The 72,089-nt window shown below is 39.9% G+C and overlaps 1 protein-coding gene and 1 non-coding gene across 2 annotated transcripts; both read right to left on the bottom strand.

The window, feature by feature from the left end:
• Nucleotides 1-18,631: 18,631 nt before the first annotated feature.
• LOC141636822 (small nucleolar RNA R71) lies at nucleotides 18,632-18,737 on the bottom strand. Its single transcript, XR_012541404.1, has one exon. It is a non-coding gene; the product is annotated as a small nucleolar RNA R71 (small nucleolar RNA).
• A 33,357-nt stretch (nucleotides 18,738-52,094) lies between these two features.
• Nucleotides 52,095-53,045, bottom strand: LOC141629917 (uncharacterized). The gene is made up of 2 exons (XM_074442833.1): nucleotides 53,003-53,045; nucleotides 52,095-52,885 (listed from the first exon to the last, which is right to left on the bottom strand). Exons 1-2 carry the CDS (start codon nucleotides 53,043-53,045, stop codon nucleotides 52,095-52,097), a joined length of 834 nt encoding a protein of 277 aa, XP_074298934.1.
• Between the last annotated feature and the right edge of the window lie 19,044 nt (nucleotides 53,046-72,089).

Consider the following 72,089-nt stretch of genomic DNA (forward strand, 5'->3'; position numbering starts at 1 on the left):
TAAAAGATTCCCATACAGCGCCCCGCTTAGAGTGATCAGGTTCACCATACACACAACACAAATACCACATACAACCTTTACATTGAGTAACCAAGAGGATAATAAGATTGCGACTGGAAAAGATACATTCTAATTTCTGACTACTTTTCCATCCAACCCAACCCCCCTTTAAACCATCAGCATCACACCCAGCAGATTCGAGAAAACCCATCGGGCGCAAAAGAACATCAACTGAACGTACATCACACTTAGTTTCAGAAAGGAAAACGAAATCTAAATTATTATGAAAAGACCTACAAATTGCTCTAATTTTAGGGATTGAAGGGGCAAGCGGATCATTAAGACCCCTACAATTCCAAGCCAACCCTTTCATGGAGACCAAAGAAGTTGAGACCACCGCAACCGGGCCACCCAACAGCATTACCAGACCCCAACTCACCCTACCAAGCACATCACATACTGGAACCCACCTTCAAAACCAACAACCTTGAACTCGAAAACGGGACAATCGCGTTCGAAACAACCAACTCAGCCGAGACTCCGAAAACAAGGCCAAAAGGACACAAAAAAACCACAACACCCAGCTTCACCAAACACCAAACAGAAAAGAACAAGAACTGACCCGACAGCCAAAAGGAGGACCCCATAACAACCTCAACAGCCTCAAACACCAAAGCAGCTAAACCAACACGCCTCGCCTTCTCAAACCGAGACTGACAAACAGAACCGTCAAAGACATTTTAACAAGCAACCGGAGCAAAGACTCATCAGCCTCACAACCCGGCATAACAACACACCAAAAAACAACCCAGATCACCAGGGGACACCTCCCAGGACCACCGCCAACAGAAAAACATTCTAAAAGACGAGACGACACATAGTCGAAAAGGGGAAAAGGCAGAGGGAACGACAGGTGGGGGAAATGGGGGGATCACCGTATCGAACCCAAAGACCGGAACCAACCATTAGGACACAACCAGACAACCGCTTAAAACATGACAAACAACCCAAGGGTGGGGGGAATGGGGGGATCACCCTTAAATTGAATGCGGACAGCGGCGGTACTAGACAACCTAATAAACATGACAAACAACCCAAGGGTGGGGGGAATGGGGGGATCACCCTTAAATTGAATGCGGACAACGGCGGTGACAGGACAAGGTACCAAAGGGACGGGAACAACAAGGAGGGAAACACCCCCAGACGGACGGAGCTTCAAATCAGCGAGGGCCAACAACGCAACAAAAGCAAAAAAACCAGCACCGCTCGTGAAGCAAGAAGCAGGGACGACGGGAACAGACAGCCGGCGAGAGAGACAAAGCCATCAGAGCCACCATAAAGAAAACGATGGACCAAAAAAAGCTCGGGTCAAAGAGCAAACGGCGGAGGTAGGAAGCATGGATACCGAACAAAGCAGATTAAGAGCAACGAACCAACCTTCGCCGGAGAAAGGTCAGGAAGGAAGCACCTCCGGCGAAAAAGGAACAGGACGAAACGGCGGTGAAGGAGAAAGCGACGCAGTCAAGATTGAAGAGAGAAGGGGTTATAGGTATAATGATGTGACGGATCGCCGGAGATAGGCAGAGGGCCGATCCCATCTCCGGCGATCGAGTAGGGCGGGTTGAAGGTGGGCAAGCTTGGATGGTGGTGACGGCGGAGCAGCGGGATGAATTAGGGTTGTTGAATTGGGGGTTTTCTTCAGTTTTTCGCTTTCTCTCTCTGGAGCACTCTGTGGTGAGGTTTAATATAATACTAATAATATTGGTAATGAAGAAGTTGATGATAACATTGGTGAAGAAGCTAGTGAAGAAGGAGAAGAGGATGATGAGCAAGGTGAAGAAGAAAGTGAAGGAGAAAGTGGTGATAAGAGCACTTCTAATGAGGATGATGATGATAGTGATGATATGATGGAATATTAGCAAGCTTTAGAGGCTCCTACGCTCTCAAGGTTTGTCTATTTCTCTCTTTGTTCTATTTATTTTTTTTTTCTTGATCATTGTTGGAGTAGTCCTAGCACCATAGAGGACTCACACCTCGGTACCATTGAGGTGTTCTCATTTTATTGTTCCCACCTTTCAAAATCCAAATTGACAAAATTAGTTTCATGCATTGCATAGTGTGTGCATGAACTACACCCATCCTTGGACATTAGCAATAATGTCTAGTTCGGTTTGGGGAAGTTAATGCATACACAACGGGAGGTAATCTAAATTATCCTCTCCGTCATAAACAAAAACCATGCATCATGTAGTATAGATTAGTGTAGCTTGCATTTAGTGTAGAAATCATGCATCATGTTTGCATAATTTCCCATCATTTTGGCCATTAAGGACAATGCCCATATTAGTGTGGGGATGGGGAATTCTAACTTAAGTTTTATTCAAAAATCCAAGAAAATTGAAAAATTTCGAAAAAACCATAAAAATTTGAAAATTGAAAAACCCAAAAACATGTTTATTCCTTTTGTAGTGTAGTTATATATATATATATATATATATATATATATATATATATATATATATATATATATATTGTTGTATATATTGTGTTTGTTCTATCCTTGTTCACATTGATTGACTACGCCACATCCGAGACATGAGGATCATGAAGACCGCATGGTATGATCTTTCCAATCTCCTTTTTCCTCTTTATGTTAATGACTATGTGGCTTTATTTTGATTGATGCGGTATAACAATGTGAATTTAGGACTTGCATTTAGTTTATATGTCATATTAATTGATAGAATCACTTGCATTAGGATGTATATACTAGTTGCATCATGGCATGTAGTTGCATTTAGATAAAGCATTTTGAAAAGTGCCTAATGGAGAACTTTGACAAGAGCAACTAAGCCATTACAAATACTTTTTCAACTTAAGACTTTGCCTACTAGAATGGTTCTAAAACACCCTAGATAGTGTCATACTAGTGTCTTTTGACCCATGACCCAAAGCCTAGTCAAGGGTTTGCATGTGAGTCACCTATCCAACCCCGTGATGCGATGTGGACTTGGTTAACTTGTCTAGGTGACCTTGATTGACCTTGTGGTAAGGCAACCCAAAAATACTTTCTATCAAAAAGTTTGAAGTGCTAATTTCAAAGAATTTTGTCATGTGGAAGTAATTTATTGCCAAGGAAACCTCAAATGTTATGAAATGTTGAAATGTTGAGAAATTTAGTTGTTTTGATGGAGTCGTACCACTTCGATGTGCTTTGGAGCGGGATCCATTGAATTGGGCCCCCACACGGCTGTGAATTCGGCTGCCCAAAGACAGAGTGACTATCACCCCGAAAAGCTATTGTCTAGAGGTTAACCGGTTTCCTAATAAGCGATTGGCGAAAGCAAAGGACACTAGCCCGGAAGGGACAAACCCCATCTTAAATTTTTGAAATGTGAAAGTTAAATGAGGACAATTTTGAATACTAGTCATATCCACCCTTTGTTTATAAAGATTTGAGCATTTCATTCCCAAAAAACCTTTTGTCAATCCACTTTGTCGAGCTTGGGATGATCCATGACCTTTACTTTTGTAGAGAATTCGAGACATGTCATGTCATATGCTACTAGTGCAACAAAATTTGTTGCATTGTGATTCATTTTTAAGCCAAAAGAAACAGTCCAAGTAACAGTTCACAATTGAATGCATTTCATCGCTTTTTGAAGTGTCATTACAGCAAGCCTAACTTCCAAGCTCTATATCTCAAGTTTTACTCATGCAAATACAATGATTCTTATGTCATTGGAAAGCTTGGGATCTTAGGCAAACCATGGATTTTGAATCATCTCCATATCAGGTATATAGCTTGAGTTATGGCCAATGCAAACAGACTACGCATTATTGGACAGCCCATAACCTATGTGAACTAAACGTTGAATAACTCAAGATTTGCTCCATATTTTAGGGTTATTCTTTTTTTAGGTGAAAGTTAACTTCATTAGCTTTCCAATGAGCTATCATAGGCCTTAAAATTCATCCGGAGCTATGAGATATGGCTTCTAAAAGATGCATCTGAATTCCTGAGTTGTTCTCCAACCCGGTTTTGGTCCGTCTTCTGTTTTGAGGTCCAGGAGCTTTGCAAATGCCAAAGTCATGAAACCAAAGCCTAGAATGGATAATTTAGAGAGTTTGGAGCAACTTTATCTGGGTCATTGGTCCTAAAAATGCAGGATTACAGAAGTAGCTTAAGGACACATTTTGTCTATCAGAAATTGGGCTGTTTTGAGAGAATGGGAGAAATGTCGCTTTCAACTTCCTTCTTTTGGCTAAAGGACTGGGCACGACTCGGGACTCCTCCTAACCTCTTGTGCTTGAATATTTGCAGCTGCTAAGGTCCTTCACCAAGGTCTTACACATCTAAATTGACCTTATGCAAGCAAACAAAACTGAATTTAGCTTTATTACTTTATGCTTTATGCTTTATTGTTTTCTACTCTTTATATTCAGTTTGTGTAAGATAAAATAGCTGTTATTTTGTGCTTTTGTAAGGCCCTTTCGTGGTCCTTAGATGTATGTATGATGGATGGACAAGATTGTATTGCTTGGTCTATATAAACCAAGCAAACCTAATGAGAAAATCAGATTATGTTGAGTTAAAATTATGAGTTTGAAAACTGAGTTTTCTACCTCTTTTCTTCTTGCTTAGTGCGGAAAACCCCTCATTACTTAGTGTTTGAGGAGGAATTTAGTTCATGCTTAGTGATCTTGAATGAGATTCCGAGTCTTGAGCCTGCTTAGTGATCTAGCTCAAGTCATATTCTTGGTTACTTGCATTGTTTTTGTGTCCATTTGGTCACAAACACAACTGTTTTCGAGTCCAATTCTGTCCTAAATCGAGTCCTTGACGTTTTACTCCAAATTGGTTATCAGAGCTTTGGTTGAGTGTTCATCTTTCCTAACTACATCTAAAACTACAAAAACAACCTAATGAGTGAAGAGAGGTTATCAAAGCTTTGGTTTGTTTCTTGAAAAATCAGTTTTACTTAAGTTGTTGTCATTCTGATTTTTCATGGGAAAATCAGTAGCTATTGGTGTTGTACCCTATGTTCCATGCTCAAAGATGAAGCCTTGTGATCTTGCTTCCATTTCCAAGTCATTAGAAGCAGCTATGGTGAAGTTGCAAGCTCTAACAAAAGGGTATGAAGGTGATGTGCATACAAGGATTGCAACAAGCACCCATGGGGTTCCAAGGGAACCAAAACCTCTTGATTTGTATCAAGGAGAACACCTCCTGCCCTATGAGTGTTCTAATTCCTCTCCTACCCTTAAAAGCAAAGGTAACACACCATTACTTCCTTCCTTTAATGGTGAAAGCAGTAGAGCATTTGTGTCTTGGTTGTTTGATGTTGAATGCTATTTCGAGAACAAGTGTTTTTCTGATAAAGAGAAGTGTAAACTGGTTGTGTCTTCTTTAAAGGGTGTTGCTTTGTTGTGGTATAATACTCTTACATTTTCAAGGAGGATGGAAGGTAAGGGTAGAATATGTTCTTGGTTTAAACTTGAAAGGAACATGAGATTAAAGTTTCTACCTTCTTCTACCATGGATAATTTATTGGCTGAACTTAAGACCCTTAAACAAAATTCCTTGAGTGTTCATGAGTATTATAGATTATTTGAGGAATTACACTTTGTGTGTGACAATGAAGTAAGTTCTTTTCTAAAGGGAATTAGATTTTACAATGGCTTGAAATCTGAAATTGCTAGGAGGATTAAATTAGAAATGATGCATTCATATGGTGAATTGCTTGAGTTGTCTTTGTGTGTGGAGAAGAGCTTAGCAAGGCCTGAAAACCATGAGGTTTTAGCTAAAAGGGAATGTTTAGGGGTAACCAAAACAGTTGGGATAGAGGAGAGTTTAGAACAAGGAATTGTCATGCCATGCTTAAACATTGCTTGTCCTAAGTCTAAGTCTCTTGAGCCAAAGGTCATGAGCACTTATGCTAAAATGAATAGCTCATGTAGTGCTATCTTTGAGAACCCATGTCTTGAAACAAAAACTCCCTTCAACTCATTACATGAGCCTACTAGTGAGGAGGAGAGTAGCCATACCCTTACCCATGGAGCCATCAATGACCAAGCTACTGATTTGGGGCCTAGAGAAGTGATTGTCGACAAAAGACTACTTAACCCTCAAACCATGGAGTTTGGACAGTCCATGGTCATGTTCAATGGTGGAACGTGTTGGGATTCAAGCAAGGGTAAAGCACGAAGAGAGTCTTGGGTTGTTCCATACTCAAGTGTACCAAATCTTACCTCCTACATCAGCATCTCAAGTTTAAGTGAAGTTTCCTTATCTCCTCTCTTTATTTTCAATTTTCATGAAAGAATTTAATGTTTTGTTAACTTGTAAAATACTTGACTTTGACTATTTTGGAGAGTCCTAGCAACATCAGGACTAACACCTCGGCCCCATTGAGGTGTTCTTTTTAATTGTTCCCATTTGACAAATCCAAAATGATAATATATAGTTTCATGCATTGCATTTTGTGTGCATGAACTACCCCAAAATTTAAGACATTAGAAATAATGTCTATCTCGGTTCGGGGAAGTACATGCATACGCAACGGGAGGGAATCTAAATTACGCTCTCCGTCATAAACAAAAACCCATGCATCATGTAGTGTAGATTAGTATAGCTTGCATTTAGTATAGAAATCATGCATCATTCTTGCATAATTTCCTATCACATTGCCATTGAGGACAATGCCCATATTAGTGTGGGGATGGGAAATTCTAACTTAACTTTTATTCAAAACTCCAAACAAAATCAAAAATTTCGAAAAAAAAATCAAAAAAATTGAAAAATTGAAAAATTAAAAATCCAAAAACAAGTTCATTTCTTTTGTAGTGTAGACTTGTATATATTGTTTGTATATATTATGTTTGTCTATCCTTGTTCACATTGATCGACTACGCCACATCCGAGACATGAGGATATTGAAGACCGCATGGTATGATCTTTCCAATCTCCTTTTTCCTCTTTATGTTAATGACTATGTGGCTTTATTTTGATTGAAGCGGTATAAACAATGTGAATGTAGGACTTGCATTTAGATTATTTGGCATATTAGTTGGTAGAATCATATGCATTAGGATGTATATATGTTAGTTGCATCATGGCATGTAGTTTGCATGTTAGAAAATTTTTTGAAACCGTCTACTTGGGAAGCTTGACAAGTGTATATAGGCCCTAGTAGATGCTTTTTATTCTTAAGACTTTACTTGATAGAATACTTGTAAAACACCCTAGGATGTGTCATGCTAGTATTCTTTGACCCATGGATTAAGGCCTAGTCAAGAGTACCTTGTGGTGTGATAACTCCTTGGCTACCGTTTATTCCAAGGTGACCCTTGAAACCATGCAACCATCATTCATCCATGTTCTACCATACATTTTGTCATCAAAGGGAATGGGCACAAAAATTATTTAAATTTGAGTTCAAGAAATGAAATGAAAAGTGAAAGAAAGTTTGGAAAATGCATCAAATGAAAAGAGGAGCAAAAATAGAACTTCTATGCTTCAAATATAAGCCACCCTCACTACATATGGGGTGGCTTTGAAAATGTTCAAAAGAAAAATGTAAAAAGTTGAAAGTTGTCAAGTGTTGAATTGCCAAAAATCAAAAGAAATGGCAAAAGAAAGTGTTCTCAAATGTTATATGCCACAAGAAATTGGGGGGGAAAACAAAAACAAAAGCAAACTCCCAAATGAAACTCAAATTCTATCAATCCCTTTATCCATCGTATCCATTTTTGTGCATGGTAGAGAGGGGACGGACCTTCTTCTTGTCTAGGCAAGAGGGGGAATTCCGCGATCCTGCAGTGTTTCTAACACTATAAGGAGTCTACTCTTGACGAAAGCATTTAACGATTGAGGACAAAGGTAACCTAGCTTGACACAACTTGGAGGTGATTTATTGGTATCCTTCTAGGCTTAGTAGTTTGAAGAAATTGCATCTATGAAGGAGTGTGTACCCTTGAATTGCTTCCCTTGTAGATAATTTCCGCCACTTAGATGAGGAAAGTGGCTATTGTTTTGTAGATGCATCCATTACTTGATTTTGTGTGCTTGAATGCTTGGGTGTGTCTCCATTTTGGCAAGACCCACCTTGCCTTGCAAGAAGGCATCCTACCTCATGGTTGTCTTGTTGTGAGTTGAAGAGGCGAAGTGAGACCCGCTAATTGTCTCATATCGGCTATGCTATTAGGTTAGTTTAAATAACGGTCCTAGTCTTTGTCACCTCTTTACTCGGGACGAGCAATGGTTCGGTTTGGAGATATTTGATGTGACCATTATTTGAGCATATTTAGTCCCCGAATTAGCCTTGTTCCCATGCTTTTTAGTGCATATTTAGGTCATTTATTGTCTTTAGTCCTTTGTTTTGCATATTCTTTGAGGTTTTGATCCCTTGGTAGGAAAGGAGTGCAAACCTTGCATTTTCATGGCACAATGGAGCTAAATTGATTGAATTCAATGACCAAGCATCAAAGAGAAGACAAGACTAGAAGGCCTTTGTACATATTATAGTAGATGGACAATGATGAGAAAAGATCCTTGCATCTCCAATGAAATCCCCAAGGATTGTATGAAGAAGAAGGAAGAAAAGAATAAGGGAAGAAGCTGATCAAGAATCCGAGTGGATTGCCCACAATCCGCTCGTCCAAGACAAGGAATCCGAGCGTCTTCCTCAGAGGGACGCTCGTCCAAAACCACCGCAATCTGCCCGTCCACCCAACAAATCCGCTCGTCCAAAAGACCCACAACCCGCTCGTCCCGTGCCCTGGACGCTCGGATTATGTGACAGCTATTCCGTCTTCTACTTGTTCTATGAAGGATGCGCATACCTCGGAAAAGACTAGCAAAAAGGAGACTCGCATATTTTTCTGAGAGAAGCGATTCCTCAAGGACTTAATCGTCATTTAAGCCCTTAGTAAACCCTAATTTGTGTACCTAATCCCAACTATAAATACCCCATTAGTCTAATTATATAATGATGTTCTTCTTCTCAATCTCTAGTGTAGTTTATATCAATCTAATCTCTCTTTAATCTTGTAATCAACTTTTAATCAAGTCTTAATACAAATCTCATTTCCTTAATCTCTCTTTTGTTCATCTTTTATTTTGGGTTATTGGGAGATTAACAACCTTCCAATCAATCATCAAGTACTTGAATATCAGTTTTAGAACTCGAGATATGGCTCTTAAAAAAAGGCACTAGTAATTTGAAGCTCTTATTTTGCTCGCCTAGCTTCTTTACTTCTACGCGCATCACCAAATAGTAGTTTACAAGCTCCGACTCAACTCATTCCTAAATGCATGCATAGGAACATGTTCTAAGCTTGATTCCGCTTCTCTTTGGTTCATTCCTGCAAATAGGACAAGAGAAACCAAAGTAGACAATTCTGGGGACATCTGTAGCTTAATACTACGAAATATGCATAAAAATGCGTGCAAATACGGTACAAAAAGTCTATATAAAATGCACGCATCAAACCTCCTTAAACCAAACCTTTGCTTGTCCCCAAGCAAACTATATGCAACTACCTAATGGAACAGAGTAAAGCTCAGAGCTAGCTACAAATCTTCCGCCTAAACCAATTTAATGCAAATGAATTAACACTAGTAGCTAAATTGTCAAATGCAAACGATTTATAGAGACGTTTATAGAAGTAGCTGGACCGTCGACCTTGCAAGACCTTCAAAATTGGACTCTCACGGGTCACTCTCTCTCAATGAGGCGAAGGGTAAACATATAAATGTAAGAGAGAAAGAAATATAGTCGCTCACCTAAACTACGATAAACATAAGCATGCATGCAATTTAATATGATAAACAATTCTAGCTATCGTACACATACACTCTATCCAACGAGGTCCTATCACATGCCGAGTGCTTACAAAATATGGAAAGTGAGGTAATGGGTAAGAAGGGGCAAAACATTTTGGGATATGTGGAGGTAAAAGCCAAGATAGCACCTAAACAAACCAATATTACAGCATCCACTTCTAAACCAACTTCAAGAATAAATACAATGCCTTCATTGGCAATAAGCTCACTAAACCATCTAAATACTCCTCATAAAATCAAAATAAAACATAGGAGTAACTTAATTCTCATTTTTCCATTTCTTTTCTTCCTTCTTTTTATTCTTTTGGTTTTTCTTTTCCTTTTTTTCTTTTTCTGTTTTCTATTTTTTTTTTCATTTTTTCCGAATTTCTATTTTTTTTTTCAACTCTTCTTCTCCTATTCATGCATACCAACCAACTTCATTTTCAAAGCAAACCAAAATGACAATAAACAACATACCCGCAATAACTACTAAACTAGCTTGACTAGGGCAGACTAAGATTTGGACTATAGTTAAGAGGGCCAAAACAAGTCAATTTGGCTATGTGAAGCTCATGGGTAGTAATGTAAGAAAGGGGAATGTAAGCACCTCTCCTACATGTGACACCACCACTAACCCGAGTGTATGCAGGCAATAAGAAAATGAATTTCATATTTATACATTTGATATTACATGTTATGCAAAGAGTAACTGCTCACAATCCTATATGAAACTGGTCATAGATGTCACCAGTTTATACGGCTCTAAATCCTAAGAAATTATAAGTAGGTTGCCAAAATCTCAGGTCAAGTCTATTCGTTCAGCTAAATTTAAACATAAACTCGTAGATTATGCAGATGACTATGTTAAGAGATGTCAAAATTGCAAGGCTTAGGAAAATTGAGTAAATGTAGTGCAATTTGGTCATTGAAAAACTACCGTTCCGACTCAACCTATATGCTAAAAGAAACATGATTTTTTGAATTTTCGAGTTTATTTTTTTAATTTTTATGAGATTTTTGAATTTTTGAAATTAAAATAAACAATGCATGCAAAAATTAAACGTGCTAACTGAAATGCAATAAAAATAATAATCAGACACAGATATGAATGCATATACCCTCCTCAAACCAAACCGTACAATGCCCTCATTGTACTTAACAGCTAACGACAGCAGCAAAAGGGGAAAGGGAAAATGCAAACTAAAAGAAATGAAGGAGATAAAGAGCTAAGAAACTCACAGGATAGCACGAAATAGGGAGAGACCTCTCGAAACCAGCAAGCAACATGGGAGGTCGTAGCTAGCAGTACCGGATCGACTCATTTCGCGAAAAGAATGCAGGTGTATCTGCAATTACCCAAATAACGCCCCAAAAATACTACCAAAACCAAATCTAAAATGTTCCGCAATCTATATTCGAGAAAACTAATTATCGAGCACACAAAACTAAATAAAAGAATGTCTAAGAAATCCAAACAAAACATGAAAATCCGGGTTGCCTCCCGGTCAGCACTAGTTTCCGATAGGTCCCAGCTCAACCTTCTTTTCTCATCCACTCATGCAAATAAATGGCCCACAACAAGGCTTCTGACTAAATGTGGTCCCTTCAGCATCCATGATTTTCACTTTTGGTCGCCACAGCACAGCATTGGAAGAACAGCGACTCTTTACAGAATCAATCACGCCACCACCTTTCTTGGCCTTATCACGGGCCCTCTTCTTATGTGGGATAGAATCTTCAAATCCTCCTCTAGGGGATTATAACCTGTCAAGACCTGTATAATAAGAAACAAGACGATATTCCTCCAATTTGCTCCCAAACTGGGGCGGAGGCGTCAAATCAACAGCAATATATGATTTAACGGAAGGATTATAAGGAACCCCATCAGGACCAATAAAAAGAATAGCATTACCTCCAATTGGATAGTATTTTACCTTCTTATCGTCACCCGGAATGGGCGTAAGTGACGAATCAATGATGTCCAAAGCTAATAAATTCGATCGAGAAGGAATTGTACTCGATCGAGATGTTTCCTCGCCAAAACAACTCGATCGAACGCTTACAACTGTTCGATCGAAGTTTTCTTCCTCAGCAATGCTCGATCGAACGATGTAGGGTGTTCGGTCGGGGTCTTTTTCAAACAAACAGTTAGATCGAATAGAAGAATATGTTCGATCGATGTCCTCCTGCTGATCGGTGTTCGATCGACTAACAATGGGCTCGAACTCTTCCTCATATAAAGCATTCGATCGAACATTGTAAGCTGTTCGATCGAATTTCTCATGCTGAACAGTATTAAAGTCTTCGAGAGATGCTTCAATTTCAACAGCATCTTCTATTTTCGAGTCGTACATATGTAAATCTTGCTCGGCAGCTACTTGAGCCAATTGAGACTCAAGTCTCTTGATAGAAGCATCTCTAGCTTGCATAGTTATTTGCACTTGTAGAGCAAGTGCCTTCACTAAAGACTTCAACTCAACCATCTCTTCATTGTTTATGGTTGAAGGAGGAACTTGTTGTTGCGGCGGAAAGGAATGTGAAGGCATTTGAAAACCTTGCTGTTGAAACGGATGTGGCGGCGTATAATGACTCTGCGGCGGAGGTTAGATAAAATTTGGGTAACCCCCACTTTGATAACCATAACCATAGTGACCTTGTCTATATTGCTGATAGGCATAGACTTGGTCATACTCCGCTAAACAAGTAACAGCATCGTGCCCCGCAGCACCACATCTCTCACAAAATACCACCTGTTGAACTATAGAATGGAACATAGGTGTACTCCCCCAAGACTGTCTACTCTCCAGCTTGTCAAATCTGGCATTAAGAGCTTCCAACTGTGCTAGCATGGGGATGTCAGACATCTTGGCAGAAAAATCAAAGGTACTCAAGCCTTCCCTTTGATGATCTTTCTCCTAGAATCTTGTCTAGGTAGGACCTGTAGGACCTATCAAAACAACACTAAAGGAAAAAGATAAGAACTGCCTCAAGGAATAAATTCCTTGAGGCTAAAGACAAACTAAAATAAATCAAATAAAAAGCGTCGCCGCCACGGCAACGGTGCTAAAATTTGATAAGGGCTGTCGCAACTCTATCAAAGATAACCCGAGGGGTCTCTAACTAATGCAGCTAGGGAAGTCGGGGTCGAATCCACAGGGAGGCTATGTTGCTGTCTACTTGCTAATCTAAGTCTGTCGGTGTCACAAATGGGGGTTTAGAGATGATAACTAAACTAAACAGCGAAAACTAAAAGAGTCTAACAGATAAGAGAAAGGGTCTAGAATGTCAGTTCATCAATGAATGCCAGATAATTACAGCTAAGGTCACAGATCAATCACATGTAACAGTCTAAGGGGCAGTTAAAAGGTCCTTCCGGACCGCTATTCACCCTAAAATACTAATAACTTAGCTTCCGCCCTCGTTAGAGTATCCTAAAGAATTGTAGCAGGTCTCACTCCTTCCAATCTTCCAATCTAGGTCAGAGTTTGCCAAAAACAACTAGAACAATTATGCGCATTAATTGTCTAATCGTCATTAAATGCTACTTATAACAACAAAGACATGATACTAACAATAGATCTGCAAACCAAATTAGCAACTATCAACAATTCATTGATTCCCCTAAATCCTAGCAAGGGGATTAGCTACTCATACTAATTATCATGCTAATAACAATAATTGAGACGATAACAAAACTAAACATAATGATTAAATTGAAATAACAATTAAACTAATTAAGATAAGAGAGTAAGAAGGGATAATCAACAAGAGAAATAAAGAGGAAAACAATTAAGGGAATTCCAAAGTTTAAATTAACTAAATAGAAAGGAGAGAAAGGAGAAAAGAATTACAAGTATAGATCCGGAATAAGAAGAACAAAGCATTGTAATAGAGGTTCATGCAGTGAAAAGTTCGGAACCCTTAACCTAATCAATGTTTTTCTCTTATATAGTAAGAGAATTTTATTATCTCATAATATAATATAGCTAAATATAATAAGTCTCCACATAAATCCTGCGCGTCAGACTTGGTTTTGCTCGATCGAGCAAAATAAAATTGGTCGATCGAGTATTTTTTTTTTCCTCAAGAGCTCTCAATCGAACACTAAAGCACTCGATCGAAAATACTAAGAATCAAGGTAGTCGATCGAGAGGTTTAAAGTACTCGATCGAACACATAAATTACTCGATCGAACACCAAAGTACTCGATCGAATGGTTTCAGCGCCTAATTCCTGCTTCGCGCACTAAACTGCAAACAGCCGCCGTTTCTTTGTTACTTGTCCGAATCAAGCGATTTTTGCGGCGTTGGAATGCTAAGAAGATAAGCTTTCACCTCCAGTTAGAATCACTTGAATATCAGTTGTAGAACTCGATATATGGCTCTTCAAAGCAGGCACTAGTAATTTAAAGCTCTTATTTTGCTCGCCTAGCTTTTTTACTTCTACGCGCATCACCAAATAGTAGTTTCCAAGCTCCGACTCAACTTATCTCCTAAATGCATGCATAGGGACATGTTCTAAGCTTGATTCCGCTTCTCTTTGGTTCATTCCTGCAAATAGGACAAGAGAAACCAAAGTAGACAATTCGGGGGACATTTGTAGCTTAATACTACGAAATATGCATAGAAATGCTTGAAAATACGGTACAAAAAGTTTATATAAAATGCACGCATCAATGTTCTCATTCTCAAAGGTTATGAAATTTTTAATTGCAAATGTTTTTAGAATAAGTTGTGAGTTGTACAACACTGCATGAAATATTTTATGTGAGAACTACGGACTCAGTTTTATTCTGTTGCAAAGCAGATACGTAGGCAACTCTTAGTAAAGAGTACAACTGAAACATGTAAAATGAAAATGAAAATTTTGATGTAAAAACTGGGGATTTCTAATAAATAATAAGTTTTTATTTATTCTAAATTCCGGGCGAAGCCCGTTACAATATATTATTCCGGACGAAGCCCATCACACACAACTAAAAAGGAAAGCGTACAAATAGTAATAGAAGTAGTAGATAGTAACGTGGAAGACTACTCTTTTCTACCCTCAGCTAGGTCGCACGCCCCATCACGACGAGACGAAGTCTCACCCATCATCACTCGGGCTCTTTTCTTCGGAGGAATCATCAATTCTTCACGAGGGCCCAATCTGTCTTTCACAGTAGGTCAAGGACCAAGTCTTTCTGCAAGTGTCAACCCACTTTCATTCCATGGACCTAACCTCTTCCACACATCTGAAACCAAAGAGTCAATCTTAGGAGTCGAGTCAGTCTCTGTTTCGGGCCTAGATGAAATCGGGGTCGTCCTAGTAAAGAATTCTCGGTTCTTCTCCCCTTCCTTGTGGTATTTAAAGTCAACAGCTTCATCCTTGTAAAGTTCCCTTCAGACCTTGAAAGAAGGCTCAATAGTCCACTGCAAATAAGAAGGTGACACCCAACTAAAGGCAAACGGCTTAGAAATATGCCAAATAGTCCTCCGAGTCCAAGACTCCAACCATGTGTTGCACCTCGCAAGAGTCACTTCCTTGACTTGGCCGCGAATAGGCTCAACGGCGGGAATCCGTTGATGATGACCGACTTGTCGAAGAACACGGTCCGGATAGATATGGGTGGACCACTCTAACCCCAAAAGAGTGAGATGTCTGGTTCTATCAGTTTTGGACAAACCAGAAACTGCAGTAAAGTGGAGCCAAGGTAAGGCCCATCTAACATGTAACCCAGCATTGGCACAAAGCCGCTGACGCCAGAAAGGCTCCTTCTTCCCAGTAGCAAACTGACGGTGACGAGAAGTCAAGCTTCTCACCTCGTATGTACCCCGAACCTTCGGTGGATCAACCAACTCGAGTCTCTCAAATAGCCAGATCTGTGAAAAAGGGCCGAGAAAACAAATTAGACTACAAGAAATGATGTCAAACCCACTGAAAAGAAAAGAGGTGGGCAAAAGAAAAAAAAAAAGAGAAAAAAAAAAGAAGAAAAAAAGACGGAAAAAAAAAGAAGAAAAAAAAAAGAAAAAACGAAAAAAAAAAAAAAGAAAAAAGAGAGAGAGAGAGAGAGAGAGAGAGAGAGAGATAGAACAGCGGAAAAGACATACATGTAGAAGACGGGTTGATTCAGTATAAGCAAGATTTGGGTTAGCCTTCCGAGCATCTAACCCAGCAATGATTTAAGCAAGAATGAGCCAAGTCGGGCTCCTACGTTGCTCCATCTTTTCAACAATTCGGATAAACTTCGCTTTACCGTAACAAATTGGTACCTCAATATGCCCTTCAAAAGCATAAAGATAAAGCATAATCAATCCAAAAGCCCTGGGATGGAATGCCGTAGGAATGAATAGGTCATCAGTATGCCCAAATTTCTGAGCAATGGCGAGTAAGTTTACTCGTTCCCCATCAACAAAGGCACGCGCCTCATCACGTGACAAACCAAGGAAGTCACGATACTTATTAGCCCATCCCCTCTGAAAGTCGGGAATAACAGGAGTTAGCTCAATCTTCCAATCTCCTAGAATGGTAATTTCTTCCGGAAAGGGACAAATCTCTCCTTCTGAAAAGGCAAAAACATGATGGGTAGGGTCCCAGAATTTTAAGCACTCATCAAGAAAAACAATTTCTGGCAAGACCTGCCTCAGCGGGACTAGTTGTTTCAATCACATATCAACAAGTATTTGAGATTCCAATCCTTTGAAGACACAAGATACGTGCAATTTATATAGACTTTTTAGCCTCTTATTGCACGCATTTTCATGTCATTTACAATGCTTTGTATTGCAAAATGCCCCGAATTGGCTACTTTGGTTTATTTTGTCTTAATTGCAGAAATGGACCTTAAAGTAGTGGAATCATGCCTTATTCGTTCCTCTTAGCATGCATTTTGAGGAGATGGAGATTTTAGAGCAGAATGTCGTACCTCGGGAAGTGTGAAGGTGGTCTTTAGAAGACTAACCAAACGTGTCAAGGCTGTTTTTTAGTGGAAGACACTCGATCGAGAGGTTTGTTGTTCGATCGAGTGGAATTGGCAGTTGGAAGTGTTCGATCGAGTCCATGTTGTACTCGATCAAAGTTAGCTGTTTTAGAGATGTTCGATCGAGAGTTACTTTTGCTCAATCGAGATGATTTGCAGGAGAACCACTCGATCGAGAGGAATGTAAGGCCTCGATCGAGTGGCTAGCTATTATACACGGGATTATTATTTCGTGTTAGGTTTATTTATGTTAATAAAACGCTCCCCTATACAAGGGAAGTCGTAATTAGGTCATAAACACACTTTCATACTCTTAAACACTATACTTTGCTCTTAATCTCTGCTGCTACTTTGTTCTTATTGTCGGATTCGCTCTTTTGTAATCTTTCTTTACTCTTAACTTCAATCTAATCTTTATTTCTTTACTTTAATTCCTTGTTCTTTAATTCTTGCTTTATTGTTATCATTATTAGTATATGCTTCATCCTTTCATTCTTTTTATCATGTCTTTCCTCATTTTTATTGTTGTTAATTCCGATATCATGAGTAGCTAAACCTCCTTATGTTAGGATGAGGGGAGCCATGGTAGTAAAGTGACGATGTTGTGAATAGACTAGAGGATTAATTGTGAGAACCTGTGCCATTAGCAATATAACTGTAATATATTTAGTTGAGTACACGCTTCTAAACCACTTAATCTGGTTAAATTTGCTCCTAGATCGGAAGATTGGAATGAACGGACCTGCTATGAATAGTAGACTACCCTAATGAGGACGGAAGTTAAGTTAGTTGTAATCTAGGGTGGATAGCGGACCAGAAGGACCTTTCCGTTGCCCTTCTCACAGTAGATCGTCTGGACTATTTATGACTGAGTTAGTGAACTGCCATGGTGAACCGAAATCCTGACATATCTCTCTTTATCTGATCACTTGTCTTACTTTTTCTCGCTTTATTGCTCTTGTCTTTATTTCTCTTGCCTTAGACCTTCAATAGTTTAGAAACCAATCTAAAAACCCCCCATTGTTACTAGACAGACGAGATTAACAGATAGATACTTTAGCCTCCCTGTGGAGATCGACCCTACTTACCGCTGACTTCTGTTAGTAGTACTTAGGTATTTATTTTTGATACTAAAACGACGGTATCAAATTTTGGCGCCATTGTCGGGGAGGCAATTAACCTATTTTTCTGTTTTTCTTTCGTTTGTCTCTCTCAGTCTCAGGGAATTTTTAATTCCTTGAGACAGTTCTTATTTATTTTCTCCAGTGATGTTTATGCCCAGGTCTAATAAGTCAGAGTTAGTTCCAGCTGATCCTGAATAGAGCGGACCTTTCGTTATAGACAAAGACTGCATAGAAAGATTCAAAAGGAAGCTCTGAGTACTTTTGAACCCGAGCTAAAACACTTTTTAATTGCAGAAGACCAGTCTTTTTAAGAAGACAATTCTATTTCTGCCAGTTCTGTGAAGATGCCTAATATCGTGAGTCATTTAGAGCCAACAGCTGCCTCAATCCCTAAAGGTTTCAAACTTACGACTAAGGATGGCATTACATTTGACATTCGGACTTCTTACATCAATCTGGTCGAAAGGAATTTATACCGTGGAGTAGCCGGTGAGGATCCGCGGAAACATATAGAAATTTTCACAGACTATTGCTCAACCATTCCCGCTACCAAGGGAGTGACCCATGACAAGATTAAGCAGGTCATATTCCCTTTTTCTTTGACCGATGGAGCCCGTGAATGGCTCACAGATCTCGACAGAACTGCAGCCGGTATTACTAACTGGGAGACCCTGGCCCTTGCTTTTTATAAAAGGTATTTTCCTCCATAACGGACTAATCAGCTTAGAGGGAAAATTACAAGTTTCAAGCAGACACCAGATGAAAACTTGTATGAAGCATGGTGTCGGCTCAAAAAGTTGGTGCGGTCTCTTCCTCATCATGGGTTCGATCAGTGGTTCTTGTGCAACTAGTTTTATAATGGGTTGTATGATGACCACCGAGCTATTTTGGACGCCTCATCAAATAGGCGATTTCAGGAAGAATAATGATGATGACAAGGAATGGGGAATTATAGAGGATATGGCTACCCATTGTGCTGAGTATGGGAACCCAAGAGGAGGTATTCGTACAGTTTCTTCTATTGATAGCGCAGTTGTGGCTTAGTTGGAAGCCATGAATGCCCGTTTTGATAAGCTAGAGTTGTAGTATGCTGGTGATCAACAGACGTTTCACTTGTTGACTAGACAAGAAGTCGTTACATGTGAGAGGTGCGGTAGTAATGATGGTCACACTGCTGTTGACTGTCTAACTGAGAAGGAGCAGGTTCTTGCCTTTCAGCAATATAGGCAAGGAGGCTCTTATTATAACAATCAGAGTGGAGTCCATCCTAATTTGAGATGGACTAGTCAGAATGTGTTAAATCCTTCACCTCCACCGCAGCAGCAGCAACCATACATTCCTCCTCATAAAGCTCAATAAGGCTTTCAAAAGCCTCCATCCTTTCCACCGCCGCAACAAGGTGCTTCCTCAAGTGGTATTAGTGAGATGACTGAGTTGAAATCAATGATACAAGCATTGACTGTTCAGTTGCAGAAGAGTGACCAACAAAAAGATGCGCCGATCAAGTCACTCGAATCCCAGATAGCTCCACTCGCCTCTAACCAATCTTCAAGGAAGCCAGGTCATTTACCATCTCAACCGGATAAGAACCAACATGAGACGATAAATCTGATAAATTTGCGAAGTGGTCTTTCATATGACGGACCCAAAATGTCCACTGATGAGGACATATCAGACCCGGAAAATACTGTTGCAAGGCGTGAACAGTCGTCATTGGCCGAAACTATGCTGAACCCGAGGAAAATACTCGATCGACTCATTTCTGGACGTCGATCGAAAGAAAATGCTGGAAATATTACTTGATCGAGTGAAGTCGTTGGTCGATCGAGTAATGCTGATATTGAAGAACTCGATCGAGTGGAGTAAAGTCCTCGATCGAAGGATATTGTTGAGGAAATTGTTCGATCGAGTAAAACCATTACGAGTGATGCTGAAAATGAGGACTTCGATCGAGTTGGTGAAAGTGCTCGATCGAAGGAAATTGCTGCTGAAATTACTCGATCGAAGGGCAGAAGTGGTCGATCGAGTAAAAAAGATGAAGATCGTGTTGAGACATTGGCAGAAAGAAATAAAGGGTTGGAAATTCCTATCACAGTTCCTTTTCCGTGGCGATTGCAGAACAAGAAGGCCGAACAACAGTTTCGAAAATTTGATGATATCCTGAAGAGCCTTCACGTTACCGTTCCTTTCGCCGAACTGCTTACCCAGGTACCCTCTTACATGAAATTTATGAAAGAAATATTAACGCGTAAGAGGCATATTAGTGATCATGAAACGGTAGCTTTGACTGAGATAGGGTCCGCCTTAGTTCAGAACAAGACACCACTCAAATAATCTGACCTAGGTAGCTTTTCAATTCCATGTCAAATAGGGACCCACTTAATTGATAATGCGATATGTGACTTAGAAGCTAGCGTAAGTGTCTTACCGTTGTCTTTCGCTAAGAGATTGGGTTTGACCAAATTTCATTGCACTAACATGACTGTTCAGATGGCCGACCGTACTATATCACGGCCACTAGGTGTCTTAGAGGACATACCTGTGAAGATCAGGAAATTCTTTATTCCCGTTGATTTTGTGGTCTTAGACATACCCAAAGATTCTTACACTCCTATTATTTTTGGACGACCATTCCTATTTACTGCTCGCGCGGTAATTGATGTCAGGGGGAAGACCCTTACTTTCCAGGTAGGTGATGAGGAGCTGACATTTTATCAGTCCAAAGCTCGTAGGGCCCCTATGCAAGCTCAACCTTGCAATGCCTTACCCTCTATAGACCTAGACACAGATTCTCCAGCTGATGACATTGAGTATTGTGCTGTTATAGTGACACCTCCACCTCAGACTGAGAGCAATATGGAAGACCATTCTGTTGTTTTCCTTGCTGCAGGTACAAACATAGTGGATACTGGAGATTACGTCGGTCAAAGTACAGTGAAGATTAAGTTAAGTGATGGGAATGCTGCAAATGTTAATGCCACTGCCAGTAAGGATGCCAGAGGAAAGAAGAAAGTGAAGGCGTATGTGGACGTGAACTGTTCTTCTTCTATCAGTTCAAGTTCAAGCTCAAGGCGATCAAAGAGGACGGTCCGCGATGCTGAAGGGACCTTCTCCAGTCAGAAGCCCACTTTTGGGCTATTACAGTGTTTTAGAAGATGAGCGGGGAATGCCCCGTTGTAAAACTTTGTAATTTGAATTTCCGTTAGACTTTTTATATTGCGTTTAGACTGTTAGACAATAGCGTAGTTAGTTTTAGCATAAGACCGAATATAGATTGCGTATTTTTGAATTTGGTATATGTGGGAAGCAATTATATGTGTTTTTATGCAGGTTTGGGGAAGATTTATTGCATTGGGATGTGTGCCAAAGGAAAACAACTCGATCGAGTACTTTTTGTACTCGATCGAGAGGAATAACCAGGAAAAGTGTTCGATCGAGCAGGTTAAAGACCTCGATCGAATTGTCCAAAAAGGGGAGTTCTCGATCGAGAGGTATTTTACTCGATCGAGCTGATTGGATGAAGGAGTTCTCGATCGAGTGGTTTCAAATCACTCGATCGAGTGACTATGCCCTATAACACGCAGGGAGTTCTTTTCTTCCTTCATTCTATTTCATTCTAACTCTTGCTTTTCTTTGTTTTTTACGATAAACCCACAAAAAATCCCCCAAAACCTCTAAGTTTTCTTCCCTTTGCCAAATTCAACACCTAGATTGTGTTTCTTGATACGTGCATTTTATATAGTCTTTTTAGCCTACTTTATGCACGTATTTCTATGCTTTTATCGTGGTTTTATGCTACGAAATGCCCCGAATATGCTACTTTGGAAGTTCTTGTCTTATTTGCAGGAATGAACCAAAAAGTAGCGAAATCAAGTCATTTACCGTCCATTTTGCATGCATTTGGAGAAAGAGTAGATTTGGAGCGGGAAATATTGCTGTCTTGGGATGCGTGAAGGCGTTTCGGGAGCTAAAAGGACGAGTCAAGGCAAACTAACGCGATTTTGAGCTGCTGAAGTTAATTATCACTCGATCGAGGACATTCTTAGTCGATCGAGTGGTTTTAGGAGAATAAATAGTCGATCGAGTTGTTTCATTAGTCGATCGACCAGTCCCTTATATGCCTTTACTCGATCGAACAGTTTCCTTAGTCGATCGAGCTGTTTTTGAGTCAAAGTCACTCGATCGAGTGATTTAGTTGGTCGATCGAGTGGATATTCTTTGACGGGCTGGGCTTTTTAGTTGTATTCCGTCATTAGGTTTAACTTTACTCCTAATTTCTTATAAATAGGAGTAAGGGTTGTCATTTGTAATCATCCAATAATCCAAGGATCACCATACGTTACTTTTCTCCTTTATACACTGTTACTTTTATGCTTGCTCAAATCCCGGATCATTAATTCAGTAACTTATTTCTTCCCTTTTATTCTTCCTTTTTCTTTTATTTGCTTTTGTTGTTTCTCTCTTAGTTGCCATGTCTTATGTTATTAGATTAGCAATTGCTAGTGTAGTACCCCGAGCCATGTGTAGCTAATTTCTCCTTAGTATGTTAGGATTAGGGAAACCGTGGTAGCGATGTTTTAATTGTATTAAATAGATTAGCCCTGCGATAAGAATTGTATTAGGCAATTTAATTGTTATCAGTCGAATGAATGCATGCAGGAGACCAATAATTTTAGTTAATCCCGACCTAGATCGAAAGATTGGAAGGGAAGGCTTGCTTAATTACAATAGGGTATTGCAGTGAGGGCGAAAGTTAAGCTGTTTACACTCTAGGGCGGTTTAAGGACCGAAAGGTGACGACCATAGCTCTTCTTATCAATAGTCTAATCGTCTTAATATTCCCGATAGTATAAGATCGATAGCGCCACGGTGGACCGACTCCTAGCATACCCCCTTTTCTTACTGTTAATTCTCTTATTCAATTCTCTTCTTTAGCCTTTTTAGTTTAGTCAACACAATCAATTCAACCCCATCAGTGACATTAGACAGATAAATCGACAAATAGATAGTACACCGCCTCCCTGTGGAGATCGACCCTACTTACCGACACGCCGACTTAGTAGTAACTTAGGTATTTATTTTTGGTACGAAACGACAGCAGTACCAAATTTTGGCGCCGTTCGGGGAGGCAATCTATTTATTTATTTGTTAATTTTATCTTTTTAGCCTCAGGGGGATTTTTCCCTTGAGGCCGTTCTAATCTTTTGTTTAGTGCTGTTTTGATAGGCCTCACAGGTACTACCTAGACAGTTCTAGGTGAAAGACAGTCAAAGGGAAGGCTTGAGTACCTTTGACCCATCACCTATGTCCCATCATATGGGCAATAGGTGATCCGCTACGGGAGATGTGGTTCTGCACGAGCACAATGCATTTGTAGTTGTGCCGCCACATCCACCCTATCAATGGCCGCCGCAACAAGATCCTCCTGATATACAAGAAGAAGAGATTGCGGAGCTGAAATCCTTATTACAGACACTTGCATCTCAATTGCAAGATCGTGACCGAGAGAGGCAAGATCATGATAGACGCACTTCTTCGCGACTTGAAAAGCTCGAAACTGACATTGCTCAGTTAGCAGCTGAGGTGCAAGAAGAAGAGGTTGCGAACCGAGGTCTTTAATGGAGATACTTGCGTCTCAAGTGCGAGAATTATGATCGAGTGAGGCAAGAGAGTGATAGACGTGCGGATGCTCAAATCCTTGAGCTCGAGTCTGTAGTTGCTCAGTTAGCAGCTGAGATACAAGAAGAAGAGGTATACCTTGTTGAGAGCGGTTTCTCCCCTGAGAAAACCGTGTTGCCCAATGATGAGGATGACTTCTATGACTCAGACGACGAGTTCCTTTCATATTTCACTGCCCCACGTGAAGATTTCAGCTCTATGCAGGAAGAATCACTCGATCGAGTGACTTATAATGGTCGATCGAGTGAATTTCAGAAAACGATCCTCGATCGAGTAATATCCCTTCTCGATCGAGTGACATACAGGAGGATAGTTCTCGATCGAGTGATGTTGTTACTCGATCGAGTGAGATGCGGGAGGAAGTTGGTCGATCGAGTGATTATTCTGCTCGATCGACTGAAATGGCCATTGGGAGCTTTGGTTCGTCATTTTGGTTCGATTTGGATGACGAGTCTGACGATGATGAAGGTTACGGTAAACCTCCCCTATTCACGGTAAGTCGGATACACTTGAAGGCTGCGATTTACGGGATGGATTTCGAGGAGGTTGATGAAGAAGCGATTGAGACGGTAATTGCTCCTAGCACGGAAGAGGTAATAAACTCTTTTACCTATGATTCCGTGGTCAAGAGCAACCAATCTGAGGTAGTAAACGATAATTTTATTATTGTTTGTCCTAATAGTATTTTGCCTCGTTTGACTGCTGTTGTTTCTTTCGAGCTATACCCCCTCATATGTGGACGCACAAATTAACGATTTTTCACCGTCCTTATCATTATAAAATTGTTAATCTGAATTGGAGCCCTATATTATCGTCAATTTCTCCCGCGCTCCTATATTTTGTGGATAAATTTAGGAGAGCCCATAGGAAATTTGTTAGACTTAAATGTTTACATATCTTTATTTCCTACTTTGCTATTCCACTATGGTGCTACTTATCTTTGTTTGTGTAGCACATGCGCAGCTATTTGACAAAGTCTTTGCGCGCTTTGAGCTGTTTTGATTGTGATTAGTTTGAGTAGCTCGAAGAAAAGAGGGTCGAGCTGGGACCTGACTGAAGCTAGCGCTACCCGGGAGGCAACCCGGCGATTTTATTTTGCTTTTTTAGTTTAATTTCAGTTGTAATAAATGGTTTTTATACCATAGACTATCTCAGTATGCTTGTTTCTGTCAGTTGCGGGCTGTTTTTCATTGCATTTTGCAGGAATACGCTGAGGATCACTCGATCGAGTACTTGTTGTACTCGATCGAGCACTTTTGCTGCCAAATCCATTCGATCGAGCATTTCCTCTACTCGATCGACCACCTGCGAAAGGAGAACCGCTCGATCGACCTAGCTACCTTTCGATCGAAACAGTTTTGAATGCCCATTTCACTCGATCGACTGATTTTCTTCTGCCATCGAGTGTTTTTGACTTGGATTAGCTTCCTGGGACGGTTTTCAGGGCCTTAGCAACCTCCCATTTCATGGTCGGTTTGGGGAGGTCCCCTTATTCGCGCATTTTGTGAGTTTTCCGCATTTACTCTCTTCCTCCTTTAGTTTGCATTTCCTTTCCATGTTTTGGTACAATGGGGGCATTGTACGGTTTGGTTTGGGGAGGTTATGCATCCATATCCGTGTCTGCATATTGTTTTTATTGCATTTCTGTTATCACGTTTAATTTTCTGTTTGCATTGTTATTTATTTCAAAAAAAAAAAATCAAATTCCATAAAAAATTAAAAAAAATGTTAAAATTCAAAAAAAAAATTCACGTTTATTTTAGCATATAGGTTGAGTCGGAACGGTAGATTTCCATGATGATATTGCACTGCAACTGTCTTTTTGCTTAAGCCTTGCATTTAACTGTTATCTTTTAGCTTTGTCTTATTGCATAATCTACGAGTTAATGTTAAAATTTAGCTGAACGAATAGACTTGACCTGAAATTTTGGCAACCTACTTATAATTTCTAAGGATTAGAGCTTATAAACTGGTGTCATTTGTGACCAGTTTCATGTAGGATTGTGAGTAGTTACTCCTTGCATAACATGTTCATCAATTTGCACGTATATGAAATTCAATTGCTTTTTGCCTACATACATTCGGGTTAGTGGTTGGTGTCACATGCAGGGAGGTGCTTACATTTTCCCCTTCTTTCATTTTTACCCATAAACTCCACATTAGCCAAATTTGCCAGTTGACCCTTAGCTACATCCAAATTCAGCCTGCCTTGTCAAGCTAGTTTAGGTTGTTTTGCGGTATATTTTCTATTGTATCAAATATTGGCGCATATTCTGTTGAATTGGAGTTGGTAATTTATGAAGAAAAGGAGGAGGATGAAAAAATAAAACGTGAAAAAGAAAAAAAAAGGAGAAGTTGAAGAAAAAATTCGAAGAAGAAAAAAAAAAAAGAAACCGAAGGAAAAGAAAAGAAAAAAAAAAAAAAAAGAAAGGAAAAATTTGAAAAAAAAAAAGATGTTGTTTGGTTGACGGTTTCTACTCCTATGTTCTATCTTATTTCATATGAGGAGTATGTTTGGTTCGGTTTGGTGAGTTTTATGCCAAGTGAAGGGCATGTGCTTATTTCATAATTGAGTTGGAAATGGATATGTCTCATATGGTTTTGTTTAGGTACTAGCTTGATCACCTATACCTCCACATTCCCATAAATATTTTGCCTTTTCTTACCCATTGCCTCACTTTACCATATTTTTGTAAGCCCCTACATTTGTGTGACAGGACCTTGTTTGGTTGGAATGTGTGTACGGTAGCTAGAATTGTCTATCATATTGGTTGCATGCATGTTTATGTGGGTCGTAGTCTAGGTGAGCGACTATTTTTCTCTCTCTCTTACATATATATGTTCACCCTTTGCTTCATGAGAGAAGAGTGACCCGTGAGAGTCCATTATTAAAGGTCTTGCAAGGTCGACGGTTCAGCTTTGTTTATAAACATCCTATAACTCGTTTGCATTTGGCTGTCTTGCTATAAGTGTTAGTTTGCTTGCATTAAATTGGCTTAAGTGGGCATTTGTAGCTAGCTCTGAGTTATCTTTTTCCGTTCCTTTAGTTGCATTTTAGTTTACTCGGGGACGAGTAAAGGTTTGGTTTGGGGAGATTTGATACGTGCATTTTATATAGTCTTTTTAGCCTACTTTATGCACGTATTTCTATGCTTTTATCGTGGTTTTATGCTACGAAATGCCCCGAATATGCTACTTTGGAAGTTCTTGTCTTATTTGCAGGAATGAACCAAAAAGTAGCGAAATCAAGTCATTTACCGTCCATTTTGCATGCATTTGGAGAAAGAGTAGATTTGGAGCGGGAAATATTGTTGTCTTGGGATGCGTGAAGGCGTTTGGGAGCTAAAAGGACGAGTCAAGGCAAACTAACGCGATTTTGAGTCTTTGAAGTTAATTATCACTCGATCGAGGACATTCTTAGTCGATCGAGTGGTTTTAGGAGAATAAATAGTCGATCGAGTTGTTTCATTAGTCGATCGACCAGTCCCTTATATGCCTTTACTCGATCGAACAGTTTCCTTAGTCGATCGAGCTGTTTTTGAGTCAAAGTCACTCGATCGAGTGATTTAGTTGGTCGATCGAGTGGATATTGCTGACGGGCTGGGCTTTTTAGTTGTATTCCGTCATTAGGTTTAACTTTACTCCTAATTTCTTATAAATAGGAGTAAGGGTTGTCATTTGTAATCATCCAATAATCCAAGGATCACCATACGTTACTTTTCTCCTTTATACACTGTTACTTTTATGCTTGCTCAAATCCCGGATCATTAATTCAGTAACTTATTTCTTCCCTTTTATTCTTCCTTTTTCTTTTATTTGCTTTTGTTGTTTCTCTCTTAGTTGCCATGTCTTATGTTATTAGATTAGCAATTGCTAGTGTAGTACCCCGAGCCATGTGTAGCTAATTTCCCCTTAGTATGTTAGGATTAGGGAAACCGTGGTAGCGATGTTTTAATTGTATTAAATAGATTAGCCCTGCGATAAGAATTGTATTAGGCAATTTAATTGTTATCAGTCGAATGAATGCATGCAGGAGACCAATAATTTTAGTTAATCCCGACCTAGATCGAAAGATTGGAAGGGAAGGCTTGCTTAATTACAATAGGGTATTGCAGTGAGGGCGAAAGTTAAGCTGTTTACACTCTAGGGCGGTTTAAGGACCGAAAGGTGACGACCATAGCTCTTCTTATCAATAGTCTAATCGTCTTAATATTCCTGATAGTATAAGATCTGATAGCTGCCACGGTGGACCGACTCCTAGCATACCCCCTTTTCTTACTGTTAATTCTCTTATTCAATTCTCTTCTTTAGCCTTTTTAGTTTAGTCAACACAATCAATTCAACCCCATCAGTGACATTAGACAGATAAATCGACAAATAGATAGTACACCGCCTCCCTGTGGAGATCGACCCTACTTACCGCTGACTTCTGTTAGTAGTAACTTAGGTATTTATTTTTGGTACGAAACGACAGTACCATTTCTAGTGCCTATATCGACAATAACCCTCTACTATGCCCTTCAAATTCGTTCTCCTTGCGGTTTAATTAGGCAATTAGGGTTTGCTCGAGTCGGGTCGAAATCCGACTATTTTGTTGTGTTCTTTGTCGATTCTTTGCATCTTTTTGTGGGTAATCAATCAAGTAAGTATTTGCCTTTGTTTCTTGTTGTTTAACTTCTTGTTTTTGACCTTAATTAGGGCTAGGGTTTCGAAATTTTTTTATTCAATTGGGGAAATCGTGTTGCTGTTGATTAGTTGATTAATATAGGGATTTATTTGCTTGACAGGATGGATAGTAACACTATGCCCTCTAGTAGTTCTACCTTTACCCCATCCCTTTTTAAGACAGTGGTCCCTTCTGCTGCCACCGTCACTAGCCCTGTCCCGGCTACTGTTACTGCCGCTGCTACCACTCCTGGTACTATCCCTTCCATGGTGGCGACCCCTGCTGATTCGTCACCTGCTGTCGCAGCTGCTTTCTCGTCTGCCTTAGTGCCCCGACCAGTCCTAGGCCGCGCTCCTGGGCTGGCTTCTTCTTCTTTGGGTACTGCTGGACGAGGACGGGGACGGGAACGAGGTCCTCCTACTGCTGGACGTGCTGTTGCCACGTTTTGTGCCGACGACTCCTTGGACCCGCTTCCTGATTTTCCTGAGGTACGTTTCGTGAACTCGCTTCATCGTAAACCTTTTAAATGTTTAATGCGTTGTGACATCACTTCTACTAAGTTTTTATGTCGGACCACACTTGAGAGACTGGGGATTTACGAGCCTGTTGCTGAGTTGTTAAACGGGACGGGGATGACCGGGTTGACCACAATGCATACACTGACCTACGAGCAGCTGACCCTTGAGTTTTTCAGCTGTTTTACCTTCTCGGCTGGTGCATATAACACTGAACCGGAGAGCTCTTGTGTCTCCTTTAGGCTGTTTAACCGGACCACTTCTTGGACCTTAGATAAGTTTGGGAGGAGGTTAGGTTTGTCTTCTCACGGCCATCAGGACCCTCCTCGGAAGGTCCTGCTCTTACTTTGGCCCACTTTGGCATAGACTCCCTTTGAGCAGCGTAGGCTGGCTCACATTCACCTTCCCCCGGACCATTACATTTTGCGTCTCCTTGGCGGGATGATTTTTGGCCGTAAAGGGCCTAACAACATTAACAATGTTGAGTTATCGATTTTGGGGGGCTATTTAAACATTGATAGCGCTGGCCCCTTTGTTCTTAACATTGCCTACATGACAGCTCAGCATTTTAATGTTGTCGGGCAGAAGACGACGGGCACGATTACCTGTGGAGGCATAGCCTCCTACCTCGCCTGTTCTCTCTTCACTGACTTTCCCTGTGGTCTGCCACACTTAGATAAGGAAGCGAACTTAGATATTTTGGTTAGCTAAGGATCAGCGGACTTGGAAGATCTGTGGTTCTGAGTCCGTGACCTTACCGTTTCCCGACCTACCCCGTCTTACACCTTTGACCACTGTGATGGGTAGGTTGCCTCCACCTCTACCTTCCTACCACCTCAGACTCGCTCCTCCCACTACTTCCGCTCCTAAGAAGTGGAAGAGACCTGATACTGGAGAGGGGTCCACACCGACTGAGGCTGGGCAGACTTCCACGCCCACGCCTACACCGACCCATGTCTCTACTGCTTCTGTTACACAGCCGGTCTTACCAGCCAACTTTGTTCTTCCTCTACCCTTTGAGGCGCCCGAGGTCATGGACCAAGGGCGTCGTGACGGTTTTCTTCTTGAGTTGCTCACCAGGCAGGCTCGTATGGAGCGGGATCAGGCACTCGCCTTGTTCCCTCTGTACGAGTGTCACATGAGGAGAGGACGTCCCATTCCTGAGGGCTGGCCACACCCTTCTTTCTACCGGTTCCCGGCGGAGGGGTACCCGCAGCCAGAGACAGAGGCAGACACAGCCGAGCAGGAGAAGAGAGTTAGAGCCGACGAGAGGAGGAGACGGGAGCAGGAGTGAGATCCTGACTACACAGTGGTGGAGGAGGAGGAGGAGGCTGTTGACGAGTAGCTGCTGGTCTACTAACTTCCCCAGTTTTCTGGCTGGTTTGGGGAAGTTCGTATATTTTGTATATATTTCTACTCTTTCTTTTTATTTTCATCTCCTTTATTTATTTATTGTATTCATGCATTTATTGGTTGTTTTATCCCGTTCCTTGTATATATACTACTGGTGTATGCTGGAGGACAACGAGGGCGTTGTCCATTTTGGTTTGGGGAGGGTATTGCATCCTTTGAGTCTGTATTTTTCATTTGTTTTGCATTCACGTTTATTTTCCTGTTTGCATCGTACTTTATTTCGAAAAAAAAAATGGAAAAAATCACAAAAAAAATAGAAAATTAAAAAAAAAAATCAAAAAATTCACGTTTCATTTTGCATATAGGTTGAGTCGGAACGGTAGATTTCTGTGATGATTTTGCACATTAACTTGTCATTTCACTTGAGCCTTGCATCTAATTGGCAGTTATAAGCTTAGTCATGCGCATAGTCTACGAGTTAATGTTAAAAAAACAGCTGATCATATAGACTTGACCTGAAAAATTGGCAAACTGCTTTAAAATTTCTAAGTTATTAGAGCCGTATAACTGATGTCATTCATGACCAGTTCATGTAGGAATTTGAGAGTAGTATTCCTTGCATAACATGTTCATCACTTTGCACTTTTATGAAATTCGATTGCTTTTTGCTTGCATACATTCGGGTTTGTGGTTGGTGTCACATGCAGGGAGGTGCTTGCAATTTTCCCCTTTCTTTCATTTTCACCCATTTAGCTCCACGTTAGCCAAACTTAGCCTTTTGACACATTAACTACAACCAAATTAAGCCTGCCTGTCAAGCTAGTTTAGTGTACTTTTTGTGGTATATTTCTCTTTGATGCAAGTTGGTCTGTTCTAATTTATATGGAGTTGGTAGAAAAGAAAGAAATGTGGGCGAGAAAACGAGAAAAGCATGGAAGAAAAAAATGAAAAGAAAAAAACCGTGAAAACAGAAAAAGAAAGAAAGCAAAGAAAAGAGTTGGGCAGGAAAATGAAAAAGAGAGACCGTTTAAAAAAGGGAAGTTTGTGACGGTCTTACTCCTATGTTTTATTCTACATCATTTGAGGAGTTGTTGTTTCTTGGTTAGTGAGTTTTGCGCCAGTGAAGGGCGTATGTTCTTTTTTTTCATAATCAGCTGAGAATTGGATGTTCCTATATGGTCTTGTTTAGGTGATAGCTTGACGCTCTACCTCCACATATCCCATAATCATTCTGCCATTTCTTACCTATAGCCTCACTTTTCCATAACTATTGTAAGCCCTCGGCTGTGATGGATATTGTTGGTTAGGATGTATGTATGGTGATTAGAATCGTTTATCATTTTTGTTGCATGCATGTTATGTGGGTTGCAGTTTAGGTGAGTGACTGTTTTTCTCTTCTTCTCTTACACCTTTACATTCACCCTTTGCTTCATGAGAGAAGAGTGACCCGTGAGAGTCCGATTTTAAAGGTCTTGCAAGGTCGACAAGTCAGCTTATTTATAGACATCATACAACTCGTTTGCGCTTGACTGTTGCAGCTATAACTGTTAGTTTTGATTGCATTAAATGGTTTAAGTGAACAAGTTATAGCTTGCTCTGAGTTTCCATATCCGTTCCATTAGTTTGCATTTAGTTTACTCGAGGACGAGTAAAGGTTCGGTTTGGGGAGATTTGATGCGTGCAATTTATATAGACTTTTTAGCCTCTTATTGCACGCATTTTCATGTCATTTACATTGCTTTGTATTGCAAAATGCCCCGAATTGGCTACTTTGGTTTGTTTTGTCTTAATTGCATAAATGGACCTTAAAGTAGTGGAATCATGCCTTATTCGTTCCTCTTAGCATGCATTTTGAGGAGATGGAGATTTTAGAGCAGAATGTCGTACCTCAGGAAGCGTGAAGGTGGTCCTTGGAAGACTAACCAAACGTGTCAAAGCTGTTTTTCAGTGGAAGACACTCGATCGAGAGGTTTGTTGTTCGATCGAGTGGAATTGCAGTTGGAAGTGTTCGATCAAGTCCCTGCTGTACTCGATCGAAGTTACCTGTTTTGGAGATGTTCGATCGAGAGCTACTTTTGCTCGATCGAGAAGATTTGCAGGAGAACCACTCGATCGAGAGGAATGTAAGGCCTCGATCGAGTGGCTAGCTATTATGCACGGGATTATTATTTCGTGTTAGGTTTATTTATGTTAATAAAACGTTCCTCTATATAAGGGAAGTCGTCATTAGGTCATAAACACACTTTCATACGCTTAAACACTATACTTTGCTCTTAATCTCTGCTGCTACCTTGTTCTTATTGCCGGATTCGCTCTTTTGTAATCTTTCTTTTCTCTTAACTTCAATCTAATCTTTATTTCTTTACTTTAATTCCTTGTTCTTTAATTCTTGCTTTATTGTTATCATTATTAGTATATGCTTCATCCTTTCATTCTTTTTATCATGTCTTTCCTCATTGTTATTGTTGTTAATTCCGATAGCATGAGTAGCTAAACCTCCTTATGTTAGGATTAGGGGAGCCATGGTAGTATAGTTACGATGTTGTGAATAGGCTAGAGGATTAATTGTGAGAACCTGTGCCATTAGCAATATAACTGTAATATGTTTAGTTGAGTGCACGCTTCTAAACCCCTTAATCTGGTTAAAGTCGCTCCTAGATCGGAAGATTGGAATGAACACACCTGCTATGAACAGTAGACTACCCTAATGAGGACAGAAGTTAAGTTAGTTGTAATCTAGGGTGGATAGGGGACCGGAAGGACCTTTCCCTTGCCCTTCTTACAGTAGATCGTCTGGACTATTTATGACTGAGTTAGTGAACTGCCATGGTGAACCAAAATCCTGACATATCTCTCTTTATCTGATCACTTGTCTTACTTTTTCTCGCTTTATTGCTCTTGTCTTTATTTCTCTTGCCTTAGACCTTCAGTAGTTTAGAAACCAATCTAAAAAGCCCCCATTGTTACTAGACAGACGAGATTAACAGATAGATACTTTAGCCTCGTTGTGGAGATCGACTCTACTTATCGCTGACTTCTGTTAGTAGTACTTAGGTATTTATTTTTGATACTAAAACGATGGTATCAACAGAGGCCCAAGATGACATGGTTTTTCAAACAGAATTCATGTTTAACAAGAAGATTTTATGAAGAAAAGAATAAGAAGTTATGGTTTACCTCCTATTATGATCTCCTTATTTAGGAAAAATAAGGGGAGAGTTTTAACAAGGGTTTTAGGAAACCCTTGCTTGCCGCCCAAGTAACACGGCCGAGGGCCTTGGGGCGCGGCCCTCGGGGCTCCCTCATCACTCTTTACCGCTTGTTTCACCAAACTTCGTTGTCGCGGGCCTTTTTTGGGTTTCGCGGGCCAGAATGACCAATCTACATTTTTTATCCCCAGCGAGCTCATGCTTGGATTAAAAAACTCGTACACGCTTACAGATTTTTTTTATTTTACGGGTTATGTCTTGCCCATTTTATTTACGGGTCAATCCTCGAGTCAGAAACTCGAAACATGTCTACTCATCATTTTTTCCTATGAAATTTTGAAAGTTCAAAATGAATGTTCTGGGCGAAGCCTATTTTCAATGTTCCGGGCGAGGCCCATCTTCAAATGAAATGTTGATTCCGGGCGAAGCCCGTTTTCAAAGTGAAACTTTAGCTTCGAGCGAAGCCCATATTCAAAATGAAATGATTCCGGCGAATCCCATTTTCAAAATGAAATGTCAGTCCCGGGCGAAGCCCATTTCCACATGCAAAACGGGTCAGAAACCCAATTCATTGTTTTAGTTCGGGCCTCGAGCCCATCCATGTTTTAGCTAGAAGTTTGGGATAGCATTATGTGATTTCTGTTATGATATATATCCAAGTTTAAGCAGGTACGCTTCAGCTAGGCGCCTAAAGTCAGAAACTTTAGATCCAACGCAACTGGAGGCTCTGTCGCTTTCAAGATCCAGAGACCTCTATAATGATGAGCGGAGAAGTCTCCACCAAGTAAAGTAATCCGTGTCGGGTTACTAAGACGAAACTATTCCCCAGCGGAATGCAACCAATGATATTACAACAACGTGCTCAGATGTTGGGCACTAATGATAAAGAATCGCGGCTCAAGTGGTCTAATACACATGCAACTCGAAGAGTATAGACATCATGGGAGAAGTATATCCAAAGTATGATGACAACCTCCTTTCGAAAAGCTCCATTTCGGGCCGAGACTGCAGAATGCCAAGTTCAAGGTATGCCGAACTACGATGCGGGTTTGATTCTGTCACAACGGATACGTAGGCACCTAAGGATAAGGCTCAACCCACCATATATGCAAGTTTATGGGTCGAAGACCAACGATGAAGATTTAATACAACAGAAGCAAGAGTCAATCCCCACAAAATTTCAGGTATGATCTCTTCTTATGGCTGGCGAGCTTACATACGCAATTCTAATGGACTCTAAAGGACCCGCGGAATCCTCAGGTCGAGAGGGACATAGGGTATACTATGACTTTCGCCTTGTCCAAACCTCAGTCAAAGTGGGGGCTCTGTAAATGTTGGAGCTTGTGTCCTCCACAAATTAGTGTGATAACATTTGTAAATCTCTTACAGGTTCACAAGGGTATACTTCGTATTTTAATCAGTTGATTAACGATTACCTAATAACGGTTGGCTTGCTAGAAAGTTTGACGTTATTATCATACATATGGCGGTGATCAACTGGTCCCTAAAGGTCACACCTATAGGATGTGTTTGAGAGATGTGGTTATAGAAATATAATCACATTGATGCCTTATATGACTAAACAGTTAGTCAATGTGTTGATGAGACAATTATTTAATGAAGATTAAATAATATTAGTTGAGACGAATTAACTGTCAATTCATAAATTGAATATAATAAGTTATATTTAATTAAATGTATGTAATGTTAGCTTAGACGAATTAATCTGTTCATTTGTAATTAAATGTAATCGGTTATATTTAATATCAACAAGATGAATGTGTCATAGTGGTAATAGTGAGGGTACTCAAACCAAGAGGTCATGGGTTCGATCCTCACTAGATGACAATTTACACATTTTATACATTTTTGGAATAACCGAAAATAAGAAGAAAATTATCATCTTATTTTTGGATATGGGCCGAGAAAAATAAAAAAAAAAAAAAAATCCTACCCTAATCCATTCCTATACACGGTTTATAGGGGAGTGGGGAGAGGATTTTCTAACCTAATTTTTCTCACTCATTTTCTTGCCTCTCATCTCTACGAAAAACACAAAAAAAAACCTAGAAATTATTTAGTTAATTTTTGGATCGATTCTAGCATAATCAAAGGACATTTCTCATATCGTCTTGGGTGCAACTGATAGGCGAATATCTACTTTGATATTGTTCTTAGGCCGTATTTGCTAGGACCGAAGGTTATTTCTTAATCCTTTACAATTTTCTTTATGCAATTGAAATTTTATGACTAGTTTCATCATTATAATTCGTTATAGTCCTTATATTTAAAGGGATGCATACAGATAAATCCCACAAGTGATATCAGAGCCAAGGCCACGAATTTTAATTTTGATGATTTTCATAAAATTGGATGTAAACTTTTAGGGTTTCGAAAAAATAGGGCACGGCTGAAATTTTTTTTGTTAATGCCGAATAAAAAAAAATTGCAGCCAGTGTTTGTTCCTTTTTTATGCGAGATTTCCATTTTTATTTTTCATAATGTTGTTTTAATCAGTTAAAATTATCATATGAAGAATTGGTAGATGTTTGATTTTAATGCAGACTAAGTTAAAACATAAATGGAATCGTCATGTTTGACTTAATGCAGATTAAGTTATAATTAAAAAGGGCATTAGGGTTCTAATTTTAAAAAACCCTGAAAATTTATTTTTTTTGTTTCGGTTACTGTTCACAGTAGCCAGAATATTTTAAAAAAAAAATTGTTATGGTTTTTACAGAAAAACCGCAAGAAGAAAGAAATAAAAACGGGCTGTTTTTTGTTGTTTTGTCTATTCAGCCGAGCAAGATACAAAATAAAATATATTTTTTTTCGTTTCTGTTACTGTTCACGTGCTGGACAGATTATTAAAAAAAAAAAATTGTTTTTTTTTTCGGTTTAAGCTGTAAAATCGAGATAGTTTTTTTATTTATTTTGGTTGTTTCGTTTTTTTTTTTAACAAGATAAATTTTAAAGAAATTTTTGTTTTGTTTTGGCAAATTAATTATTGTGAAGCGGTTCATAATTAAAAGATAACTAATTATTTTAAAGCAGTTTAAAATTTTGACGGATTGAATTCATATTACAAGTTTAATATGAATTAAGATTGAAATTAATGTGATTAATTGAGGAATTGTCACTTAATTTGATTTAAATAGGTGGTTTGGATAAAATTAATCAACATAATTAAGGAAGTGTGTCATGTATGTTTAATTTATTTTTAGTTGATGCATTTTTTTTAGTTGAATGAATCGATTGAATGGTTTAATTTACGTATTTTTGCAATCGGTTGTAAATTGTAATACTTAGTGTGGCCTTAGTCAAATTATGTTTTCGTAATGAAGGAAACATGATTTTTTATGTAATTATGAGATCTCGAATCTCCTTTATTTTTTCTTTAGTTTTGGGTTTTGAAATTAGAATGTAATAAATAGGTTTATTATGTAAATTTTATTTATTTTATTTTTCAAAAGAAGACTAAAGATGGAGATTGGAGCTCACTCCCGCTACATGGATCAAGATGGAACATCAAGACAAGCTTCTCGGGTCCAAGGATGGATTCCAAACTTGTATTTAATGTTCATTTTGATAGGATAGGCCACACTAGGACTTTTATTGTTTTACGTTTTCATTCATATTGCTCTTCATTCACATGATAGTTTATGCATCATATTCCGCCTAAAACCACACCACCTACTACTAAAATGCATGAAAATTGACTCATATAGGTTGTATGTTAGTTTTCATGGACATACAGATGTCACTTTTTATTAAGCCATCACCTTAGTTTATTCATTCTCGCATGCTACATATTAGTTCACTTAAAATGAATTAAAAAAAAGGTTGATGGGATCTTCCTCTAAAACGGAAATTGAGATTAGTCTTTATAAGGGCAAACAACTATGAATCCCTTCTTCGTCGGTAGGCATAATATGACCCCTACTACGTTGGGTAAGTAGTTGTGTTGACTTAGTTTACCTCAACATCATAGTCCGAAGAGTTTCTCGTGATTATGATGGACTAAAGATAGAATTTACAGAAATTTATCGACCGAGAATTCTAACGGTAGAATTAGCTAAAAGGTTAGCTTATCAATTTACAGAGAATTGAGTCTTGGGATCATTTATATAAATCTTGAGGGAGGTCAATTGTATAAATTTTTTGAGTCTTCGCGTTATGACAGTAGTTCATTAGACTTAAAAATATAAACGATGCACATGCTTATTATTTTTATTCTTCTTCTCGCAGTGTAGAACACGTTTATTTTGATAATCTTTGTTACAACAAAATGTCCGGAAATAACGCAATCCAAATGCCTAGTGCCACACTTGGACGCGAGTCTGGTGAAAATATTCATGGACCGGATGAATCGGTTCACACGCCCGAAAAAAAACGACGGGTCCAACTTTTTGCGGGACTGGGAGGCGGCACTACGGAATCTGCCGCCATTCTTGACGGTAAGCTCAAGTACTTAACTAAGCCAATACCGGTAAACCCAGGCCCCAATGCAGGAGTCAACGAGTCACTCGCTTATAGTGACTTCGTTATGGAAGCGGGTGCGATAAACAACGTACTCATCTTTGCAATGGAAACCAATTTGCAGAGACGCTTCATTGCCCAAGGTGCGAACAAGATTTTCACCGAGCTCACTAACGAGTTCTCTAAAGCACCGAGAATCGTTACATATGAGCATACCTGTCGCTTCTTTGATGCGAAACTCCAGAAGGGCCAACCGGTTAGCCCCCACATTCTTCACATGATTGAGAATGTCGAGAAGCTGGAGGCACTGAATTGTAAAATCAGTGAGAGCATTGTCATTGACCGAATGCTTCATTCTCTTCACGATGGTTTTGCCCTTTTCAGGGCGAACTACTACATGAATGACTTGAAAAAGAGTCCTCATGAGCTACACTCCCTTCTCGTACAGACCGAGAAGGATATGAAATTGAGTGGGAGCATAAAGCAGGATGTTCTCACGATTTCCAACAAGGGTAAAGGTAAGGGCAAGGCTCATGGCAACCTAGCTATAGGTAAGCCAAAGTTTAAAAAGGCAGGAAACGGTAAGAGTGGGCCCGGTGAGACTAGTGGCTCACAGGGCAAGGCAAAGAGCAAGGGCGGTGACATTGAGTGCCACCATTGTCACAAGACTGGACATTGGAGGAGGAACTGTCCCGTCTACCGTGAGGACATCAAAGCAGGCCGCGTCGTTCTTGTTGGTATGTCATATTATATTCATATGATTGAGATTAACCGTGCAAGTTTCGGAACTTGGGTACTTGATACTGGTTGTGGTTCTCATCTGTGTAATCATTTTCCGGGCCTAAAGAACATCATACCTCTCGAAAAAGGTGATGCGGACCTGCGAGTCGGGAATGGAGCACGAGTTGCTGCTGTCTTGAAGGGAACATATGTTATCCAACTCCCTAGTGGATTTGAGTTATTTTTAAATAACTGTTACTATGTACCCAGTTTGTTTAAGAACATTATTTCTGTTTCCGTACTTGCTAAAGACGGTTTTGCATTTTCAATAAAGGATAATAGCTGTATTTTCTCTTTCAATGAAATGATTTATGGCAAAGCAGTTTCCATGAATGGAATTTACATCTTAGATCAAACCACGGAAGTATTACACATGAATAATAAGAAGTTAAAGGTTGGTGATAAAGATCAAACCTATCTATGGCATTGTCGAATGGGACACATAAATGAGAAACGCGTAAAGAAACTCGTCGATAATGGGACTATTCCCGCATTCAATTTTTCTACATATGGCACGTGTGAATCATGTCTCATTGGCAAAATGACTCGAATTTCCTTCGAAGGTGTTGGAATGCGCGCTAGTGACCTATTAGGACTCATACATACTGATGTTTGTGGACCTATGTCAATTACCGCTAGAGATGGCTATAGATATTTTATCACTTTCACGGACGATTTGAGTAGATACGGATATGTCTACTTAATGAAGCATAAAAGTGAGTCCTTTGAGAAATTCAAGGAATACCAAAACAGGGTTGAGAACCAACTGGGTAGAAAGGTTATAGCACTCCGTTCAGATCGGGGTGGCGAATATCTTTCAAATGAGTTTGATCAACACCTTAAAGACTGTGGAATCATTCCAGTTAACTCCACCTGGAACGCCTCAATTAAATGGTGTGTCCGAATGGAGAAATCGAACCTTACTTGATATGGTTTGATCCATGATGAGTCACACGGTAGTGCCTGATTCATTATGGGGTTTTTCTCTTTTGTCAGCTGCTCTTATACTTAACTGAAGTCCGACTAAAGCTGTCGACAAGACTCCATATGAAATGTGGAAGGGAACGGTCCCTAACTTGTCCTTTATTCAGGTTTGGGGCTGCGATGCTTATTTCAAGTGGAGACACGAGGATAAGCTCGGCCCGCGATCGGTCAAGACATACTTTATAGGTTATCCAAAAGGAACATTTGGTCATTACTTCTATTCGCCTACCGAACATCGAGTTTTTGTTGCGGCTAGTGCGACGTTCTTAGAGAAAGAATTTCTCGAGAACAAGACGAGTAATAGAACCTTCGAGCTGTCGGAGATTCCAGAACCAACAACCAAGGAACGGATGGAGGAAGTTGTTCCTCCAACTGATGATACGGTTAATATTCCTGAGGAACATAGGAGGTCGGGTAGAGTCTCTCATCCTCCGGACAGATACATTGGTATGGTCGAGGAGAATGACGTTTTACTCCTAGAGAGTAATGAACCCGCTACCTATAAAGGTGCCATGACCTGTTCCGACTCAAAGTTATGGCTCGAAGCCATGCAATCGGAGATGGACTCCATGTATGAGAATGACGTAAGGGATCTAGTTGATTTACCTAATAAGGTAAAACCTCTACAGTGCAAATGGCTTTACAAAATAAAGCATTCTGTAGACGCGCAACCAGATACCTATAAGGCACGACTAGTGGCAAAAGGTTTCACTCAAGTGCACGGATTGCATTATGATGAAATTTTTGCACCTGTAGTCATGCTACGTTCCATTCGGATAATCTTAGCGATTGCCGCTTTTCATGATTATGAAATTTCACAAATGTATGTGAAAACCGCCTTCTTAAACGGTTATTTGGAGGAAGAATTGTACATGGTGCAACCCGAAGGTTTCATAGATCCTGAACATCCTAAGAAAGTATGCAAGCTTAAGCGTTCCATTTATGGACTTAAGCAAGCTTCTCGGAGTTGAAATCATCGTTTCGACCAGGTGATAAAAGAGAATGGTTTGACTCGATCGGTCGAAGAACCATGCTTATATATCAAGTCGAGTGGGAGCAAGATTGTATTCTTGATATTGTATGTCGATGACATACTCCTGATTGGGAATGACATTCCTCTCCTATCTTCGGTTAAAGAATGGTTGAAGAACCATTTCCAGATGAAAGATCTGGGTGAGGCACAATGCATTTTGGGAATCCGTATCTATCGAGATAGATCACGACGGACGTTATCACTTAGTCAAGAGTCTTATTTGGATAAGATTCTTGAGAAGTTCAACATGACCAACTCCAAGAAGGGGAACCTTCCAATGACGTCTGGGATGCAGTTGAGTAAGTCTCAGTCACCCACGACGCCTGAAGGGATTGAGCGCATGAGTCGTGTTCCTTATGCATCTGCAATAGGATCAATCATGTATGCCATGATATGCACACGTCCAGACGTGGCATATGCATTCAGTATGACGAGTCGATACCAAAAGACTCCAGGTGAAACACACTGGATAGCTGTTAAAAACATCCTCAAGTACCTACGGAGGACTAAGGATTGGGTATTGACTTATGGAGGCGATACTAAGCTATGCGCAATCGATTCGAGATGCTAGCTTCCAAACGGATCGAGATGACTCAAAATCTCGGTCCGGGTTCGTCTTCACTCTTAATGGTCTTTGCTGTCGGTCACTGGAATAGTTCCAAACAGAGTGTTGTAGCAGATTCTACTACTGAATCCGAGTACTATGCCGCTTCGGAGGCAGCAAAGGAAGCGATATAGATGCGTCAATTCTTACAAGGACTTACGGTAGTTCCTAGTTCGAATGACCCGATCACCATCTATTGTGACAATAGAGGTGCCATCTTCCAGGCTAAGAAGCCAAAGTCTAGCAACAAATCTAGACATGTACATCGGAAAGTTCACCTGATCCGTGATTACGTGGAGCAAGACGAGATAGTGATAGACAAGAATACGACGGATGATAACATCGCGGATCCTCTCACTAAACCGTTGAATTATGATAAGCATGTAGGGCACGCTATTTCCATGGAAATTAAACGTGTTTCTGAGTTGTAGTACTTGATTATGGATTTGATACATTATCTTTTTCATATACTATTTATAACTTCATCGTTTTATTATAATATTTTGTTTTTCATGTGGATTGTACTGACAACATTGAACGCCACAAAGTGAACTGAATTACATTATATTTGTTTTTGGTCCGTAATCGCCAATGTGAGCTGATAACTCCGGCTATTATATTGTGCAGTCGATTGATGGTGGGTTCAACGAGCCATAAGTCAAACGGTTGACTGATCGATCACAGATGCGAGATTATAACGATACCTTGTAGGACAACTTTTTGTGACAACGTAATGGAGTTCTAAATGTTTAAAAACATTCGGTGCCAGGTCGTGGATATGACATCCATTGTGTTCCTAGAGTCGATTCTTTTGACTATCGACTGTCTCTTGAGATTAAGGCAGTTTTTGGGTGACTTTGGTTTCTTTCTCAAGGTCTGCCGTAACTGGAGGCTAAGTAGATTTTTTTCTGGGTCATTTCATACTGTGCTTACATCTGCAGGATTCGAGTTGAGGACAATATCCAACCCTTATCAGGTATAGTTATTTCTCAGGGCCACTCGAGGAGTTATAACTGAAATGCATGGCCATGCTCGAATGTTGACTCGTTTATCAGTTAAGTTACTCTCTAGTCGGGGAAACCACTCTTGATGATGATCGCTTGTAAAATACGACCTTTGTGAATACGGATTTGCAAATTGTTTTACATTGAGTGGGAGAAATTTTAGGATATGAGAATCGGTTATCGCACATACACTTGTGAGGACAAGTGGGACTTTGTTGGAGCTTGTGTCCTCCACAAAATAGTGTGATAACATTTGTAAATCTCTTACAGGTTCACAAGGGTATACATGGTATTTTAATCAGTTGATTAACGATTACCTAATAACGGTTGGCTTGCTAGAAAGTTTGACGTTATTATCATACAGATGGCGGTGATCAACTGGTCCCTAAAGGTCACACCTATAGGACGTGTTTGAGAGATGTGGTTATAGAAATATAATCACATTGATGCCTTATATGACTAAACAGTTAGTCAATGTGTTGATGAGACAATTATTTAATGAAGATTAAATAATATTAGTTGAGACGAATTAACTGTCAATTCGTAAATTGAATATAATAAGTTATATTTAATTAAATGTATGTAATGTTAGCTTAGACGAATTAATCTGTTAATTTGTAATTAAATGTAATCGGTTATATTTAATATTAACAAGATTAATGTGTCATAGTGGTAATAGTAAGGGTACTCAAACCAAGAGGTCATGGGTTCGATCCTCACTAGATGACAATTTACACATTTTATACATTTTTGGAATAACCGAAAATAAGAAGAAAATTATCATCTTATTTTCGGATATGGGCCGAGAAAAAAAAAAATCCTACCCTAATCCATTCCTATACACGGTTTATAGGGGAGTGGGGAGAGGATTTTCTAACCTAATTTTTCTCACTCATATTCTTGCCTCTCATCTCTACGAAAAACACAAAAAAAAACCTAAAAATTATTTAGTTAATTTTTGGATCGATTCTAGCATAATCAAAGGACATTTCTCATATCGTCTTGGGTGCAACTGATAGGCGAATATCTACTTTGATATTGTTCTTAGGCCGTATTTGCTAGGACCGAAGGTTATTTCTTAATCCTTTACAATTTTGTTTATGCAATTTAAAATTTATGACTAGTTTCATCATTATAATTCGTTATAGTCCTTATATTTAAAGGGATGCATACAGATAAATCCCACAGTAAATACCCGTATCCGTCGATATTGGAATTTACAGAAATCACGACAAAACACCCGATGATTATAGGACACATGTTTACTTAAATTGCTCGTTAGCGGATTTCGTTTTGTGATGCGGGACAAGCGTTATTTAGTTTGTCACGGCCTTATGGCCTTTTTATTTAGTTTTTGCATCGTTCGTTAATTATCATTTCATTAGTTAATGTTTCGTAATTATGATGTTAATGATAGTTTAATTGCTGTTAGAACAATAGTATGTTAATCATGTTTGTTCTCAATTTATGATGATAACATGTTAGTTAGAATAATTATCATGCTTAAATTATAAAACGAAATAATTTGTTAATTGTATGACGATAACATGTTTTAAATTGATTAAAATGAAAATTTAGTTAGTTTATTTCTTTCTCACATGATTTGAATTTGTTTAAATTTTAATTACGAAGTAATTAGTTTAATTCACATGTTTAATGATTTGTTCTAGTTTTAATTATGAAATAGTTAAGATTAGTTCACATGTTAGATTTGTTTCATTTGATTTATGATACATGTATGTTTATCTGTATCGTTTATCGTTGTTAAATCAAAACTTGGCCAAATCAATATGTAGAAAGCATGTTAATTAAATTAGACATTCATAGGTCATACAAAACCCGACATAGGATTTTAAATGGATTTCTTTAAAAGTTTAAATGAATTCATCTCATCTTATGACGATTTCTCACTAGTTGAATCGTGCATGCTTAGTATCCGATTCATGACACTCGATGACTAGAATACTCCAGATTGACCACCCATTTTGCCCGTGTGATGCATCGGCCTCCGTGCCCATTTGTCTGGCCTTCGTGCCACTTTGGTTCGGTTTGGTTTGTTTTATTTAATTATTGTGGTTTATTTCAATTGTTATTGTTATTTAATCGTTATAATTATTGTAATTCATTTCAACAATGTAATTTGTACTTTAAATATGGGTCTAGTTAGTTCTTTATTTTGAGTCAAAATGATTTTATAAAACCTTTGTTTTAGTTGGTTAAATTGATGTATTTAATCAATTAAATCGAAGCGAGTGCGCAAAACGATGATGAGGCCAAGGACGAAGTCCATGTGAGCCGTGGCCTCACCATATGGCACGAATTTCAAGGCCGAAGTAGGCTAGTTTGTGTCATGTGTCAAGTGTCATGTTTTAGCAATTGTATTTAGAACGAGTTGTATCTTTAATTCAATTGTTTGCAAATCGAGTCGACGAGAATCATCTAGGTTGTAATAGTTTAGCTCCCCAACGGCTCCCCCACTCCCATCTAAGCCATGTTTGTGAATGCTTGTTAGTATAGTTCAAATCAATCTCACATGCTAAATCACTTGGACAAAGTAGATTAAGGGGGTGTTTGACCTTGCTTATCTAAAATAGTTTTTCCTTTTTAAAAGGAGTTTTTTCATAAGCTACTTCTCATAAAAACTGTGATTGTTTGGCCAAAGTTTTAGAAAAAATTATTTTTCGTTATTTTGATATATGTGATAAATTCTTGATTCTTGTGAAAGTACTAGTAAAAGTAGAAGTAGAAGTAGAAACACCTATTTGCTACTTCTACTTCTACTTCTAAGGGTAGTTATTATTTTTTTTTAGCTTTTTAAAGTGGTTTTTAAATCCCTAAAACATGGTGTTTGGCCTAGATTTTAATTTTTCATTTACAAAAGCACTTATAAAGGTAGGCCAAACACCCCCTAAATGCATTAAACGATTAGAAACCAAGATCACATGATAGGTTTAAAATGGTGTTTTGCACTCACATACAACAATCGTAGTCTTGTCCAATTAGCCATCATAGTCCCAAATAGAGGCCGTTATTGCAACGGCCGGGGGTGGGTGTTTTATTAACAAACTTCCCACCACTTACTTTCAACAACGAACTCAAATCTCGTTTTTAAAACTGGTTCCCAAATTTCCTTAAATTTGGTGGCTACTCCAAACGATTTTCAACCTATGGATTACATTCAAATCCCCACATCCACAGGAATATCTGTTGCGATGGGTATTCTGGCAGGGCTACACACTTTAGTGTGTAGTCAGATGATTGGTGATGAACTGGAGTTGGAGGATGGTGTTTGTGCAATTGGATGTGTTGTTTACTTATCTTGATTATTCAGTAACTGACCCCGTTTAAATGTTTTGAAAACTGTGGTGATCCATTCGGTGATGGTGAGCAGATGATTAGCAGGTATTTCTCTGGAGTACGCGCGAGATCTAGCTGGGGATGGAATCATTACTAGTCTGAGTATTTTAGTCTTCCGCTGATAGTTATGACAGTTTTTATTTCAGTTTGGATTTCAGTTTGAGACGGTTGTATTTTATATTTCAGTTTTGGGTTAAGTTGTACGCACATTAAACTTTTAAACTTAAAGTATGTTCTTTATGGTCTCCTCTGATTACTATACCTCGGGTAACCGAGATGGTAGCAACTCCATAGGCTAGGGTGGTCTTGGTAAGGCACCTTGGTGTATGGGGATGTTACGATCTCCTCCGGAAAGACATCACCGAACTCACTAACCACTTGTATCTCTGCTGATGATGGCTCCTCTACCCGAGTATCCCTCACATGGCAAAGAATCAAAGGACACCTCTTCCTCAAACATGACTTTAAAGTCATCACCGCAATCAACTTCATCTTGGGCTTTACAACAAACCCCTTATATGATACCTTGACTCCGTTAGGCCCCTTTAAAGATACTTTTTTTTACGACAGTCTATCTTGGCCCCATACTCACCTAACCAATCCATCCCAACTATGACCTCAAACCCATCCATCGGTAACTCAAGTAAGTTAACTGGTAAATCCACTTGCCCAACCACCATAGACACCCCTTTATATAACTTGTTACAAGACACTGACTCTCCATACGGTATAAACACGTTATCTTTTACCAACTCATACTCCCCCAAACCCATAGATAAGGCATGACCTCTAGACACAAACGAATGGGTTGCCCCTGAATCAAACAAAACAAAAGTCGGAGTATTATTAACAAGAAAAGTACCGGTGACCTCATGTGCATCCTCCTTAGCCTCCTACTTGCCCATCATGAGGAGTTTACCGCTGTTTTTCTAACCTCCTCCCTGAACCGTGGTCGCTGACGTAGTAGGCTTAGCCACCGAGTTCTGAGTCACACTATTGGTCCGATGCTGATAAGACCCTTCATTGTTGCGGTTGTAGCCGCCATTGTTGTTGCCTTGGCCTCATTGGTTGTTCCACGAGCTAGCTGGCCTGTTACTTGCCAAACTCTGGCTTGGAGTTTGCCAGTAATTCCCCTGATACGATCTCGGAAAGCCTCCTCCTCCCCTTACAGTGCTCGTACACTCATACCGTTTGTGATCTGTCCCACCACAATTGAAGCATTATAGAGTGGAGTTCTCACTAGTACTCCGGCCGCCTCTTCCCCATGCACGAGATCCCCCGCCATAGCTAGACCCTCCTGAAAAAGTTCTAGCTTGGTTGTGGTTACCCCTCTTGTGGTTTGACTGGTTACCACCCTCACTCTCAGCCTTCCTCTTCTCAGCCTTCCTCTTCTCAGCTCCCTTTTCCTTGGCCTCCTTGGCCATATCCATAAACCTCTCAGCGTGCCTCGCTCTCGCATAAACATCTTTCAGATCAAAGATTACCTCGGCCGGTAGCATTTCCATGATCTTCAGCGCTAACCCTCTCTCAAAACAAAGAGCCGAACTCCGTTGATTCAGCTGCATGTCCTTCGCATAGCGTGACAGCTTAATAAACCTGTGATAGTACTCGGTAACGATCATGTTGTCGGCCATAGAAAAGGAATTAAAATCAGCCCTCAAATTTGCATGGATGTGCTCTAGAACGAAGTGGTCCCTCATTACCCTCTTGAACCCTGCCCGTGGAATTGCGGGTTGGCCAAGATTCCAACAGTATGCCCGAGCTTCTTCCCTCTCGTTGTGCCACCATACCCCAGCATCATCCCTTAGGTAAAACGCAGCCTGTTCTACCATCATCTCTGCCGGACACTGAACCACCTCCAACACACTCTCAATCTCTCGGTGCCAGTTTTCAAGAATCTTAGGTTCACCAGTGCCCTCATAAGTAGTAGGGTCGAAGCGAGAAATGGTGGTGCTCAGTTGGGATGCATCCACCGGTTTCCCTTCCCCTTTCCTCACAATTTTGAGCGCCTCCATGAGCACTTCTTGTTGCTCAACCATCCAAGCAACCGCCTCGAGGCTCATCTCCGAGGCCTGAAGATATGCGGCGGATCTCTTTGGCGGCATTTTGAGCTGATATAACCAAGACAAACGTAAGCATATAGTCTACGACTCAAAACAAATATCACATCCGCCAAAGGTACTCGGTTGAGTACGAGCTATTCGGTCGAGTATGGGGACTACTCGGTCGAGTATATGGACTACTCGGCCGAGTACTCCGACTCCAGTAGCTGATCAAAAATACACATAGAGCATACTATCCAAGAACGTTTATTTAAAGATAAAAAACTGTTTATCAAAGTACAACTCAAAGTTTAGCCAAAACTGTTTACACCAAAAGAACCAAAAAGAAATAAAAGTATAAATGTCAACGGAAGCTAGCTAAGCCATCGGTGGTAACTCGACCCCATCCAAACCCGCAAGCTATCCACAACCATACCTGCTCAATCAACTGCTCCACATCCCCGAATAGATCACCACAGTTTTGAAAACAATAACGGGGTCATTTGAATGTATAACCAAGATAAGAATTCATAAACACAACCAAGACAAACCAATATAATTGCAATACCAATCTCCAAACTCCATTAGTAACCAGTAACCGACTACACACCTAAGTGTGTAGCCCTGCCAGGTTACCCATGGCAACAAGTAACCCTCACCGCCCGTGGGGGACTGCAGCCGTGCCCACCTAAGCCCCGCTCATCACAATGAGTGCACCCGGATCATTAATGTGCACATCCCTCTTGTGACGGGAGCCACAAGAGGCGGACATGGGGTTGGAACCATCTCCCGAACATGGTCTCATCACAACAATACCAAACACAATATCATCTCAACCAATATACATCCAATGAAACATATTAATCAATCAATCACAAACAATCTTAAATCAATTACACAATCAACTGAGTAGGGAAACCCTACCTTATTCGCAAATCTAAAATCAACAACAACAACAACAATGATGCTAGAATTGTTCCTCTACGAACTCGTCACCTAGCAAGAATAAACAACAATACTATATCACAAACCATACTAATCAAACTTTACCCTCATCCTAAACAATTAGGGCAAACCCTAAAAGACAACCACAAACTGATTAACAAAGCACTAGAAATTTACCAACGAAACCGGTACGGAAAGACGGGATGTAGACTCACGATCGATCAACTAGCTTTGGGAGTTATTAGGGTGATTAGAGGATTGGTAAACGTAGTTTAGGCTTTTGTAAAAATGATTTAGTAACTGTTAATACGAAATATATGATCTCTAATCACCTTAATCAAACCTCGGAAATTAATCCCGTCAGACAAGTAACTTGTTTAAAAACACTCGACAGCCTACTCGAATTAGTATGGACTACTCAACCGAGTAAGCCAAGACCAGAAAATCGTAGTATTACAAATTGGGCTTCTACTTTTGTTTAGGTACCGGCATTTCTACACATACATGGTCTTGTTAACTGTATCAGTCTACTATATGTCGTGTCGACAATGTGCAACAGATCGAAAAATATTGCTACATTTAGCTGAAAACTTTTTACATGTCGTCCCTTGTTTGATACGGAGTACCTTACTTTAAACTGAAGCATACATTATTGACTTTAATAATTCCATACGAGATTTTTTTTTTTTTTTGGCAGCTGTAAAAAAGAGTGAACCTACCTAACCATAGCCTTACAAGCAAGGCTATGTGCTACAGAATTAAAAGTTCGTGGGATAAAACTGAAAGCTAAGCAATGGAAAAAAAGAAAAACAAGCATTAATATCGTCCAAGATAGCCTTGAGGAGATGATGTGGCGTCTCCATCCTTGTCAGTTGGTGAACCAAAGAAAGGCAGTCCAATGGAATTTCCAAATGACGGATTCCCCTTTCTCTAGCCCATAGAAGTACCAAGAACACCCCAAGACCCTCAGCTTGTAGCGCTGACTCAGCTCTTATTCTTTTACTTATCCAAAACAACCTTTCCCCACTTCCAGACATAGCAATCCAACCAATCCCCGCATTATTATGCCCCTTCCATCCCGTATCAACCATCACCCGTACAACATCTGAAATATCTGATCATGCCTACAACACACACCGGGTTACTTTCACGAATCCAATCGCTCCATTCACCCTCAATAATACTTGTATTCCCTGTTGTGTTACATGATCCTTTTTTGGCAACATCAATAGCGCTTATCGCTGTGCTTACTACCTGAGTCCATAAATTAAAGAACATGATAGGATGAAAATCCAGTCCTTGAAACAGGATTCGGTTACGAATACCCTAAATGCAACAAAACATTGCTAAAAACCGAATCTGACGGTCCTTCATGCCTTCCATACTTTCCAAATAAGACACCCAATCAATGACCCAGGCTCCAATGTTAATAAAAGAATCATACTTAGTTCGGATTCCAAGATCACATGAAGCCCATAATCTTCGGGACACATAACAGTCCCGAAATAAATGTTCCATTGTTTCCATGGCCATCGTACCCCCCTACAAAATTTACATTCCGGATCCACCCCAATATTTCGTCGTGCAAAGCTACGTCCCACAGAGAGAGAATCAGTAATGATCCACCAAACGAGCATTTTCCATGATTGCGGTCCTGGTAACCTCCATAGTGTACGTTTACAAAACCTTCGACCAACATCATTAATCCTATCCATATCCTTACGTGTTCCCTGTCGGTCCATATACATACCTAAAAGAGTCCCATAACCGCTCTTCACACTATAAATACCATAACTATTATGTAACCAATAGACATCATCAGTCACCTGAGACCGACAAATTGGTTGCACTAAGACAGCATTAGCACTTTCCTCCTCCAAAACATAATTAATTAAATCTTCATTCCACCTCATATCAGTACCGTGACGGCCTATTGTCCGTAGATCCTTTACTTCAAATTTCTAAGAGCAACATGATCTATTCCCAACAACCTCTCGCTAGGCTCCGGACACCTCCCATTAACCCACTTATTAGTCCATATGTTTAAATCGGACTCCAGACCAGGTTTCCACCCAATATGTTAGCGAACAAATTGTAGGCCATGTAAAACACTTCGTGCCCCCCATGATAAGTTGCCTTCATGTTGGATCATCATAGTATCAACCAACTCATCTTTAGGCAATAGTTTTCTACGAAAAATGCGTGTAAAGTAGGAGCGTTCCCCGAAAACAATCCTCCACGCCTGCTTTCCTAACATAGCCTGGTTTAGACACTCAATATTCCGGATACCAAGTCCACCATCACTTTTTGGTAAGCTTAGGAATTTTTTACTACACCAATGGATAGGTCACCCTAATTTACCACCCGCCCACCAAAAATGTGACAATAAGGAATTCACCTTGTTAGTCACACTTACCGGTATTTTGAACACCGATAGAAAGAAAATCGAAATGTTGGATAAGACGGGTGATATTAGAGTGAGCCTACCCGCTTGTGATAAAAAAAATCCCATTCCATGAGGAGATTCGCTTCATTACAATATCAATAATCCCTTTAAAGAGCTCCCATTTGGATCCTTGAACTTCAGTTGGTAGCCCAAGGTATTTACCCAAACCTTTATTACCCTTTATTTTAAGGGTACGTAACCCACCACTAGCCTTTGCAAGAGTGGTACTTGGGCTAAAAAAAATGCCAGACTTGTCTTCATTCATCACCTGACCTGAAACCTTACAATACTTCTTCAAGATTACTCTTAAAGTCCTCACTGAATTATTTCGATCATGTAAAAAGAAGATCGCATCATCAGCAAAGAACAAATGAGACAATGCATCCTCCCCACGGCATAAGCTAATCCTTTTTAAAGATCCATCATCTTGGGCTTGCAGTAAATTACAGGAAAGAGCCTCCATACATAAGACGAAAAGAAATGGTGACAGCAGATCACCTTGCCTTAAACCACATTGCTGTTGGAATAACTTTAGTGGAGCACCATTACACAGCACCTGATAAGAAACCGTCATGACACAGTTCATGATAAGAGTAACAAGGCGGTCAGGAAATCCGACTCTATAAAGAACTGCTTTCAAGAAGTCCCAACGCACACGATCATAGGCCTTACTCATATCCGCCTTAAACGCAAATCGCCCAAATTTCCCTTTCTTGTGGGAGTTAATTTTATGAATAGCTTCATTTGCCAATAGAATATTATCAGCGATTTGTCTTCCCGGGATAAAAGCATTTTGGAAATCCCCTACCAAATAACCCATCACCTTTGCCATCCTATTAGTGATACACTTTGTAACAATACGCATGATGACATTACATAAGCTTATCGAGCGATAATCCCCAACTTTTTCCGGATTATAACATTTTGGAACCAAAGTAATAAAAGTCCTATTATGTTCCTTGAGGACCATCCCCGAGTTTAGCATCGATAGAACAGCAGTTGTCACATCCTTTTTAATGAAATGCCAACACTTCTGATAGAAAATAGCTGGAATTCCATCAGGGCCCGGAGATTTAAGTGCACCCATTTAAAAAACAGCAGTTCGCACTTCTTGAGCAGTAAAAGGCCTATTAAGTGCATCACAATCATCATTAGTAACCGTCTTAGTAAAACCGCGCAAAACCTCATCCATTAATTGAGCCCTAGAGTCGTCTTCATTATTATCACTCGGGTTATATAAAGAAAAGAACGAATCATAGAACTGTTTTCCAACACATTCCGGCTCATAAATCCACTCCCCACTACCATCTTTGACGCCTAAGATGAAATTACGTCCAGCTCTTCCCTTTACCCAATTGAAGAAATATTTAGTACAGGTATCCCCATCGACCACCCATCTCAGTTTGGCCTTTTGTCTCCAAAAAACCGCCGCAACCTTTGAGAACTCACGTACTCTTTCATTCACCGTCGTGTATAGCGTATCATCCCCCTCACATATCGCAGCATCAATACCCTTCTCCAAATCCACGTCAAACTCGTCCCATTTAGCTCTCCATTCATGACGTTTATCTAACGCCCATCGACGTACACATTGATGTACACCTGACAGTTTTCTAGCGACTTGAAAAGCTGGAGAATCCCATACCCGCAACCGCCAAGCATCCTTAATGATACATAAACACTCCTCATAAAAGAAAACCCATGCATCAAGTTTATAAGGCTTCTTGCTTATGTTCTTTGTAAGATTCAAGTCAAGTTCAATAGGAGCATGGTCCGAAATTTGAATAGGATAGTGTTTAATTCCCGTATCCGGGAACATCGTAAACCATTCCTTTGAACTAAGAGCCCTATCAATTCGTTCATACACACGCTTCAAACCTTTAAGATTATTACACCAAGTATATCAGGGACCCTTGAATGGTATGTCTACCAATTGATTATGAATTCTCCATATATTGAAATCAATTGCCCCACTAATTGGTCTTGGATTCATACTTAGCTTATCACTTCCAAACTCAACTTGATTAAAGTCTCCCATTATTAGAAAGGGATGTTCAAATGTTGAAATGCATTCTTCCAAATCATCGAGCACCGTACTTCGTAATTGAACGGAAGGAGCACCATAAAAAAGAACCAAGTACCATAAACGCCCATTACATTTTTCTACTAATAAAACGATGAAGTTGGTACATGTCAAAATATGGCCTCCGTCCTCCATCCAACCCATAGTCCCCCCGAACTACCATTGGCATCTATGCCAACATTATTAGAAAAACCAAAAGGCCTAAACAAGGGACTAATACTACATACATTACACTTAGTTTCAATTAAAAAAAACAAAGTCATAATACTTATACTTAATAACGCCCTAATTTTTGGAATTGTAGGGGCAAGCGTATTATTTAGACCCCTACAATTCCATGTGAGACCATTCATGGGAACGCAGGAGGTTGCCTTGGTCCAACCTCCGCAAAACCAGCATCATTACTAGCAGACGAGGAATCAGTAGAGACCTCAACTTCCATATCCATCACAGCAACCCTGAAATCCCCACCACCCACTGATTGAGAACTTGTCAGACCCTCACCAACACATCTCTTCTTGGCCAACTGACAGAGATAAGCCTTAGCAGTAGCAATGGACTCCATAGCAGCATATGGAACCAACCCATCATCAATATGAGTGCAACACTTTCGTTTTTTAGCATTAGCAATAGTATCCATATGCTCCATCTCTAAGTCAGGATGGTGATAGCAATCAGCAAGTCCTATGAAACCATCAGAAATGCTCCCAGTCACTTTCCCATTATCCATATTAGCAATAATCCTAGCAGAAGGTTTCCCATAAGATGGGAACTCAAACACCTTGGTCTTCTCAACAGTAGCTCCCCTTGAACACTGACCCAATTCTGCAACAGTATTAGCCAACTTCTCACCTGTCACCTCACGCCAAAGCGCCTGCAATGGCTTAACAGAAGCTGACCCAGCCTCCAACTCCTTTTCCTTACGAATAATGGCATCAGGAACAACAGTAAGGACCACATCCTTCCCACTATCAGGAATAGCAGCAACATCAGTAGTAGTTCCTTCCTCCAAAATATGAGGCATACCATTCAGGCACAGCTCACTATTAACCTCAGTCCTAGTCACCTCAGCCAATTCAGTAGTGACCTCATTCCCAATAACCTCAGCCATATCCTCAGAGCTAGTTATCAAATTAATAGCCTAACTGTGATGAAAAGGTGAGGACTCATTAGAAGGGGTTCTCCCATCCCCTGGTTGAATCATCCAACTACTTGGATAGGAATCAGACTCACCCTCTCCCTCAGCAGGTTCCACCTCTGAATCAGAGCTTATCACAATTGCATTATCAGGATCATTCCCAACCAAATCAGGCACCATATGAACATCCCCCTCCCCAGCAGGCACAACATGGTCACCAATCACTACCTCCGGATAATGGTAAGTAATTGGAATTCCCCCCGGAGGTGGATCAAAAGTTTGATTGTAACCACGGTCATCATCCAACACTCTACCCCATTCAACATCACTCTCCACTCGGTTCAGAATAGCCTCTTGAAGACGCAAATCACGATCCAAATCCCTCCTAAGACGGCCAAACCCAGAGAAAATAACATAAGGATCAGAAGTCTGAACCTACTGTAGAAAATCCTGACCCCCAACATTGTGATCCAGTGATCCCTCAAACTCCTCCCCAACACTGAAATAAACCTCCTGATTAGCATTAGCATGAGCATTACTCCCCTCCCCCATTAACCATCCCCCTTCCCCTAGTCTTCCCTCCTGCTGACCTTGCCCACCCCCACTCCCTGCGCCCACTTCCATAAGATAACTCACAGGAACACTAGCAGGCTGAGTAACGTTATTTATATGCTCCCCCCATCTCCTTCACCTATGACCACATCTTGATCAAGATCAAGACCCTGCACATTATTCTGTTGTTGTTCATTTCCTCCGTGATTTTGATGACTCCCCTCTTCCCCCAAATGGACAGCACCATGCCCACCTGAAAGACCACAGGCCCTGCAAATGGCTGTGCAGTCATAGCAAAGCTCATCCCAGGCAAAACACGACCACCAGGAGTTATTCTCAAATCAAAATTCACTGCCCTTTACCTTACATTGCGGCCTTGAGTTTCAGTTGCAGGTCGTCTATCCCCTAAATGCAGCCTGGAAGAGATATATCTAGTAGTAGAAGGAGTTTCTTTCAGGTCTAAATTAAACATGGTATGATTGCTTTGTGCTTGAAAGACCACAAACCCTCTCTCAACTGTCCTATCCAGCATTCCATTAACAGCCGACACCACAGATATTATATTCTCCCTACACTGCGACCCCTTATGCCCTAACTTACCACACCTTATGCAATATTTGAATACCTCTTCATATTTAAATTGGACCCACAACAAATGCCCAGTATCCATGGCCAGAAAAAACCCTGGCATCAGTGGCTCATTAAGCTTAAGACATACCCTCAACCTGACATAGTCATTCCTAGGTAGTACCTCAAATGGCTCCACATGATAGTGATGACTTAACAATTTTCCCGCCACATGCATATTTAAGCATTCAAAGGGTAGCCCACAAACCTTAACCCATAACTCAGTATAAGGAAACCTGACAGTTCTAGGAACTGTGTCAGGGTACCACTGAGCAAGTACCATCAACGCACCATCAAAGGTGACAGTGCTTCTTGCCAGTAACCCCTCAAGATCAGACACACTCTCACAGTGAAAGACATAAATCTCCCTCATTCTGAAAGCAGTTATCCTACCATCAGTACTCCACTTTTTCCTAATCATATCATTAACCAAGTTATCATCAAAAAGTCTATAATCCACAAGAAATCCTAAACAACAATTCCCCCAAAATTCCTTCGACCTCCCTAGCTCAGCCGGATCCGCATTTATAACCCCCCCAGACCTAGGAAACCTCCACTTTTTCCTTTGACTCTACCTTGACCCGTCTTATTTCCGTCTCAACCTAATTTGTTCCTTAATTTCCGTCTTATCCGTTTTGTTCATTAGTGCACAATAGTTGTTATATTAGCTATGAGATTACACATCTTTTGATGGTATATATAGCCATATAAGTTTATGATTTTCCACTGGTACATAACTTATAAAACTCTATTAGATAGAATTTGCATAAATATTAGATAGAATTTGCACAAATATTGGGGATAACTAACTGTACATAAATATTGGGATAATTATACATAATATTATTTTAAATAAAAATTAATTAGGTAGTTTTATAAAGTTGGAGTCTCTAAAATTGCCTGAAAAAAGCCTTTTATATATATATATATATATTGATTGATTCCCACATGTGAGTGTCTCACATTGATAGAAGAGGAGAGGGATTACCCTTTTTATAAGACAAGGGGCTACTCCCTCTATTGTCAATTGATTTTAGAGTGGAACATCCTTGGACTTATAAAGTGAATTCTCTCTCCTTGCCAATTAGTTTTAGAGTGGAAATTATTTTCAGGGTTTCAAATTGTAAACAGGGGATGTGGAACAGGAAACATAGAAGTGGTATATTTATGTGTTCGAAGCTCAGTATTAGAAGTGGCATTTTTCTATTGGTTTTAGATTGGAAATTGTTTTTAGGGTTTCAAGTTGTAAACAGGGGATGTTGTGGAACAGGAAACATAGAAGTGGTATTTCTGTGTTCGAAGCTCAGTATTAGAAGTGGCATTTCTGTGTTCGAAACTCAGTATTGGTACCTGCGAAGACGCATCCAAATACATTTTTGGCAATTCATAGACTATACATCTGAGTTAGTACATCTTATTGTTTATTTTCTGAGTTTTATTTTAAAGTTTTTGAGTTCTACTTTAGTATAAAGTTTTTGAGCACATTTACTAAAACATTACACTAAAAAAATATAATATTGCTCAAAAACTATATTTATAAATGGTAATATCTTTCGGAAAAAAAAATGTGTATATCTTTCATAAAAAAATTATGAGTAGTCTCGCCGGATGCGTAATCTTTTTTCTCCATTTTTGGGGATAGTTTTCATCCTACCGAAGCAGTTTATAGATTTATAGTTAATGACACGATTCAAAAAAAACCCAATCTTTTCTTTTGATGCATAATATACATGGTGGCGAATCTTGGAGTGGACAATAAGGGAGGCTGAGATTCACTCCCATTTACTACGTGTATCGGGCCCCCTCCCGGCTCCTTCGCTGCCCACATACGCATAACTTATCACATTGATTTAATTTCAATAGCTTATATATACGAAATATGAATGAATTTTCTGTTATTAATTTAAATGATTTACATTCTATGTTTACCTATATCTGAGTATCAGACGCATCCAATTGTACATCAATATATACAAATTTTCAAGTTTGGAACGTCATAGTTCATCGTTGTACCATTTTAGAAGAATGTGGAAAGTCTCTTGTAAGGCCGATTCTAATGGAAACTTATTACCTAAAATGAGGAAATAGATGTACGCCATACAACGAGGACCACTTTCCAACTTATAAACTTTCTTTTGATGACGAGCTGGGGACCCACAACCAATGTCTTTGGTATGCACTTGATAAAACTCTCAAGTATACGTGATAGTATGAAAATCACGTATACCATGTCAACCACCCGAGAGACATAGTCTTAGACGACCATAAATAACCTCCCCAAGGCTAGTACAATATAATACAAACGGAAAGTAAATTTGAACTTGGTCCTATAGTTTGTGTTTCATTATCAATCATGGATTTCCGTCTTAACCATAATACCTCTTTGATTACTCTTGCTTATAGTGTAGGGCAATATTAGGATCGAAAATGAACGATATCGAATTGTTCACGAGCTATACATATATTTTGTACAATTTAGGCTACGAAAGATTACATGTCTACGTAATAATCCAAAACAATCAAGTTGTTGTACTCTAAAAATAGCAACTGGACCAAATTCAATCATTTTCGAGGTGGTATATTACTTGCAAACTATGTACATTTAAGTACATATAAATACATCGTTGCTTTCTTGTTTCTTAATACTTCGTATAACTTTCATCAATCACTACTTACAGAAACTCCAAAACCAAGAAACATTTATTGGCAAGATCAATCATGTATTATACAAATCCGATTAATGTTATAGTGTGGTACATTATTCTAACTTCTTACAGTTACATTCATGGAAATGCCATAAGTTCGTCTACAAACGCAACAGTGCCTGCGTTACTTGTGTTTGCAGACTCGATTCTTGATACAGGCAACAATAATTATATAAGCACCGTTGGAAAAGTCAACTTCCCGCCTTATGGTCGAGATTTTAATGGAAGTACGTGGTGCTCCTCCAAACGTGAATGCTATAAGGTTTTGGGGAAATACATGAGCGATGAGAACTTTGAAAAGTACAAGGAGGCTAGACGAGCCGCTAAAAAGGCAGTACGGGATGCGAGGGTAAAAGTTAACCAAGAAGTGTATGCCAGGTTGGACACGAGAGAAGGAGAGAAGGATATCTATAAACTGGCTCGCATAAGAGACCGAAGGACGAGAGATATTGGGAGAGTTAGGTGTGTGAAAGATATGGACGACAAGGTTCTGGTTCAAGATAACGAAATAAAGGCTAGATGGAGTTCTTACTTTGATACTTTATTCAATGGACATCAGGAACAAGGTTTTGGGGATGTAGAAGTAACACCAAGCATGGTTAATCGGGAATTTGTGCGTAGAATACAAAAGAGTGAAGCTAGAAAGGCATTAAGGAAGATGGGGTCAAAGAAAGCAGAGGGACCCGATGGTATACCCATAGAAGTTTGGAGGTGCTTCAGGGAGAAAGGGATTGAATGGCTAACCATGCTCTTCAACAAGATTTGGAGGAGCAACAAGATGCCATCAGTTTGGAGGAGAAGCACTCTTGTCCCTTTATATAAGAACAAAGGTGATGTTCAAGAGTGCTCCAATTATCGAGGAATTAAACTTATGAGTCATACGATGAAGTTATGGGAGCGGATAATCGAGCAAAGGCTTAGGAGATGTGTAGACATCTCGGATAACCAATTTGGATTTATGCCCGGGAGAGCGACTATGGATGCGATTTTTATCATGAAACAGTTGATGGAACACCATCGGGACAAGAAGAAGGACTTGCATATGGTGTTTATTGACTTGGAAAAGGCATATGATAGGGTACCAAGAGAAGTACTTTGGTGGGCTTTAGCGAGAAAGGGTGTGTCTCGAAAATATATTGACCTCATAAAGGACGTGTATGAGGGGGCTAGTACAAGTGTTCTCACTAATGTTGGGAGAATAGAAGAATTTCCCATTACCATCGGGGTGCATCAAGGTTCCGCACTTAGTCCTTTTCTCTTTGCTATAGTTATGGATGAGTTGACAAAGGATATTCAGGACGACATCCCTTGGTGTATGATGTTTGCTGATGATATTGTATTGATTGATGAGACAAAAGAGGGGGTGGAGAGAAAGTTGGAATTGTGGAGGCAGACTTTAGAGACTCGTGGGTTTAGGCTGAGCAGGAGTAAGACTGAGTATTTGAGGTGTCAGTTCACTAAAGTGGCGGGGTTGAGATCGACAGAGGCGGGAAGTATTATTTTCGATGGGAATGTTATTGAGGGGTCAGATTTCTTCAAATATCTAGGATCTATTATTCAAAAAGATGGGGAGTTAGACGGAGATGTGGCTCACAGAATTAAAGCGGGATGGTTGAAATGGAAAAGTGCTTCAGGGTTTTTATGCGATAAAGATATGCCCCAAATATTAAAGGGACAAATTTATCGCACGGCAATTAGGCCTACCTTACTTTACGGTTCCGAGTGTTGGGCCGTGAAACATTGTCACATTCAAAAGATGAGCGTGGCGGAGATGCGTATGCTGAGGTGGATGTGCGGACATACAACGAAAGATCGATTAAAGAATGAGGTGATTCGAGAAAAGGTAAAAGTGGCGCTAATAGAGGACAAGATGATGGAAAACCGACTAAGATGGTTTGGCCATGTGAGAAAGAGACCTATGGACGCACCAGTAAGGAGGCTTGAGACTTGGAGAACAGAAAAGGTCCCTAGAGGTCGAGGAAGACCGAGACAGACATGGTTGAGAGTGATAGAGCATGATATGAGATTTCTGGGGCTTGAGGAGAGTATGGTGACGGAGAGGGCACAATGGAGGGAAAGGATATATGTGGATTTTTAGTATTTTTTCTGACATATTTAGTGTTTTTTATTTAATTTACAAATTTAATTATTTGTTCTTCTCACCTTTATTAACTTTTTTACCAACCACTTTCTTATATATTTTACTTGGTTTACTTTTAAGGCATTTCGGATCCTTAATTCTATTTCGGTTTTCAAAAGCGTTTTAATCTTTTCTCTCGATTTAAATTTTAAGTTTTTATAAAAAAAATCCGGAATTCGATTTTAAAACCCGTAAGTTTACCTTGACTTTGCATTACATTTCCGCTCTTCCTTTTGTTTTTCGTTTTCCCTTTTCTATTCGCATTTTGAGGTGTGCGTTCACCCATGGACGGTTCTAAAGGATGATTCATGTCAGCCGACCCCAAATCATTTTGGGATTAAGGCTCTGATGCTATTGTTGTTGTTGTTGTTGTTGTTGTTACCGGAAGATATAGCAATGGAAAAGTTCCCTCAGATTTAATTGGTAGTAATGCTAAACATTTCTTTGTCCTCTTTATAACTGCATTTAACAAAAATGAGGATTAACTTGTTATTAACAGAGATACGAAATATCGAATATGTCTTTATTGTGCTGATCAAGTGCCTGGTCCTAAGACAGCTGAACTAATAGGGATAAAAGAATTTTTGCCTGCATACTTAGATCCCACCCTCCAGATCAACGATCTCCTTACCGGAGTCAGTTTTGCGTCTGGTGGATCCGGTTATGACCCTGAATCGGCGAAAATAGAGGTATATTGTTCTTCTCAACCAATTAATAAACAACTCCTAACATCGATTAATGTACAGTAATTGCTACTGTGATTGCACAATGTAATACATTTGGATGGCCAGCTAAAGATGTTCAAAGAGTATATAAACAAGCTTAAGGCAGCTATCAGAAATAACACAATGACACGCCTAAAACGTCGCTATTTAAGACGGCCAAATTAACAATTTATATACCACAATACGTACTAATTAATACTAATTCTAAACTAGTAAAGTAGCAAGCAAAGGGATCGAACCCAAGAGAAGGGGGGTTTGCAATGGTGTATTCGATAGAGAAAGTAGAACAATTGTGACAAGTTAAACAACAAACAAGTATGTAAAAAGTGGGGGGTTTTGGTTTGGTTTTCAAAAGTAACAAAGACAAAGCAAAATTCAAACAAGAGTAAGCAACAAGTAATTAAACAAGCAAGTTTTTGAGATGGAAATTTATCAAATTTTGGAGAGACTTAATCCGACTCAATAAAGTGAGACGCTTTAGTTAATACAACCACAAAATCAATCCTTTAATTATATATTATCACCCTATTGTGAAGATAAATCTTCTAAATCTCCTTAATAATGGCCAAATGACAAGGAAATCACACTTAATCAAATAACCCAACTTATCAATTCTACCAAGTAGAAATCACATACATTGGTCAAATTAACAAGAAGATATGAGCACTAAAGATTCAATAGGGGTAATTAGACACAATGAAATCACGATTAATGCCTAATTACAAGTTAATCCTTTACTTGCTAATTAAGCCAAGAAGAAATCACATTCATTAGCATAATAACAAGGTGTTGCAAAGATGAGATTACAAGGAAATCACACTTAATAATCCCACCAACAATAAACTAAGGAACTTGATTAATTAAGCAACAAGGAAATCACACTTAATTACTCAATGTAAACAAGGATTCCAAAATTCAAATAATAAACACAAAGGATTAACAATGATAATGAAAATTAAGGAAAGATTAAGTAGTCTTACAACCAAAGATTACACCTTTGAGCCGGATTAAGAGAGGGAGATTAGTTCTCCATGCTAGATCTAAACCCAATAACAAAGATGAATAATTCCCAAAATTACAACTTGATTAATTAAAAGAGCATAAGATGTCTTAACCTAGAGGAAAACATCCTATATATAATCTAACATAACCTAATAACCATGGGCTTAATGTAGGAAAAGCCCGTAATACAAAACGGCACAAACCCAGAAAACTTGCACCGTGCGAGTTCTGGGGTCTGGAAACTCGCACGGTGCGAGAAAGGCCCTAGAACGCGTTTTTCAATCGTTGCTTACTTGATCCTTGGAAGGCTTTCTCATGGTATTTCTTCAATGCTTGTTCTTCACCCTTCCTTGGAAGCTTCTCTTGGTCTCTTGGCTCCTCATTCTTCACTAGAAATCGTGCTAAATGGTAAGGCATTCAGAATTGGTTAAATAACGTAAAAATCGTCAAAAACCATCACCAAACGTTACCAAATGAGCTCCAAAAGATGCAAAAACAATGTAGAAATAAGACCTCATCAAACACCCCACACTTAGCCCTTTGCTCGTCCCGAGCAAACTAAAGTAAATCTAATCACCACTTAGGCTAAGAAAACCGGATCGGCATGCTCCTAATTCCCCTCTCTTCATCTCACACTTACTTCTTATATCATCCCTCTTCTAAGACACATGGTCACTTTTCTTCAAAGCTCTAATAAGTGAGTAAGTGACCCAAAATCCTCCAATACTAACCTCTCTTCCCTCACTCGCCCTCCTTATACCATCCCTCTTCTAAGATGATCCTAAATCCATCAATTCAACCTTCACTTTTCACTCACAACTCATCCACATTCTCCTTATTACTCCCCCTTATCACTCCACTTGGTTCAACACAAAGTCACCATAGTCATCAAAGCATCTCCTAACTTATCAATTAGGCAACCTCAAATTCCTCCAAGATCACATTACCACTATTCTCAATTGACAACATATCAACAACAACACTTCCTCAACAAAAACAACCAACTATCAATGCGTAAGACAAGTCAAAACAATCCAACTCCCAACAATAAGTATGCCAAGCACTAGTATCAAAGTAGGCTTCCAAATCCCCCTCCTAGTCTTGGCACACTACTAGTGAAGTAAAACTCCAAGGACTCGGATTTTTACTGAAAAGGACACGATTTGGACAGTGTTTTAAACTGTTTAATCGTGATAAAAAGGACTAAAAACAGAGCAGAAACTCTGAGGACCGCAATCGAATCGATCGATCGTAACCTGTCTCGGCACCACAGAAATCCTGAACTCTACAATAGAATAGAGTAAAGGCGTGATTAGGATATGAATTAACCCAAGCACACAGCCACTAGGTTAAGACTAAAAGGATAATTTTCAAGCACACAGCAAAGAAAATATCCGACTCTCAGCACTAAGCAAAAGAGGGTCTTCTCGCACTAAGCAAAGAATGTTTGGAGAAAAACAAAGTTTTCACTCTTAATCTTAATTCATCAAAATCTGATTTTTACAATAAGGAATGCCTTGCTTTTATAGGCTAAGCAAAACAATCCTATCCATCCATCTAACCTAGTAATCTAACGGTCCAAAAGACCCCTAGGAAACCGGTTTCAAAAGTGGCCCTAAAGCCTTACACAAATTCTTACACAAGCTAAAAATCAAAAGCTAAAAACAAGGAAAATAAACTAGTAAGACAAGGATGATATAAACATAGAGGAAAACCCTTTTGGAGGCTTCAAGGGTCCGGCCACCAAGGTGCATAAGGGTTAGAACATGTAAGAAAAGCTCAAGGGATTGTCTTGGACAAATTGAGAAGCTTGAAAGCGACCTTTGTCCTTGATGTTGCAAACCGTGCAAAAAGGGGCCACCGGTTTTGTTCCTTGCCTTCCTTGATTATTTGGACTCCTTGGAAGCTTCAAATAGTCCTCATACCAGCCAAAATAGAGCCTTGGAGTAGCCATCATAGAGTCAAACAAAAGCCCTTACACAAGCCTTACACACATGTAAGAGTGAAAGCGACACGTGACCTTCCTCGAAAGCGACATTTGATCTTCATTTGAAAATGATAAAACAGCCCTCTTGGACTCTCTTGGACGACCAACCAACTCTTATTTAGCCTAGGATTGTCTTGATTTATTTAACTAGAAAGAATAGGACCATTTGGAAGCGAACTAAGGTCGATTGTTGAAAACCGATAAACCCGTTACCCGGTTTTGTCTCGTGACTTTATCTTAGTTCGGATTCTTATTTAAATAAAAGTCCCAGCCAAAAAGTCTCCAAATTCATTAAAAGAAATTAGACATGACAAAAATTACCGTGCCTTTTTAGACGGATTTTGGAGTTTGGACCTCGTTTTGCGTGAAGGATAAAAATCGGGTGGAAGCATGGTTTAGGCGTGGCTCCTTTTGCTTCAACTAGCCTACCATTCCGGCCTTCTAGAGCTCCACCACTTATGTCACCAACACCAAATGGAAGTAGTCATGTATGTGACATGATTTCAAGGCTTCAAAGAGTCAAAAAGGTTTTTCAATTTTTCTCCTAATTCTCTCATTTTGCCTAAACCGCCCTCTCGGGTTTTCGGTTTAGCTCTTTTCCTCACCTCTACTCTCGTGGTTCGCACTCTTTTTGCCCGGAGTGCCCTTTCGGGTTTCACTCCGGCCTCAGCCACTTTCCCACTTTTGCCTAGGATGCCCTTTCGAGTTTTCATCCTAGCTGGGTTTTTCTTTTTTCTTTCTTTTCTTTTCTTTTTTTCCCTTTTTTTTTCTTTTTTTTTTTTTTGAATTGAAATACGATGCATGAAATGAATATATTACAATATATACATGATGTTACCAACTCATGTCCACCCCACACTTAATTCTTCACTTTGTCCCCAAAGTGTGAGGTGAACACCCTAAACCCGCTCAAGAGTGTGAGCTTGAGGCACCTCCACTTCCCGGAGGTCCTCCCCTTCTTCTTGATTCTCTTCTTCTTCGAAATCTTGCCATTTTGGCTCTTGTTTCATCCACTTGAGTCTCACCATAGCCTTGGTATTGGGTGGGGAATTGTTGCATGTGTTGGGCATTCATGGCCGCCACCATATCAAAAGTTGCGTTTTGGACATAACGCACTTCTTACATATCCTCTTGGTAGTGGTGGTAGCGGTTCTCGGTGATTCCCCACCGAGCATTCTCCGTGAGTTGAATTTGAGAGAGAGTGGACTCAAGGTTTGTTACACGGTTTATGATATCCGATTGCCATGAATTGTGGTGCCATGAAGGGATGTTGTTGTGGTGGTTCTTGTGGCATGTGAGGTGGAGTGAAATGGGGTTCTTTAAAAGGAGCATTTGGCATTGGTTCATCAAATGGTGCATCAACATGTGGCATGTCACCATATGTTAGAGCTCCCCCCCCCCCCAAATTGTGGTTGCTCTCCACCTCCCTCATTGTCGGGTTCAACTACATGGGCTTTATCAACCCAAAGGTCCACAAACTCGTCATCGGGGTGCATGTAAAAGTCTTGTGCACTCCCCCAACTCAAGGGTGAGTTGGGGGGACGGGGTAAGTACATGTAACACTTGTAGTTTTTCCCACCCATACACCAAATCACCAAGGGGGAGATTCGGTCCACGACCTCAAGCATGTTTGCTTTTGGCAAGAATTTGTAGTCCATGAGGCAACTACCTTCAAGTTCATAAGCATTAGGTGGAAATGGTACACCCGTTTTTGCCACAATCATCTCAATCATACCCCCGATAAAAATGGTTCCCTTTGGTTCTTTTTGTAACTCTAGGCAACCTCTCACAAACAAATTAACCCAATCCAGTATCCCCCTCCCCTCCGGGGTCATGGACCAAAGGCATTGTAGTTGGAGGTAGTTCATCTTGGTGGGTTCGGTCATGACCAAAAAGTTTGTGTTAATGTGACGGCTCAAGATGCGCAAAATGGGGTGGGGAAGGGTGGTGTTCTTGGAATTTCCGTGCCTCACATCCCCCATTATATTGTTCCAAAATTCACTTAATTTCTTTTTGTCGGTGGGTTCATTTATGGGGGCTTTAGTGATTTGAAGGGCCTCCCTCACTTGGTCATAAGTCATTGTGTGGACAAGTCGACATGCCTGAAACTTGATTCCCGGGGTTTTATCCCTCCCCAACTTCACTTTCTCCAAGGAGGAGAGGAATTCAAGGGTTAACACCTCTTCGGGTGTGGGCGGCTTGTCCAATAAGAGATTCTAGCCCGACCATTTCTAGGATCATTCGGGTCATGGGAACCATTCCCAACCCGGTAAGAACATTTTGATCAAGAAATTTGGTTTGTGATACGGTTGACGCCGATGCAAACTTTTTCCAATTTTGGAGGGATTTGTCTCGGAGGCCCTCCTTTCCCGAGTACTCATTGTCATCAAAAGCCGAGGCTCCCTTGGGTCCTTGTGAGGAGGAAGCCTCGGAAGCTTTACCTTTTCCCATGGTATAACAATTTTTCCTAAAAACACAAGTTTGGAAAGGATTTTTGGGTGAGACAAACGAACAAACACCTAATATGCACTAAAAGGATGATGTGCTAATTAGTTGTTTGTTGAATGTAAAATACCTCACAAGTTAGAAAATTGTCTATGGATGAAGAACAACACAATTAAACAACCAAATTTCGACTTGAACTAAGTAATTTTCGAAATTAAGTTAACTTTGAATGACAAGAATAAGAATAAGGCTTATACCTCCCTTTTGATTCTTGTTTGTGTTGTTGGATGATGAAGGTTACCCAAGAATGCTCAAATTCGTCCCTATAATCCAATTGCAAACCTAAAATCTTTAAATCTTCAATCAACTAAACCCTAGGATGATTTCTTGTGATTGAAATGGGTGGATTTTGCTGCAAATTTCCACCCAAAATTGATGTTGGGTGATGAGGGTTGATGATTCTTTGCAATTAAATGCTTGAATTTGATGTTTTGTGAAGGATTTGATGATTGATTTTGAGTGTTTTAGGGTTAGAAAGAAGAAATAGGTTGAATGTTAAAAGAATTGGGGAAGAACAATAAAGAGTCTCGAAAAAAAATCACGCTGAAAGTGGGTAATTCTCATATTTCTCGCACGGTGCGAGATTTGGCCTTGGAAAACTCGCACGGTGCGAGTTCGCTGCTGGACTCGCACTTTTTGTTGCTTAATTCTTCAATCTAGCCAATTCTTTTACACATATTTCTTCCTTCCTTTCATCAAACATGCCTTTGAGTTGGTAACCTATACACTAATACACACATTAAAACATTCTAACATGCTAAAAACATTAATAAAAATGCAAGTGAATTAATTATAATGCAATAATTAAAGGATGTAATTAATTTAAACATGCAAAATGCAGTAAAACAATGAAATGCGGAAATTAAATATGCAAGGGAAGAAATATTTATAAACTTTTGCCGTTTATTTAACGTCAATGGCTCGACAAAGTTGCATCTTCATTAATTTGCATAAATTGGATCAACAAGGTGGAGTGTTCCCACTTCACCCATTTCAATTCCCTCATGATAATGCTTGAGCCTTTGACCGTTCACTTTCAAAACTTTCCCGGACTTTAAGCATTTGACTTCAATTTCTCCATATGGAAAAACACGAACCACCTCATATGGTCCCATCCTCTAGACATCAATTTCCCGGAGAAAAGTCTAAGCCCATTTTGAAAGAGTAAGACTTTCTCTCCCACTTGAAACACTCTTCTCGAAATCATGTTTTCGTGCCATGCTCTTGTTATTGCCTTGTAAATGGAAGCATTTTCATAAGCATCATTCCGAATCTCTTCCAATTCTTGAAGTTGGAGTTTCCTATGAAGTCTCGCTTCACTCATTTGCAAATTGAATGATTTGACCCCCAATAAGCTCTATGCTCAACCTCCACGGGTAGATGACACGGTTTCCCAAAAAGTAAGCGGTAAGGTGACATCCCAATTGGTGTTTTGTAGGCCGTGCGATATGCCCACTAAGCATCATCCAACCTCAAACTCCAATCCTTGCGGTTGGGATTCACCGTCTTCTCAAGGATAGCCTTAATCTCCCTATTAGAAACCTCGGCTTGACCATTGGTTTGAGGGTGATAGGCGGTTGACACTTTATGAATTACCCCATACTTTTTTAGTAGAGCTCCAATGGCTTTGTTACAAAAGTGAGTTCCACGGTCGCTTATCAAGGCTTTTGGGAAGCCAAACCGAGAAAAGATGTTGGTTTTGATGAATTCTCCAACTACCTTTGCATCATCGGTCTTGGTGGCTTTAGCCACCACCCACTTGGAGACGTAGTCCACCGCCAAAAGTATATAAATGTTACCACAAGATGCGGGAAATGGTCCAATGAAGTCAATACCGCACACATCAAATATTTCAATATAAATCATGGGCGTTTGTGGCATTTCTCCTTGATGCGTGTATTTTATATAAGGTTTTTACCTCATTTTTACACGCATTTCTGTACTATTTATGTAGAATCCGGCTACACATACCCCCGAATATTCTACTTTGGTTCGTTTTATGTAAATTGCAGGAATAAACCAAAGAGGAGCTAAATCGAGCCTTAAATCGTCCCATTTGCATACATTTATACAGAACGAGGAGTCAGAGCTTGGAATCTAACACTTTGAGGACACAGGAGCTGGTTTCGGAAGATGTTATAATGTCTAACATACCTAAACAGCTCGATCGACTACTTTTCTAGTCGATCGAATGCTTTATATATTGAAGGTTTCTCGATCGAGCAGTTCGAGTATACAAAAGAGAAGACATCACAAGGAGTTACTCGATCGAGTGGTTTATTTCCACTCGATCGAGAGGTTTGATGCTTAGTTGCTCGATCGAGTGGTTTATTTCCACTCGATCAAGTGGTTTATCCTATAATAGACTTTTTCCGCCTAATTTCGTATGGGCTTTTGTAATTAGTCCATAGGTTAGGTTTAGGAGAGGATTTTTTTATGTTAAAAGAACACTAGACTGCGTAACTCCTCTCACTCACTTTTACTCTATCTTTCACTACTGTTTCTTGGATTTTGCTCTCTTTCTACACTTTGCTACTCGGATTCAGATTTGTATTGGTATTATTATTCCTTTTAATTCCTTAATCATTTTTACTGTTGTTTTGCTATCTCTCTCTTATTGCTATCATCTTTACTCTATTTCAATCCTGATTAGTTTTGTTATCATGTTTAATTCCTATTATCTATATGTTGTTGTTGCTAATTCAATAATGATGCATAGCTAATTCCCTTCTGTTAAGACTAAAGGGGATCCATGATTTATGAAGGGATAATAATCGTTTTATTAGGTTAATGCTGGTGTAGTTCTTTGTTGTTAACTGTTGCATTTATCTGTATCTATTTAATTGAGTCGACGCAATTAGGCATTTATATCTCAGTGAACCTTGACCTGAACCGAAAGGTTGGAAAGGGCGAGACTAGTGGCAAACAATAGGGCATTATAGTTAGGGCAAAAGCTAAGCTATTTGTGCTTTAGGGCGAATTCAGACCGAAAGGAGATATTCACTGCTCCTTAGACCATACTTGCATTGACCTGAGACCTAGATTACTTGACCGAATGATCATGGTGAACCGTCTGTCTTAGCTGCTTTCTCTATCTGCTTGATTCCTTTTCTCTGCTTTATTCTCTTTTTTACTCTCTTTAGTTTTAGAAAAACACAATTAAAACCCCCCAATTTGGTTACCGAGACGAACTTAAACAAAGCTGACATTTTCCCATCTCCCTGTGGAGATCGGCCCGACTTCCCTAGCTATATTAGTTAGAGCCAGTTGGTTATTTTTTATAGGTATATGACTACCCTGTCAAATTTTGGCGCCGTTGTCGGGGAGGTGGCGCAATTTTGTTGCTTTATTTAAGTTTGTTTCTCGTCTCAAGGAATTTGTTCCTTGAGACTGATCTCATTTCTGCAAAGTTTTTGATTAGTTTTGCAGGTTATTTGTTTGCTTTGTAAAGTCTATTTGCCAGAATGCCTAATATAGCCAACCATTCAGAGCCTAATATGGATTCGCTTCCAAAAGGTTTCCTATTACCCATTACTGATCCGGGAAACTTTGGCATCCACCTATCTTACATACAGCTGGTAGAGAGAAATCTCTATAGGGGGTACCTGAAGAAGATCCATGCAGGCATATAGAGCTGTTTACCGAGTATTGCTCTACCATTCCTCTTTTTGTTGGGGTGACACAGGACAAAGTTAAGGGAGCTCTTTTTCCCTTTTCTTTAGCTGATGATGCCCGGGAATTGTTGAGAGATCTAGATAGGGAGGCAGCCGGTGTAACCGACTGGTGTTCCCTTGCTTTGGCCTTTTACAGGCGATATTTCCCACCGCAGCGCGCCAATACCTTGAGAGCTCAGATTAGCTCTTTTGAGCAACTATCTACTGAAGACTTGGATGGGGCTTGGACTAGGTTCAAGAAGCTTGTCCGCTCTGTGCCTCATCACGGGTTCAAACGTTGGTTCCTTTGTACTCAGTTTTACAACGGGTTATATCGGAGCCAGAGAGCTATTCTTGACAGTGTAGCTAAGGGGAGATTCACGAAGAATGTTGAAGATGACCAAGGGTGGCGTCTCATTGAGGATATGGCTATTCATGTATCTGAATATGGAAATCCCCGAGGTAGTGAGCAAGTTAATGAGTTGGCAGCAGCTGCAGTGGAAGGTCCTAGCAAAAGTCTAGGTAACGTGGAGATTACAGAAGCTATAGGCGAGAGTGCACAGGTTTGTTCGATTACTGAGCATGTGGAGCTATGTGGTAGATGTGGCATGGAAGGGCATGACCCTATTGAGTGCCTGGCAAGTATAGAGCGCGTCCTTGCTTATCAGAAATACAAGCAAGGAGTTCCTTTTTCTCAACTGTATGAAGAAATGAAGAATGTTTCCACTCTTTCTATGTCGGTGCCGCAACCGGTTTCTCCTTCTGCAAACGAGGAAATTGCCGAACTGAAATCCTTGATGTTAACCATAACACAACAGTTTGGTGAGAAGTGCAATAGGAATGAAACCGTGATAGTGGAATTGAGAGAACAAGTCGCGCAGTTAACACTCGCGAAATACCAAGCCAACCTTCTACCGACATGCGATCCAGTTAGTACGACGAATCTCCAAGTTGGCATTACTCATGAGGGGCCAAAAGTACCAGAAGACGGGGTTTTGATAGCTGAAGATATCCCGGAAGATGACATGGATGATTTTTTGGACGAAATCCTTGCTGCGTGTTGTCCAGACACTCGATCGAGTGAAAAATCTACTCGATCGAGTGAAATAATTCATCCCGTCACTCGATCGAGTGATAATTCTGGTCGATCGAGTAGTGCCCAAATTGCTGATGGTCGATCGAGTGATATTCTTACTCGATCGAGTAACTTTGCTAAAGAAATCACTCGATCGAGTGATAAAACTGATCGATCGAGTGAGCATGAAAAAGAGATCACTCGATCGAGTAATAAAAATGGTCGATCGAGTTAATGCCTACATGAAACCACTCGATCGAGTGGTAAAAGTACTCGATCGAGTACCAGAAGCAGCGGAGATCCTGTTTTATTATCTAATTCCGCTACCGTGTCATCTTCCCCTGCTGTGGAGACGTCACGCACTGATAAAGGTAAAGAGAAAGTCGCGGGTCCACTCATTGCTACCAGAGTGCCCTTACCAGTTCGTCTGAAGGACGCGAAGATCGAGCGACAGTACGGTAAGTTTGTGGACGTTGTGAAGAACCTCCAGGTAACTGTCCCTTTTACCGAACTTGTTACCCAGGTACCTACTTACGCTAAGTTTATGAAAGATATTGTGACGCGTAAGAGAGATTTAAGTGAATTTGAGACGGTTTCATTTATGGAAGAGTCTAGTAATTTGCTTTTAAACAAGGCTCCCGCTAAAATGAAAGACCCGGGTAGCTTTTCTGTTACCTGTATTATAGGTAATGTAGTTATTGATAAGGCTCTTTGTGACTTAGGAGCCAGCGTCAGTGTCATGCCCCTATCTGTCTGCAAGAAATTGAATATGAATCATCTCAAAGTTACTAACATTACCCTACAGACGGCTGATAAATCTGTTAGGAGACCTTTAAGTGTCTTAGAGGACGTGCCTGTGAAATAGGCAAGCTCTTTATCCCAGTGGATTT

Source organism: Silene latifolia, chromosome Y (assembly GCF_048544455.1).
Source record: "Silene latifolia isolate original U9 population chromosome Y, ASM4854445v1, whole genome shotgun sequence".
In the NCBI taxonomy this organism is placed as follows: Eukaryota; Viridiplantae; Streptophyta; class Magnoliopsida; order Caryophyllales; family Caryophyllaceae; genus Silene; species Silene latifolia.

What these genes read in the sequence shown, in the direction of transcription:
- LOC141629917 (XM_074442833.1), bottom strand. Translation starts at nt 53,045, where the DNA reads ATGGGAGACTTTAATCAAGTTGAGTTTGGAAGTGATAAGCTAA. An exon ending in GTTTGGAAGTGATAAGCTAA is followed by an intron (nt 52,886 to 53,002) that starts GTATGAATCCAA and finishes ATAATCTTAAAG; the next exon opens with GTTTGAAGCGTGTGTATGAA.